Here is a 72089-nt window from a genome sequence, read left to right as displayed (position 1 = left end):
TATATCTCGAATTGAAGAAATATGATGGAAATGGAAGAGGTATGGACAACTGAAATAAAAAAAAAACAATTGTGTCAAAAATTACAACAAATCGTTATGCTTTCGAAGGTAATTATTCGATTTTTTTCATATGTGATAGGTATTTTGTTCTCAATTGTGTTGTCCTACACCTTTCGCTGTCTTATGCATATTTTCTTTTTTTATTTGTTTTTTTTTTCAAAATAACTAAATAAAGATTTTGTATATTTTCATTCATTTTTAGTATGAGTAGCTATGTGTAATTATTTCGATTGTTAATTCAAACTAAAAATAGATTTTCAGTTTTATGTGAACTCAATTTTTAAGTTTAATTTGAGTTAGATTAATTTTCTAAAATTAGAACCTGGTAAAGTCCACTGGTTTTTTTTAATTTGGGTTTATATACCTAATATAGATTGAATATTTTTATTTTTATGCATTTTTTGTACGAATAGATATAAAATTTCACACAATAGTTGTTCACTGAAGTTGGAGACATATTGAAGAAAATAATCAAAGAGGTATTGAAACATTATACTTACAATGAAATTTATTTCAATTATAAATCATTTGTCATAATTACCATTCTAAGTTTCTTTCTAATTTTTAGTCATGGATTCTATATTATTATTGTTATTAATATTATTGTTACTAGTCGAAAACCCGTGCGATGCACGGGATATCAAACTTTTATATAATTTAGATAAATAAATCAATATTGACATATTTACTTTTAAGTAATTTTATATCATACTATAAAATTTTTTATATTATATATATTTGAAATTAATATATATTTTTTATTTTTTTTTTGGTAAGAAGGGAAGAAAAAAAAACAAACAAAAACCTAACCCGGGATCAGTCTAGGAAGACTGACCCCAATCCTATCCTCAAGAAGAGAAGGAAACAGAAAAGAAGGAGGAATGGAAAGGGTAGAAACACCTAACATCCCCCCATGCCCAGCAGCTGCCAAGCGATCCGCCACGCGGTTTTGCTCCCTATAAATATGGGAGAAGGTAAGAGAATCGAAGGCAGGACGAAGCCTCAAGATGGCTTTAATGAGATTCTGACTCTTAAGACAAACAGCCTATCTATCCGAAATCCTATTGATAGCCTCCAAATTGTCAGACTCCACCGAAAGTCTTTTAACACCCATGCGAATGGCGAGTTTAATGCCAGACAAGATCCCCCAGAGCTCTGCAGTAAAGGAGGAGCCCGTACCTAAGTTATGGGTAAACCCAGCCAGCCAGGCGCCACCAGCATCCCGAAGAACTCCACCAGCAGCAATTCTGCCATTACTAAGGCAGGAGCCATCCGTATTCAACTTGACAACCCCTTCCCTGGGCTTCCTCCAACCAACTAACTGGACCTCTTTAACCGGGGAGGGGTGAACCAGGGGCTCTCCTTCAAAACTCTTTGTAATAACAGAGAGTTTTTTCGAGAAGTAAAACCGGAGGTCAGGAATAAAGACAGTCTTCTCAGCAAATAACTCTTCATTCCTCCATTTCCACATTTGGTGACAAATAATAGCGAAGAGAATAGCCCCGTGCTCCATACTGGCCAACAAATTCCCATTAACGCCTTCAAAGAACCAGTCAATATCAGAGAACCCCATAAAGGAAGGAAGGATGTGGTGAGGAAGGACCCCTTCCCAAACCTTTCTACTATTTGGGCAATCCCTCAAAGCATGGCACAAGGTTTCCACATGGCCGCTGCATCTGCTACAGGCACCAGATACAGCCAAGTGCCTTTTGTATCTATCTGCATTCGTGAGGAGCCTGTCTTTAACTCCCAGCCATAGGAAACTCCTAATGCGGTAGGGGACTTTGAGGGCCCAAATGGACTTCCAAATTTCCAAAGGAGGATCAGCCCTATTAGGGGTAAAAGCTTCATAGGCCGATTTGCAAGAATAAGAACCATTATTAGTCAAGGCCCAGCAGTGTCTGTCCTTATCCTCCTCCTGATTACTAATCTTCACACCTCTAATATTAAGGAGGGTCTCCAGGCTAAGAAAGGAGTCAAACTTAGACCAGATCCAGTCTCCCTCCGAGTCCACCACATCAGCAACTCTCCAGGAGAGGAGATCATTCGGCGGAGGGGCGATGCACACCTCAATCAACGGTTTGTCACCAATCCAGGTGTCATACCAGAAACTAATGGATCTCCCATTACCCACCTCCAAGCCAATCCCCGTACAGAACTCAGCAAAAACAGCACTAAGCCCTTTCCAGAGGAAGGAACAGCTGACAACCCTCTCCTTCGGGCCACCAAAGATTCTATCTTTCCTATACTTGCCGCACAGAAGACGAACCCAAAGGGAGGAGGGGGATTGCCACATTCTCCAAAGAAGCTTCATTAACAGGACTTTATTATTGTCCTTAGCTTGCCTTATACCAAGACCCCCCCTGCTCTTAGGCTGGCAGGCTTCCTTCCAAGGGACCAGGTGAATCTTCCTCCCATCCCCAGACTCTCCCCACAGAAAACGCCGATTAATTTTATCAAGGTCATTGAGGACCGGCTCAGGGAGCTTATAGGCTTGCATGATGTGATTTGGAGCAGCGCAGTTGATAGACTGGATTAAAGTAAGGCGACCTGCAAGGGAAAGAGAATTAGCTTTCCAGCTAGCACACAAACCGTTAGATTTGTCCAAAATGTCTTTAAAAGAGGCTTTGGACACCCTGTCACTATGAAGAGGGACCCCAAGGTATTTCCCAAACGATTGAGTCAGGGGAATGCCAGACATCTCACTCAGTCTTCTACACAAGCTATTATCCATATTCTTGGAACAAAGCATACGGGATTTATGGATGTTAATCTTCTGGCCAGAAGCCTCACAAAAGCAGTCGAGGATATCCATCACAGCCTTAATTTGTTCCTCATTACCCTCCACAAAAAGCATGACATCATCAGCAAAGAGTAAATGGGTAACAGGGGGGCAATGTCTATTGATGGAAACAGGGTGGAGAGTCCCTTTGCTCACCGCCTCTTGGATCAGATGAGACAATCTTTCCATGGCAATAACAAAAAGGAAGGGGCTCATAGGATCCCCTTGACGAATACCCCTGGATGGAGAGAACTCATCCGACATATCCCCATTGATCATAACCTGGAAAACAGGAGAGGAGATACACTTTCCAATCAAATTCCTCCAGTTCTCCTGGATACCAGCTTTGGCTAAACTATCCAGAAGAAAGCTCCAGTTCAACCTATCATAGGCTTTCTCCAGATCCAGCTTGAGAGCCACGATCCCTTTCTTGCCTTTCTTAATCTTCATAGAATGGACAACCTCCTGGGCAATAACAACGTTATCCATCAATTGTCTTCCAGGAACAAAGCTCCCTTGATTTTGGCTGATAATATCCGGAAGGATCTTCCGGATTCTATTAGCCACAATCTTAGTAATAGCTTTATACAAGACATTACAAAGACTGATGGGTCTCATCTGGAGAAAGGAAGAAGGCTTGGCAACCTTAGGAATCAAGACAAGGAGGGTTTTATTAACCAAACTGATATCGTTCGAACCACCAAAGACACCTAACACAAAGCTGTATATACCCTCTTTAACAGTGTCCCAGTGTTTATGATAGAAACTAGCGGGGATACCATCAATACCAGGAGCCTTAGTGGAACCGATGCTGGAGAAGGCCAGATCAATCTCTTTAAGCTCAATGGGATGGAAAGCATTATTAATAGCATCCTCCCCCAAACGAGGAAAGGAAATGCCAGAGTGGGCACTCTCTAGGTCCACAGCTTCCTCTCTGAACATGTCCTTGTAGAAATCAAGAGCAAGGCGCCGAATGTCCTCCTCCTCAAAAATCCACTCACCACTGGCGTCTTTAATAGCCTCGATCCTATTTCGCTGTCTCCTAATGATCGTTGAGAGGTGGAAAAACCTGGTATTCCGGTCCCCGTCTCTGAATATATATTTTTTATTGATAATTCAAATCAAATTAAATTAATTTTGAAAATTCAATGATTGTACTTTTTAGTAATTTTAATATATTTTAATATTTTTTTATAACTGGAATTCTGTGAAACAATAATAAAAAAATATGAGATTAATTAAGAAATATATTAGAATATAATGAAAAACCAAAAATTGAATTAAACTACAGTTAAAATTAAATATTATATCTATGATACAAAAGAATTACAATCTATGTTAAACAAAAATTGAATTAAACTACAGTTAAGAAATTAAATATTATATCTACGATACAAAAGAATTACAATCTATGTTAAAATGGAAGCAACATCAATATATTATGCTATAAACTATTACAATCAATACTTTTTTAATATTGCACATGAAGAAACTTTATGAATTCAATATGTTACATATAAAAAAATAAAATTCATAAGATTTAGTCACAAATTCATCTTCATTATAATCATTTTGCTTGATGGAATTTCATGATCACCAAGTATTCAAATTTAATTATTCATTATGCTACAATAACCCAATATATCCAATTGAGTCAGCTTAAGGTGATGATTTCTCCTATTTTCATCTTGTAATATCTCAGCAAGATATTCAATCAATTTGTTCTTTATTCTTCCACTATATAAAATATTAGTCACACTCGCAAATATCACTTATTTGACTTTATTAATATTTTCTATTAATTATATAGTATTGAATTTCGTAAGCAAGAAAATAAAAAGAATAGAAAATAAAAATGAAGGGACAAAAAAGATAATTAGGAGAAAACTTTCTTCCTCTTGTTTTTTCGTAAATAAGAGAGAGTGTCAAGATATAAGCATATAAAGAGGAGAGTGAAAATATTTTTACCTATTAATTAATTTTTTTTTTCTTAATGAAGTATTAAGTCCATAAATTAATTTTAGTTAAATAGAATTATATCGCAATTATAACCACTCAGTATAAAAAATAATTAATATGTGAAATTAATTCTATTATTTAAAATCATTATGCTCAACATTTGAGAATTTGAAGAGATTCAAATAATAATATTTTTCAATTAAAATTTTCCAACAACTTATCCTATGATCATGTTTCATTTTCACATGTTAAAAACTCTTGAAATACTAACAATTTTATATAAACCACAATATAATAGTTATATAAGCAAATGTTGCAAAAGGAATTATCTCAATATCTCATAATTAATGTACATTTTTAGGATTTTGAGCATCAAAATTTATTTTTATTTACCTTCATTTTGAATTTGTATCTAGTATAATCCAAATTCTTCAAGAATAAACATCTTATCAAGTGTATTAGACGCTTACAATGTCTTTGTCTAGAGAACTGGGAAAAAATAACTTCTTGATAATAATAATAATATTCATAATAATAATATAACATAATTTATAAAATAAACTTCATTGTAAGTATAATATTTCAGTACCTCTTTGATATTTTCTTCAATATGCCTCCAACTTCAATGAACAACTATTATGTAAAACTTTATATCTATTTGTACCAAAATACATAAAAATAAAAAAAAATACAATCCATATCAGTTAGATAAACTCAAACTAAAAAATGAGTGAATTTCAACAGGTTCTGAATTAGAAAAATTAATCTGACTTCAATTAAAGCTAACAATTGAGTTCATATAAAGCCAAAAATCTAAATTTAGTTAGAGTTAATGATGCGGACATCCTAACTAGGATCACTGATAAAACGCGCCTTGGCGGATCTCCTTTCGTCGTTCCTACAGAGGTTGTACCTAGGAGGGCGGATACTCTAGACACGCGAGCGGGGCGGATCTAGGCGTATGCCATGAGGCGTACCAACAACTACACTGGGCGGATCTCAGGTTTACTTCCTGCCAAAGGAATTCAGCAACAACCCCCGACGCTCCGTACCTGCACCTCTGTACCAGTTGTCTAGGCGCATTACCTACCTTACCCTTTTATTATTAACCATATTGTAACCCTAATAGGGGTAGTTCCTGTCCTTTACTTATCATTTAGAGGTTGTATTTAAACCCTCATTTTGTAAGGATAAGGCAACTTTATCAATCAAATACTCTTTCTCTTTGAGGATTAAGGTTTATACCTTGTTTATCGGGATTCACTCCTTCTAGTCTAGCTAGAGAAGAACATCTTTGTAGGTTTACGATTAAAACCTTCATTTATCGCTTTCAATCTGTATCAGTTGGTATCAGAGCCAATCGTTTCCTGACCCGAAACTTCTTTTGGCAATGGTTCAACCCCGACAACCGCAAGATTCCATGGAAATCGGTGACCGGAGATACGAGGAGCTGAGAGAGCACCTCGCGGAACAAATCCAGGCCAGCCTTGAGCGGCAGAAGCAAAACGACCAACGGTTCCAGGAGCTAACCGCTTCCCTGGAAAACCTCAGATTAGAGATTCGTGCAATGGTCAGACCAGCCGCCGGGGAGTCGGACCAAAGGAGGGAAGGAGTCCTTGAACAACGACCCCAAAGACAACCCACGCCACCTCGACTGCCGTTGACAAATGTCCAACTTCCACAAATGGGTCCTAGGGATCCTGAGGTAAGAAGACCCAACTTTGTCCTTGTGCATAACGCTGATAGCGATAGTGATGATTTTGAGGATCTTGGGGATAATGGTGCCTTTAGAAATATGAGGGATGTTGGTCCGATTGATAACAGGCGTGTGGGTATGGCTAGGGCAGAACCAGATCTAGGAAACTTTGACAGAGATGATGCCTTTAAGCTAAAAATAGACTTACCATCTTTTGGTGGCGAGCTGGATATAGAGGGATTCTTAGACTGGTTATCGGAAGTTGAGCGTTTCTTTGAGTATGCCGAGATTCCTGATGAGAGGAAGGTGAGGCTGGTGGCGTATCGATTGAAGGGGGGTGCATCAGTTTGGTGGGATCAGATGAGGGAAGAAAGAAGAAGAGGGGGCAGAGATCCGATTAGATCTTGGCTACGGATGAAGGCGATGTTGAGTGAACGGTTCTTACCGCCGGATTATGAGCAGTATATTTACAGCTCCTACAGGGGATGTTCTCAAGGGACCCAAAGTGTCCATGAGTATACTTCAGAGTTCTTGAGGCTTTCGGTGAGAGCCAACTTGTCTGAGACTGAAAGCCAAAAGACCTCTAGGTATTTAGAAGGGTTGAGATACAACATCCAGGATCGTATTGGCACACAGATGGTGGTGCGAGTACAAGATGCTAGGAATTTAGCCCTCAAGGCTGAATCCCAACTGACCGGGAGATCCAGGAGATCCGCCACTACTGAGTATACACCTGGAGGAAGAGATAACGTGAAGTCTTATGACAAAGGCAAGCAGGTGGCGAGTGCCAGTGGGGCCAAAGTCAACAGTGTGGGAAGAGGATCCGTTGGAGATACTAGACCATACAGGGAAGCACCTATACCACCCAAGGGCAACAATCCGTATGCAAGGCCAGCACCTTTCAAATGTTTTCGATGCAATGAGCCAGGCCATAGATCCAACGAGTGTCCTAGGAGGAAGAGCGCCAACATGGTGGAGAGGTATGAAGATGACTATGACGAAGAGGATGAAGTATTTTGTGAACCCTTGGGAGAAGATGATGATGAGGCGGGTGAAGAGAGATACGCCATTCATGTGGTACGGCGTTTGTTAGTCTCCAGCCGAATAGAGGGAGATCATAGGCACCGACTATTCAGGACCCGCTGTCTTGTGAAAGGTGGGCGATGTAATGTGATAATAGATAGTGGGAGCCAAGAGAACATTGTGAGTAGCAGCGCCATTCGGAAGTTCGGATTGTTGGCAGAGGCGCACCCTGATCCCTACAGGGTGGGATGGATCAAGAACGTGGGCGAGTTGAGGGTGACCCAGAGATGCAAGGTACCTATTGAGATTGGTAACTATCATGATGAAGTCTGTTGTGATGTGGTCGACATGGACGTATGCCACCTATTGCTGGGCCGACCCTGGCAGTTTGATAACGACGCCATCCACGCCGGAAGAGAAAAAACTTACAGATTTGTAAAGAATGGGGTGAAGTTTGTCCTTACACCAATGATGAGAGAACCAAAGGCCGACGAGAAGTCTACCTTGGTAGTCTGTCCTACACACAAATAGTTTGTCAACGAATGTGAGGAGAGCCAGATGGTGTATGTGGTAATGGTTAAGGCGAGTCGCGAGTCCGCCCGAGGGGGCAAAATGGAGATGCCAACTGAAGTGACCCGCCTACTTGGCGAGTATCTAGATCTGTTCCCCGACGAACTGCCAAGTGGGTTACCACATTTGAGAGACATCCAACATCATATCGATCTTGTGCCTGGGGCTAGTTTGCCAAGCCTCCCACATTATCGAATGAGCCCAAAGGAGAATGATGTCATGAGACAGAAAGTGGAGGAACTCATCAAGATGGGGTACGTTAGGGAGAGTATGAGTCCTTGCGCTGTTCCAGCTTTACTTACACCGAAGAAGGATGGGTCTTGGCGGATGTGTGTTGACAGTAGGGCTATTAACAAGATCACCATCAAGTACAAGTTCCCGATTCCAAGGTTGGATGACATGTTGGACCAACTTGGCGGATCTCGAGTCTTCTCCAAGATTGATCTCAGGAGTGGGTATCATCAGATACGAATCCGATCTGGGGATGAGTGGAAGACTGCCTTCAAGACAAGAGATGGATTGTATGAATGGTTAGTTATGCCCTTTGGGATGACCAATGCCCCTAGTACTTTTATGAGACTGATGAATCAGGTGCTTCCCCCAGTGATTGGGAAGTTCGTAGTTGTGTATTTTGACGACATTTTGATCCACAGCCAGACCTTGGCGGAACATGAAGAGCACTTGCAGACAGTGTTTGACCTGTTAAGGAAACACCAACTATACGCCAACACCAAGAAGTGTGACTTTGTCATGGAGAGCTTAGTTTTCCTTAGATTCATGGTCAGCGGGAGTGGAATCCAAGTTGATGGGGAGAAAGTAAGAGCCATCCGAGAATGTTTGAAGAAGGGAAAGGGGTTCAAGTGGGCGGACGCCCAAGAAGAGAGCTTCGCCTTGATCAAGGAAAAGCTGAGTACAGCGCCAGTGCTGGCGTATCCCGATTTTGACAAACTGTTTGAAGTTGAGTGTGATGCCAGTGGAATTGGGATTGGTGGTGTCTTGATGCAAGAAAAGAGGCCCATTGCATACTTCAGTGAGAAGCTCTGTGGGGCACGGCAAAGGTGGGCAACGTATGATCAAGAGTTTTATGCTGTAGTGAGGGCGTTGAAAGTATGGGAACATTACTTGGTGGGAAAAGAGTTCATCCTCTACACTGACCATCAAGCTCTCAAATACCTGGGAAGTCAGAAGCAACTTCGAAGTGCCATGCATGCCCGGTGGTCTGCCTTTATAGATAAGTTCCCCTATAAGCTTATCCATAAGGCGGGAAAATAGAACATAGTGGCGGACGCCTTGAGTCGGAGGGTTGCACTAATAAAAACAGTCAACCTGGAGACCGATTGTTTCGAACACATCAGAGGAGAGTACCTGGCGGATCCTGACTTTGGAAGTATCTGGGAGAAGTGCCAGCGCCAACCTGGGGATGGGGCGTATCACTTGATGGATGAGTATCTAATGAGGGGCAACCAACTTTGTTTACCCTGCACTTCTATCCGTGAGAAGGTGGTCCGAGATCTACATGGCGGATCCCTGGGGGGACATTTTGGGCGAGACAAGACATATGCAGCAGTGAGTTCCCGTTATTTCTGGCCCAAAATGAGAAGAGATGTGGCGTACCTGGTAGAACGATGCTATATCTGCCAGACCGCCAAGGGACACGCTACAAATTCTGGCTTACAGCTACCCTTGCCTGTACCAGAAACCATATGGGAGGATCTGTCCATGGATTTTGTCCTAGGGTTACCCAGAACTCAGAGAGGCATGGATTCCATCTTTGTGGTTGTTGACCGGTTTTCGAAAATGGCACACTTCATACCATGCCGTAAGACTAACGATGCCTCAGCGACTGCCAAGCTATTCTTCAAAAAGGTTGTCAGACTACATGGCGTACCAAAGAGCATTGTCTCAGACCGTGACACAAAGTTCCTGAGTCACTTCTGGCGGACCTTGTGGGCTCTTTTTGATACTTCTCTGAAGTTTAGTACCACCGCCCACCCTCAGACAGACGGACAGACAGAAGTGGTCAATCGGACTCTGGGAAACTTACTACGCAGCAAATGTAAGGATAAGCCCAGGATGTGGGACGTGGTTTTAGCACAAGCTGAGTTCGCCTACAATGGATCTGTACACTCGGGAACTGGGAAGTCACCCTTTGAGGTGGTATACACTAAGACCCCAAATCACGTCCTTGATATAGCCCATCTTCCCAAAGGAAACGTGACTGCAAACCAGCTAGCCAAAGACTACGTCCAGATGCACCAAGAGGTGAAGGAGACTCTTGAGGAGAGAAACCAGAAACTAAAAGCTAAGGCGGATGAGCACCGCAGGGACCTACAATTCGAGGTGGGAGATGAGGTTATGGTACACTTGGGAAAAGAGAGACTCGCCAACGCCACAAGCAGCAAGCTTCGACCGAGAAAGTACGGGCCATATAAGATCACCAAGAAGGTCAATGCCAATGCCTATCATATAGCTTTGCCGAACTGGCTGGGTAAAATCTCACCGGCGTTCAATATTCGTGACCTTAGCCCATGGAAGTCAGATGGTCCTTTGGAGCACAACACAAACAAGTCAGTGCCGAGTTCTTTTAAAGAAGGAGAGAATGATGCGGACATCCTAACTAGGATCACTGATAAAACGCGCCTTGGCGGATCTCCTTTCGTCGTTCCTACAGAGGTTATACCTAGGAGGGCGGATACCCTGGACACGCGAGCGGGGCGGATCTAGGCGTACGCCATGAGGCATACCAACAACTACATTGGGCGGATCTCAGGTTTACTTCCTGCCGAAGGAATTCAGCAACAACCCCCGACGCTCCGTATCTGCACCTCTGTACCAGTTGTCTAGGCGAATACCTACCTTACCCTTTTATTATTAACCATATTGTAACCCTAATAGGGGTAGTTCCTATCCTTTACTTATCATTTAGAGGTTGTATTTAAACCCTCATTTTGTAAGGATAAGGCAACTTTATCAATCAAATACTCTTTCTCTTTGAGAATTAAGGTTTATACCTTGTTTATCGGGATTCACTCCTTCTAGTCTAGCTAGAGAAGAACATCTTTATAGGTTTACGATTAAAACCTTCATTTATCGCTTTCAATCTATATCAGTTAACAATCAAAATGATAACACCTAGCAACATATACTAAAAAAGAATGCAAATATATAAAATCTTTATTTTAGTCATTTTGAAAAAAAAAAACAAATAGAAAAGAAAATATGGATAAGGTAGCGAGAGGTATGGAACCTGGGTAACGACAGAAATAGAATTTTATCTCTGAAAGATGAAACTATAACAACTATTGTTTAATAATAATAAAAACACCACAATTGAGAACAAAAATAACTACAACATATGAAAAAAATCGAATAATTACCTTGAGAAACATAAGAATTTCTTGTAATTTTTTACACCTTTGTGTTTCTCGATTTTAGTTGTCCATTCATCTTCTATTTCTATCGGATTTATTCAATTGGAGATATCAGTTTGTAAAAAAAAGACAAATAAAAAAGAAAACATGGATAAGGTAGCGAGATGTATAAAACTCGGGTAACGGATCTGAAAAATGAAACTATAACAATTAGCGTTTAATAAAAATAAAACAACAACACAATTGAGAACAAAATAACTACAACATATGTAAAAAAATTGAATAATTACCTTCAGAAACATAATACTATCTATCATCTTCCTATAACTCTTATTTTCTTTTATTATTTTAATTAATAGGCTAGTAATTGTTTAATATATTATAGATATAAATATGTTATTTTTAATTAATTAAATCTTTTTTATTTTGATTTTTTACAACATTGACAATTCATCAAAAAAACCTCTAAAACAATTATTCTCATTTCTCTCTGCTTCCGCTATTTTTTTTTTGGTAAGAAAGGAAAGGGAAAAAAACAAAACCAACAAAAAACCTACACCGGGATCAGTCTAGGAAGGCTGACCCCAATCCTATCCTCTAGGAGAGAAGGCAAAAGAAAAGAAGGAGGAACAGAGAGGGTAGAAACACCTAACATTCTCCCATGCCCAGCAGCTGCTAAGCGATCCGCCACGCGGTTTTGCTCCCTAAAAATATGGGAGAAATTAAGATACTCAAAGGCAGGACGAAGCCTCAAAATAGCTTTGATGAGATTCTGGCTCTTCAGACAAACAGCCTGGCTATCTGAAATCCTGTTAATAGCCTCCAGATTATCAGATTCCACCGAGAGCTTTTTAACACCCATGCGAATGGCGAGTTTAATACCTGACAAGATACCCCAGAGCTCCGCAGAAAAGGAGGAGCCCGTCCCCAAGTTATGGGTAAACCCCGCCATCCAATTGCCACCAGCATCCCGAAGAACTCCTCCAGCAGCAATTCTGCCATTGCTAAGGCAGGAGCCATCAGTATTCAACTTAGCAAACCCTTCTCTAGGCTTACTCCAGCCAACTAGCAGGATCTCTTTATCCGGGGAGGGGCGAACAAGGGAATCTCTTTCAAAGCTTTTAGTAATAACAAAGAGCTTCTTCGAGAAGAAAAACAGTAAATCAGGAATAAGGACAGCCTTACCCGCAAATAATTCTTCATTCCTCCACTTCCAGATTTGGTGACAAGTAATAGCAAAGAGGATGGCACCGTGCTCCATGTTGGCCAGCAAGTTCCCCTTGGCTCCTTGAGAGAACCAGTCCCTTTCAGAAAAGGCCATGAAGGAAGGGAGGATGTGATGAGGGAGGATCCCTTCCCAGATCTTCTTACTATTTGGGCAATCCCTCAAGGTATGGCACAAGGTTTCCACATTGCCTCTGCATCTACTACAGGCACTAGACTCAGTCAAGTGCCTTCTGTGCCTATCCGCATTCGTAAGGAGCCTGTCTTTGATACCCAGCCAAAGGAAGCTCCTGATACGGTAAGGGATCTTGAGGGACCATATGGACTTCCAAATCTCCAAGGGAGGATCAGCCCTATTAGGGGTAAAAGCTTCATAGGCTGATTTACAAGAATAAGTACCATTATTCATCAAGGCCCAGCAATGTCTATCCTTATCCTCCTCTTGATTGCTAATCTTCACTCCTCTAATGTTAAGAAGGGTCTCCAGAATAAAGAAAGAGTCGAACTTTGACCAGATCCAGTCTCCCCCCGAGTCCACCACATCAGCAATTTTCCAGGAAAGGAGATCAGCCGACAGAGGGGCATTACACACATCAATCAGCGGTTTATCACCAATCCAGGTGTCATACCAGAAGCTAATAGATCTACCATTACCCACCTCCAGGCCAATCCCCGTACAGAATTCAGCAAACACGGCACTGAGCCCTTTCTAGAGGAAGGAACAGCTAACAACCCTCTCCTTCGGGCCACCAAAGATTCTATCTTTCCGATACTTCCCGCACAAGAGACGGACCCAAAGGGAGGAGGGGCATTGCCACATTCTCCAAAGAAGTTTCATTAACAGGACTTTATATTTTCCTTTGCCTGCCTAATACCAAGACCCCCCCTGTTTTTAGGCTGGCAAGCTTCCTTCCACGGGACCAGGTGAACCTTTCTCCCATCTCCAGACTCACCCCACAGGAAACGCCGATTTATCTTATCCAGGTCACTAAGGACAGGCTCAGGAAGCTTACAGGCCTGCATGATGTGGTTCGGAGCAGCGCAGTTAACTGACTGGATCAAGGTAAGGCGACCTGCAAGGGAAAGAGAATTAGCTTTCCAGCTAGCACACAAACCATTAGTTTTGTCCAAAATATCCTTGAAAGAGGCTTTGGAAACCCTGTCACTGTGAAGAGGAACCCCAAGATACTTCCCCAAAGAGTTCGTCAGAGGTATGCCAGAGAGCTCACTCAGTCTTCTGCACAAGCTATTGTCCATATTTTTGGAACAAAGCATACGGGACTTTTGGATGTTAACCTTCTGGCCAGAAGCCTCGCAAAAACAATCAAGGATATCCATAACTGTTTTAATTTGCTCCTCATTACCCTCAACGAAAAGCATGACGTCATCAGCAAAGAGTAAATGGGTAATAGGGGGGCAATGTCTATTGATAGAAACAGGGTGGAGAGTCCCTTTGCACACCGCCTCTTGGATCAGGTGAGACAGTCTTTCCATGGCAATAACAAAGAGGAAGGGACTCATAGGATCTCCTTGACGAATTCCTCTGGAGGGAGAAAACTCATCCGACATGTCCCCATTGATCATGACTTGGAAAACAGGAGAGGAGATACACTTCTCAATCAAAATCCTCCAGTTCTCCGGGATGCCAGCTTTGGCTAAACTATCTAGAAGAAAGCTCCAGTTCAATCTATCATAGGCTTTCTCCAGATCCAGTTTGAGGGCCACAATCCCTTTCTTACCTTTCTTAATCTTCATAGAATGGACAACCTCCTGGGCAATAACAACGTTATCCATCAATTGTCTACCAGGAACAAAGCTCCCTTGGTTCTGGCTAATTATATCCGCTATTAATATATAGTATAGATTATTATTATTATTATTATCATTATTATTATTGTTGTTGTTGTTATTATCATCATCAAGAAATTAAGTTTAAATTCTCACCATTCTTGAAGAAAATGTCATTATTATAGTTTATCAATGGAAATCGCACATAAATAAATCTTAATGCCTTAATGCATATTACATGCTCAAACTTGGCACATTTTGCCTATTGGCACCCTGAACTTTTAAAATAACCTATCACACACGTATAGTTGGCTTTAAAAACCTATCACACACTTATAGTTGATTTTAAAAACATATCACACACCTATAGTTGATTTTAAAAACCTATTACATATATTTATAGTTGGCTCATTCGGACCTCTTGCACGCAAAATTGTTGATCAGTCATCTTTGACAGATGAGGTGGCATACAACACGAACTCACGCACTTTTTTTTTATAGCACGCACATGCCACTTCATCTGTCAAAGATGACATATCGACGATTTTGTGTGTAGATGGTCTGAATGAGCTAACTATGGGTGTGTGATAGGTTTTAAAGCCAACTATAGATGTGTGATCGATTTTTAAAGCCAACTACATGTGTGTGATAGGTTATTTTAAAAGTTCAGGGTGCCAATAGGCAAAAGTTGCTAAGTTTAAGAGTGTAAATATGCATTAAGCCAATCTGAATCTCTTAATGAAGTAAGAACAAAATTATAAGAATATATTATTTGAAGTAAGAACAAAATTATAAGATTAAGAACAAAACTAATACATAATCAAAATTAAAGGTCGAGAATATCTTTAATTTTCGGCTTACAATGAACTTTATTTTAATTATAAATCAGTTTTGTCATTATTATCATTCTAAGTTTTTTTTTCTTATTTTTAGTCGTGGATTCTATATTATTATTATTATCAAGAAATTAAGTTTTTTTGTTCAATTCTTTAGACGGAGAGATTATAAGTGTCCAATACACTTGATAAGATGTTTATTCTTGTAGCAATTTGGATTATGTAGATATAGATTCAAAATGAAGGCAAATAAAAATAAGTTTTTATGCTCAAAATCCTAAAATGTACATTAATTATAAGATATTGAGACAGTTGTTTTTGCAACACTGACTTTTATAGTTATTAATCATTATATTGTGGTTTGTACAAAATTGTTAGTACTTCACGAGTTTTTTATTAGTCATCTTTATTTAAGAAATTTCCCTGATGAACCAATGTATCAAGTTGGTATTTTTTGAATGAGAACAAAAAGATCTTCCTACGTTAGTAAATTAGTGGTTTAGTAGTTATGTTTTATAACAAGTTTATGTGAACCATAAATTATAATAAGTTAAATTTTAACATCTTCATATATTCACTTCTACCTTCAGTTCTTAAAATTTGTTAATTGTAATTTTTATTTATTTCAAATGAAAATTATTTAATTGGATCGTCATATCTCTTTCATTTATTGTGTCTTGATATAACTTTTTAAGTGGGTGATATTGATGTGTGATACATATATATATCATATACAGTCTCATACTACTTTTAGAATCAAATTATAATCTTTCATTTTAATTTTTTATTTATGGATTTGATACTTCTTCCAATAAAAATCACAATTGTTGTTTATTTTATATTGGTTTTATAGAACTGCGGCTGTAATCATTGCATTCGTGCTCATTTGATGTACCGTTAATTTAAACATATTGACATTATGAAAAATAAATTCATGGTAGTATTCGTTTATATGAATAAACGTGATGCGTGTTATAAATTTTTTAAATTTAAAATATGAGTTTTATTATTGTTTTATTGTTATAAATATATTTATTTTATTACATGTTTATTTTTTGATAAGGTACCAAGAGAAGTACTGGTGGGCCTTGATAAGGAAAGACATTTCGCGGAAATATATTGACATCATAAAGGACATGTATGAGGGAGCATGCACGAGTGTACGTACTAGTGTTGGGAAGACTGAAGAGTTCCCTATTACGATTGGAGTGCATCAAGGTTCCGCACTAAGCCCATTTCTTTTTGCCATCGTTATGGATGAACTAACAAGTTCACTTCAGGATGGTATACCATGGTGCATGTTGTTTGCAGATGATATTGTGTTGGTTGATGAGACGAAATAAGGAGTGGAGAGGAAGTTGGAACTATGGAGACAAACTCTAGAATCTAGAGGCTTTAAGTTGAGCCGAAGTAAGACAAAATATTTGGAGTGTAAGTTTAGCGGCCATAGGAGTAGGGAGGCAGGGACAATCACCCTAGATGGGAGAGTTGTTCAGGACTCAGATTGCTTCCGGTATTTAGGATCTATTATCCAAACAGATGGAGAAGTAGATGGAGATGTTGCTCATAGGATTAAATCTGGTTGGTCGAAGTGGAAGAGTGCAACGGGTTTCCTTTGTGACCCCGACATGCCTAATAGATTGAAGGGAAAATTCTACCGCACGGCAATCAGACCAGCATTGTTATATGGTACGGAGTGTCGGGCAGTGAAATACTGTCACATCCATAAGATATCGGTGGCGGAGATGCGTATGTTGAGATGGATGTGTGGTCATACGAGAACGGATCGGGTGAGTAATGAAATAATTAGGACAAAAGTAGGGGTTACATCTATTGAGAATAAAATGAGAGAAAACCGACTAAGGTGGTTTGGCCATGTGAGACGTAGAGCGTTTGATGCGCCGATTAGGAGGACCGAAGAGTGGCAAAGAGATGTAATGGTGAGGGGTAGGGGAAGACCTAAGCAAACTTGGACGAGGGTGATCGAGAGTGATATGAGTTTACTGGGAATTGAGGAAAATATGGTAGTGGATAGGACGGAGTGGAGGGAGCGAATTTGTGTCGCTGACACGACTTGATTTCACGGTTTTATATGATGGTTCATGTTAGCCAACCCCGAATCATTTCGGGACTAAGGCTTTGATGTTGTTGTTGTTGTTTATTTTTTGACATGTACTTTTTAATTTTTATAAAATAATGTTAAAAAATAATAACATTTTTTTATAATAATCCGGACAATATTATTAAAAAATAATAATAATAAAATAATTAGAACATACTAATACATAACTACTTATCAAAATAGTTAACTATGTTATATGATCTCTGCATCGCGCGGGTCTTCGACTAGTTAGTTATATGAGAGTTCAATAACCGAGTTACTCATCTTTTACTCAAAAAAATTAATAAAATTTGTATAATATTTATTTTGTTTATATTTCATCAAATTTTGTAAGTTTTTTATTTATTTATTTGTATTTATTCTTAATGGGTATGATGTGGGTATCCACGAATAAAATCGGACCAGAATGAGATTCAAAGAGTATAATATGTTTATTTTTTGATAAGGTACCAAGAGAAGTACTTTGGTGGGCCTTGATAAGGAAAGGCATTTCGCGGAAATATATTGACATCATAAAGGACATGTATGAGGGAGCATGCACGAGTGTACGTACTAGTGTTGGGAAGACTGAAGAGTTCCCTATTACGATTGGAGTGCATCAAGGTTCCGCACTAAGCCCATTTCTTTTTGCCATCATTATGGATGAACTAACAAGTTCACTTCAGGATGGTATACCATGGTGCATGTTGTTTGCAGATGATATTGTGTTGGTTGATGAGACGAAATAAGGAGTGGAGAGGAAGTTGGAACTATGGAGACAAACTCTAGAATCTAGAGGCTTTAAGTTGAGCCGAAGTAAGACAGAATATTTGGAGTGTAAGTTTAGCGGCCATAGGAGTAGGGAGGCAGGGATAATCACCCTAGATGGGAGAGTTGTTCAGGCCTCAGATTGCTTCCGGTATTTAGGATCTATTATCCAAACAGATGGAGAAGTAGATGGAGATGTTGCTCATAGGATTAAATCTGGTTGGTCGAAGTGGAAGAGTGCAACGGGTTTCCTTTGTGACCCCGACATGCCTAATAGATTGAAGGGAAAATTCTACCGCACGGCAATCAGACCAGCATTGTTATATGGTACGGAGTGTTGGGCAGTGAAACACTGTCACATCCATAAGATGTCGGTGGCGGAGATGCGTATGTTGAGATGGATGTGTGGTCATACGAGAAAGGATCGGGTGAGTAATGAAATAATTAGGACAAAAGTAGGGGTTACATATATTGAGAATAAAATGAGAGAAAACCGACTAAGGTGGTTCGGCCATGTGAGACGTAGAGCGCTTGATGCGCCGGTTAGGAGGACCGAAGAGTGGCAAAGAGATGTAGTGGTGAGGGGTAGGGGAAGACCTAAGCAAACTTGGAGGAGGGTGATCGAGAGTGGTATGAGTTTACTGGGAATTGAGGAAAATATGGTAGTGGATAGGACGGAGTGGAGGGAGCGAATTTGTGTCGCTGACACGACTTAATTTCACGGTTTTATATGATGGTTCATGTTAGCCAACCCCGAATCATTTCGGGACTAAGGCTTTGATGTTGTTGTTGTTGTTTATTTTTTAACATGTACTTTTTAATTTTTATAAAATAATGTTAAAAAATAATAACATTTTTTTATAATAATCCGGACAATATTATTAAAAAATAATAATAATAAAATAATTAGAACATACTAATACATAACTACTTATCAAAATAGTTAACTATGTTATATGATCTCTGCATCGCGCGGGTCTTCAACTAGTTAGTTATATGAGAGTTCAATAACCGAGTTACTCATCTTTTACTCAAAAAAATTAATAAAATTTGTATAATATTTATTTTGTTTATATTTCATCAAATTTTGTAAGTTTTTTTATTTATTTGTATTTATTCTTAATGGGTATGATGTGGGTATCCACAAATTAAATCGGACCAGAATGAGATTCAAAGAGTATAACATTGCCCGCAGATTCTCACTCCATTATCAACCCTATTCAACCTAACCTTCTTATTGAAATAACCGGAAAGGGAACTTTATTCTTAACATTATTTAGTGCGGTGAGCATAGACCGAACAAACAAATTTAGTGCGATGAGTAGGGAAGGCTCCAGGGGGAGGCCGCATAGGCGTCCGCCTAGGGCCTCCCAGTTAGGAGAGCCTCTGATAAAAAAAAAATTAATTTTTTTCTTTATAAAATTTAAAATTAATTTTAATTATAATACAATAATACAAATTGTCTCATTTTTTTGTTAGTCATCGTCTCTTAACAACAATAACATAACAATAGTCTTCAAAATTTATTTTACAACTTTTCTCTTAATATTAATAGGGATGTGTTACAAATTATGCTATATGGTTATTGAGGAAAACAAATTCAGCACCCACTTACAAAATAGTATAATTTTAAATCCAAGATTTACGAGACACTACTATTTCAATGTCATTAGTGGATGATCAGTTTTTTCGGTAACAGAAAACCCTTATTGGGTGGTCAGCATGCTAGAGGTTGCTGCGCAGCTAGAACATAAAATTGCACATTAAACAAAAAATCATCTTTCATTAACGGGCTTGAAATTGGATTGTTTTGTACACAAGGGTTGAATCAGTTTCACCTAACAACTAAAGTGATAAATTTGTACATAATCCAACAATAATATATCAATTAATTATTTCGTTCTTTGCAAATTGCCAAAAAATTTGATCTTCAATTGGTTTTTTTTTGCTGAGTCAAAAATTAATTATATTCCCTATATATAAGATTTAAATTTGTAAAAAAATAGAGTATGAGAGGTGACAAGTAGGGGTGCACTCGAGTCGAATCGAGACCGAACAGGGTCCGGCTCGAGCTCGAAGCTCACCGAGTCTGAAATTTTGAAGCTCGGCTCAAGCTCGATATAGGTTTGGCTCGAGCTCGAAGCTCGTCGAGCGGCTCGTTTTGAGTTTTTTTTTAAACAGTTTTGAATATACTTAGTTATACTTCATTGATATTTTATTATCTAAAATCAGTCTTCTAATTAACGAATACCAAATTTAAAATCCAAAAAACAAATATAACATTTAAATGTCTTTTTTTTAGCCTAATACAAATTGAATGTCTTTATATTTTTTTTAGGATCAATTAAGATAATGTTTTTTTATTATTATTTGTTACATTATAAATTAAATATCAATATATATATATAGTAATTAAAAAAATCAATCGAACCCGCTCACGAGCTTTCGAGCCGAACCTAAGGAAGCTCGGCTTGGCTCATGAATGTCTCGAGCCGATCCCGAACTCGAACCGAGCTCTGTCGAGCTTTGACCGAGCCGAGCTCGAACAGTATGCGAACCACCCTGGCTCGTAGTGACAAGGGCCAGAGCCGGCTCTGAGCATAGGTCAGGAGTGTGACCGTCTATAGTCTCAGCTAAAAGGGGCCCAAATTGTTTTTTACTGTATATATAATACACATTCATGTCTAGAAAATGACCAAATAATATGATATTTTAGGTCTAAAATAGACCCAAATTTCTATTTTAAACTTTTAAATATAATATTTTTTTTTATTAAAAGCTTCTTATCTCTTTATTCACCTAGGACCTATAAAAATGTTAGGAACCGCTCTACCTAGAGCCTCTAAAATACTGGAATCCGCCCTGGCGATGAGCATACACTGAATATACAACCTTGAGGCTCACCATTAACTACAAGACACAAGCTCTCAACTATCAATGAGAAAGCATCAAATTCTCAGTGTATGGTTATACTCAAGGAATTTGCTTTCTCATAAACATAAAGCATCAAAATCTTTAAGTGCATAGATGACGTGGAGATGCTTAATTCTTCTCTATCTTTTTTGTGAATTTAAACTTTACAGTTATTGAAAATTGATACAGTAGGAAAAAGGTAAATTTCATTTTGTATAGCTGAAGTTTAAATTCATTTGGCTAATTTGTGCATAAAAACTCTTTAGTTGAAATGTCTTTCGTGTCATGTCAACATTTCAGTTGAGTTTCTGTATATAAATTGACCAGAATGACTTTCCTAAATCAACTCAGAAATTAAATGGTTTTATCGAAAGAAAATAAAGTTTATCAAACAAATCTCAAATGTCTTAAAAAAAAAACATAATTACACAATTTGTATTACTCTTATTGAAGAACATGTAAATATTATTCGTTTTGTCCATTTTATTAAAACACACATACATTTTGGGAATCTCACCTTATTACTAACATAGCCTAATCATTTTCTCTCTAGTTTCAATCAATTCGTGTCCTATCACCATATTTTAAGGCCGCTCCTTGCTGAGACGTGGTCGTTCCGGTTAACTTCTTGACATATTTGAAGATCTTGAAGACAAAAGGCATAACAAAAGTACAAACATGTATGACTATAATGAGTACACACATCAGAGGAACCAAATATATGACAATGATTCCAATGACAGCAAGGAAAATATCATCCCAAGCCCATTCATTCTGCTGAAACAAGTTGTTCTCCGCAGCTAACCAATAAGCTCTTGTTGTGCTTATAACTACTGCTTGCATAGCAATCACTAAGACGAAACTCGAAAACATGTTTCTAAATGGAATTCCACTAAGCATCAGCATCATTATTGTAAGAGACAACATCAAAGATAGTGTGTTAAAGAACCAGAAATCAAGACTTATGATAGGGAATAAAACAATTTCAAGTGTAGAATTTGAATCAGAATTAGGTGCTGGAGCAGCAGCAGCAGCAGTAATTGTGGTATCTATCTTTTGCTGCTGCTCGGAACCCGATTTATGTGTGAAGTCCGGCGGGTTTATTCCCGCTTGGAAAGCCATGGAGGCTGTTACTGATGCTGCTACAAGGATATTGCCTCGCGCATTTTCTAATCTGTTGCTGACGTTGTTGATGTATTTTTTCCACCATTTATTGCAGTTTTTAGTACAAAATAAGCATCCTCTAGGACTGGACGATGATGTTGATGCTGATGCTGATAATGGTAGTGGATTCTTGGAGTTAACAAAGATGTTGTTCTTCGCAAACCTAGCTTGAAGGAGCAGATTCTTTATCTCCAACGCTTTTGAATCTATCAGAGAATGCTCGACAACGTCCAATGCCGTAAATCCATTCTTGTTCGAGGCATTTGTATCTATGTTAGTGATTTCTGAAAGCAAGTATTTTGTTACCTGCCCCAAAACAAGCTAGTGAAATTAGTATAGGTATACAAGAAAACATCACCTAACCGAAGATGCCGTCGGTGATGAATAATGTTCCGTCCGTGTTAAATACACCGTCGGCATTCGACAGATTCAAACGTGTCAGTAATAACTGTCAACTATTTGAACTAAAAGTTAAAATTGATAATTAAGATTCAATCAGAGATTTTATATTAATCTCACAATCTCACACTCAGATACCCCAAACTCATCTCACCACGTGTTTTAAATTTTACAAATTAATGAGATTGTGAGGACTCAAACTGTCATAGAACTATTTGAACTAAAAGTTCAAACACATAGTTGAGATTCAATCATAAATTTTATATTAATCTTACAACTCCACACTCAGATACCCCAGACTCATCTCACCATGTGTTTTAAATTTCACAAATTAATGAGATTGTCGGGGCTCAAACTGTCATAGAACTATTTGAACTAAAAGTTAAGATTCAATCATAAATTTTATATTAATCTCACAACCCCACACCCAGATACCCCACACTCATCTCACTATGTGTTTTAAATTCCACAAATTAATGAGGTTGGCAGTATTCAAAACTTCCAAGATTTGGTTAAAGAGGCTCTCCAACCATTTAAACTAAAAGTTCAGGCTGATAAGTAAAATCCAATTACAGATGTAAAATACAAAACTTTACCGGTTTAACATTGTGGCTATTGAATTTCAATTTTTTAACCGTATGTCCGTTGAATTTCACATTTTTTTAACACATGTGGTCACTCAACGTCTCAAAACAAGCGCCGACGGTCTGAAAATAAAAAAAAATCGAAGAGTTAATAATATTTTAAGGAACTTTAATTCTTGAAAATTTTGGTTTTGAGGCCATTGTTTGGTTAGGAGAGAGAAAGTGAATTTTTAGAAAGAGAGAGCGAAAAAAAAGATGATTTTGAAAAATAAAAAATGTGATTTCATGGTAAATGTTAATTCTTGGATATTTTCATTTTGAGGTTGTTAATGGTCATTTTGAAGACTTGGTAAAAGTTGAGTGACCACCGGTGTTAAAAAATATAGAATTTAGTGACAATACCGTTCAGTGGCCATAATATTAAAATGGGTAAAATTCAATAGTCATGGGTGTAATTTACCAATTATAGCAAAGTTTGTAGAAAGTCTCGAATAATAAAAAGTTATGGATAATTACAAAAATAATTCATATGGGTTGGTTGATTTGCAAACTACCAATTATATGTATAGAAGGTGAAATGGAAGGGGTTTGGATTATAGCAATGTAGATTGTGTAGAAAGTGTCGAATAATAAAAATGTAACACCGTGATTCAATATCATGTAGATATCGTGTGCTTTGGGTTAAATACAACATCTTGGGTAGCACGGCTTTAAAATGTGTCTACATATATTGGATTCTCATCTTCCTAATAGCCTCAGTCCCTCTCTCTCCTTTTTTCATGTGGGATTTAGTTCATTTTTGCGCATATCGTCATCCTTAGGGCCGCTCCTTGCTCAGGCCTTCTATCCGACGCCACCCACTCCAGACGGAGTGGTTACCGACCCACCAACTTCTCTCTAGTTCGTCCCCAAACCACACATCTTAGGTGGAGAGTCGGCTATGATATATACCAATATAACACCCTCATCCAATATCGTATAGATATTTTCTGCTCTGGCCCAAATCTAATACATTGGGCCTCACAGTTTTAAAACGCGCCTACACGTATTGGATTCTCATCTTATTAGTAATGCTCTGATTTTGTAGGGTAATTTTTTTTTAATTAATAAACACTATTGTTAAGGAATTTTAGATCTATCATTCCAACCCGATATTAAGAAGATAACCTTCGGGGGCGTTGGTCTGATTTCTCGCAGGCACCATTTGGCAGCGTGGTTGGAGATATGAATAGTCACTTCCTAGTAGCTCGAAATGGTTTTTTTTTAAATATGGACCATTGGATTCTCTTATTGTCGAAAGCTAGGTAAATTATACCAATAGTCATTGAAGTTTGAGATAACTTTTAAAAAGGTCACTAAATTTTATTTTGTTTCAATAAATTCACTGAACTTTGATTTTTATACCAATGCAGTCATTCTAACTAATTCAGGTAGAAAAATATATTGAAATAGTGACGTGACAACTAAGTTGAAAAGAATTCTTTTATATATAACATTACAGTAACGTGACAACTACGTGTATGCTACATGACAGCTAAAAATATACATTTTTCGCTATCACGTGACAGTTTCAAGTAATTGACTTAAGTAAATAATAAATATGATGTTTATATTCTTTTACTGTCATCTATGTAGTTGTTATATCACTATTCAAACGATTTTTTTATCTATAATGACTGAAATAATTTTATTAATGAAATTAAAATAAAGTTTAATAATAATTTATCGATGTTCAAATACTAAACTTAAATTTTTAATTTACAAAAAAAACTTTCAAAATGCATCACATGAATGCTTTGAAAGTGGAGCAAAAATCTTAGTCAAATTGTCTAATTAAGTATGGTTGCTAATAAATATGTGGCTATGTGTGAACATTAATATATGTTTGTTTTTTATGTATTGATGAAACTCTATATATTATATATAGAGTTGTGTGATTGAAATGGAGAGTAATTGAAAACAAGAGAGTATGTAATAAAAGGTACGTAGTGAGTGCAGTGTATCCATGATTTAAAAAATATCAATATTAGTCCTTCTTTTTCTAATTTTTTTTATCTCTAACAAAATGGTATCAGAGCCACATTACGAGAGTCAGTTTTCCGCCAAACAGACTCTATAAAAAATGTCAGACGGTCAATACCCTCAACTTACCAAAACCAATTATTCAAATTGGTGTATCTATTACTACTATTAAACCTCACTTGCCATGTATCACTTTAACAATAATAATTTATATGATGTGTCATTTTGAGAATTTTTTAAATTTTTAAATTTATTTCTTCTAATTTTACTAACTACCTCGATCAACGTAGAGTCCGCCTCTCTTCCTCTCAATCTCTGCCCTTTCAACTGCCACCCTCAACTTCTCTTCATCACTCCCTCGACCTCACGATCTTAGCCCTCTCCCTCATATGGCTGTATGAACTTCTTCTCTTCCTCAACTGCCTCTTCTTCCCTGCTAACCTAGCCTGTAAATTGTTCATTTTCTTAGAATCTTAGAATCTTAGAATTCCCTCAACGGCTCTGCAATCCCTTTCTCAAATTTATTGCTACATTCTTTTCCTTCAATTTATTAGTTTTTCGTCTGCGTTTTTCTAGATACTTCCTCCTGCTGTGATTTGTTCTTAAGCCCTAAGATAGATGGCGATTGCTCGGATCGCAGATTCGACGATGTTCTTCGCCGTCGGTTTCTTCGCCAAGGCATTATTCTCCATCCTATCTTCTTTCGATTTTTTCCCTTAATAACTAATTTAATTTTGCAATAATTGTTCGTAATTGTTCATCAACTCAATTCTTCTCTCTCGTGTGTTCTCATAGTGATTAATCTTAGTTGGGTTCTCTGAAGAATTCTACTTGGTTCAATTACGAACTCTTCTCCCCATCTCTCTCTTTTTCTCAATGTTTTAGCGATCCTGGTTATTTTTTTTCTGGTTTGTAATAGGTTTACCTGCATATTCTTTTAGGTGTTTCACTCCAGCTGATGATTTTTCTCGCCTAACAAAGGTAAATGGTGTCTCCTCATTTATTACAATGTAACTATGTTAATTTTTCTATTTAATTGACTATAGTTTACAAGATTTTAGGTATTCTGTAAAAGCATTGATTCTGACTTGTGGATGATCGTGATGAGCCTGCCGCCTTTAGATGTAACGGGTAATCTTGCTCTTTCAATAGTCTATGGAAGGTTAGAGAGTCATAATTTGCTTTGATTCATAATTTTTTATTTAAATAAAGTGATTAAGTTTGCAATTGGTTGTTGTCTTATTTTTCTCATATATTCGTTAAAATATCAGATATATCTTATTTTTTCCATATATTGGATTTGCAATTGCTTTATTCTTTCTCATATGTTTCTTTTGAGTTTTTAGGCAGATTCTTTTCCTTTTCTGCTTATTTTAGCATGTTGTTGATATTCTCTTTTTTGTTGATAGTATCTTTTAACCAGATTTTTGAAATGACTCAATTCTGCTTTTTTCAGATGAGTAATCATCTATTAAGGGGACTCTGGTAAGTGCTCTTATCATTGTTTTGGAGAATTTATATTTTATTTTGTCCACACTTATGATTGGCGAATTGATGCTTTGGAAGTTTTGAATTTAGATTTTTGAAAAATGCTAGAGATTATATTTCCTTAATTATATTATTTTTCTTTAAAGTTCTTATGTGCAGATTCTTTTCCTTTTAGTCTTATTTTATAGACTGTTTCAATTGGTGTTATAATGCTTGTAAATGAATGTTGATGTTGTTGTTATGATAATGTTTAAAATTTTAAATTATGTACACTTATCATGAAATATTTTCTTTTCAATATCAGAATGCTAGGCATGCCTTATTCTTTCTCATATGTTTCTTGAATTTTCTAGGAAATTTTAGCCTTTCAATTTTTCCAACTCATATACCATTCTTGCACACTCCTACATACCTTTCATGAGGAACTTTTTCTTTGCAAGCATGCAAATTAAAAGGCAAATGGACTTTCGCAAATATTTAGTTTCTCAACTTCAGCACCTATGTATATGACAATAAGTCCACTCGGATCATTAAGTATAACATTCTTCCTAAAAGGGATTTTTTTTTTTTATGAATGATACAGCCATGAAACTATGTCCCTAATAAATATGGAAGGATTTCATTTTGCAGTATATCTCTGAAACAGTTCGGATTTTTGCAGGTTCTTTGTTTTTTCGCAACGTGTACATTTAGGATACTGAAATTTTGAAACTATTCAACTGTCCAAATATATAAATCAAATGTTATTCATCAGACTTTTGTTTCAACTAATAATACGGATTGTTTTCATTTAACAGTGTATAACTCCATTTCAAGTTCATTTTGTGAACTTTCTACCTATTTCACTTTCGTTCAGTTTTTTACCTCTCCCAATAAAAGAGACCATGCTTATGTTGTTGTGACTATTTACAATTCGATTATTAACCATATCTAATTTTGTACAACATGTTGAGATCACAAGTTGCAGTTCACTTTGATGGGGCAGAAGTTGATTTGATGAGAACAACTTCTTGACTCAAAAAATTTGCAGATCAAATGTGTGGCCTAATAACAATTCTGATATTCCATCCCAAACGCAAAAGAGCTTGATTGCTATGGCTTAAATTCCTTCAAATGCAAAGTAGAACCCGATACTCCTAAAACATTATTCCAATGTGGAGGCATATAGTGAAAATACAGTGAAACAATGTTACACTCAAATGCATAAACTGAAATAATGTTACCCTCAAATGTTTAGAATCGCAATATAGGATTTGTGTCATAGCAATCAGGTGGACCAAACGGTCTACAGCTAGATTTCACTCCCCTCTCTGAAGCATTGGCCTCTAAATCCTACAATAAAATTTATGATGTCTGCAATCTACTCATGCTCAAGGTAATTGTTTTCTTTCACCTTATCTATCTTCTGTTTTATCTATTTTTTCCCATTCTCAATCGATTTCTAACTCGTGATACTTTTCTTTTGATAATATTCTTTTTGTTATTTGTATCGCTGATCCAAACCCTTTTTTTTTCTCAGTTCGCTGCAAAAGGTGTTCCGTTTCAGAACGAATAGCCTTATGCAATTCATCTTCTAGGCCACATTTATGTTATTAGGTAAGTTATTTGTAATTTTAAGAATTGACTTTCTCTCTCTGTTAGTTTATGAAAGTTTTCTGTGAATTTCATATTTTGTAGAGTAAATCTTCCTTGGTGGCTCTCTTCTTCTCACTCTTTTAGCCAGTGACTAAATACTGGATTAGGGTTATGAAATTTGATATTTGTCCTTAATTACTGGATGTGAAGGGAGAGTGCGAAGGAGTCGTTAGCAATTTATATTTTGCTAATTTATATTCTTGCAGTTGTTTGTTGTTTTGAAGAGTGAGGATTTTATGTTGGAGTCCAATCTGTTGTATTTTTTGTATACTTCATTTTATAGGGTTTTAGTGCAGTTAGGGTTCTCACATGAGAAGTCATGAATGTCCACCAAAAAATGGAAACAAAAAATGTTCAACTGGTTCTCTGTTTTTTCACGTTTCTTGTGTGAATATAATCAAGCATTCATGTTCATTAATTTGTTATGGGGTTTAAGAGCTTTGTTCTTTATTTATAGAAAAACGAATTTAAACAATTGGATTTAAGGGCCATTTAAGCTAAGAACTGCAATTATCCAACTTTGTGGTTTAGGTATGCAAACCTTTTGGAACTGCTATCAGCTCTTTGTGATTTAGGCATGCATTTCACTACAAGAGAAGGATGTATTACTGCTCTCTTTGGCTCTGCCTTCTCAGAAACTAAATGGTAACACAATAAGGTTTATTCTATTCATGTTACGGTTGATTATTTTTCTGTTTACTCTAAAAGAACAATTGAGATTCCAATGTCCTGCCGAAAAACTCTGGAAATCAGTACCTTCAGCTGTGAAAGAAAACCAACTAGAAGTGGTTTTGATTGGAGTCAAGAAACTGGGGTGGTTGTTGCTGCATTCTCAGGCAATTTTTCCAGTTCTGTCTATAACAATTTGATTAAGTATTATATAATAATTTGAGTTACTTTAGCTCATGCTCTCAAGTCGCCTTGAACTTATAAGGACTCTCCTTATCTCAAGAATTGACATTCAGTGACTCTCAACTATTAGTTTCATTATTGCTTTGTGATTGTTCTGTTTATGTTCTTAGTTTTTTTAATATATTATCCCGCCTCTTATTTGCACACACACCTGTTGATATTGTTCCTTACTGTTTTTGGTTCCAAATTCCCCACAAACAGATTCTTTACATGAAAATTCTGATATACACGTTCTGTTCATATGTTCACTGAAATTAGACTTAAAGTTTAGTTTCTTTGAAAGATTGATAATTTTCTATGCTCATTTAGAGTTCATTTGATTATATTTCCACTTTGGTTTGGCAAGATGATGAGTTTCTATTTACAGTAAGGCCCTATTAAATAAAACAATCTGAAAGTGGCGTTCAATTATATTCTTCGCTCTAAATTGCCTTTTGAAATCGAAATTGGAGGCTTGCAAGTTCTTCCATACATACAAAATGAATCTCCGATGGAGCGATACTGTTTCATTAAATTGAGCCCCTGATATGCCATGTATTAATTTATACAATTGTTTTCAGGTGGAAGCATTCCCAAATGGATTTTGGGAGATCAGGCCTATTACAGTGTTATTTTTGTATGCAGTTTTCCGAGAGACCTATTACAGTGTGAAATTTTGAATACTCGAAGGATCGATTTTTTTTTCTTTTTTTTTTCTTTTTCGTTATTCATAATTAAAAAGAATCTTTTGCTTTAATATTTTAGATTAATTAGTTTGAGATATTTTTTGATGTTCTATTTTTTTTTTTATGTCTATGCATGTCCTTTGTTTGAATTGTTGTGCTGTGTAGGATTTTATTTTTGGTGGTAGATATAGAATTAAGTTCTAAATTCAATTTTTATTAAACTAAACCTTTTTTTTTGTTGTTGTTCATCAATCCATAAGCTCATTTTCTTTAACATTCTTAACAAGCTTCGGGACAATTGAGTAGTCAGACACGAATTGAATCTCCCTTATTGAGAATTCACTAAACAGATGTAAATAAGGTGATGTGTTGTGGTATGAATTCTCATTTTGTGTTTTGTTGTTCATTTTCATTTTTCCTTCTTTTTTTCTTTGTGTTTCTCATGAAATTTTGTTCTCTAATGTGGCACTCTCGATGATCTGTCAGGTAAATTCCTAGGCTCCGTTCATTTTGTCCTTTCCATTTTTTCTTTGAAATGATTTTGTTGTATTAACGTTTCCATTTTTGAAGAACTTGGAAGTGGACATCACTGATCTCTAAAGATTCTTTTTTTTTTCCATTGGCATCTTCTACTTTCTAGGGAACTAGGTTTCAAAAGGCTTGAGTTGCTCAACATGGTCTATGAGTTCTATAATTCTATTTATTGATTTCTATTCTATTTTTGTTGAGCATTTGCTGAATCTGAGCAAGTGCTTGGAATATTTGAGTGGTCTGGAAATAATCCCTTCCTCTTGACTTTTGGCTTTTTTTCCAGTGTGTTTGCTCTTTTAATTTTCAGTGAGGGGTTCAAAGGTGAGCTAAGACTTTTCACCAGAGCTGCAAGCAACCAATATGGTGATATTTTTTAATTTTAGAGTTATATATAGCTTTTCGCCAGAGTTGCAAGCAACCGAATGTTTTATTTTTTAGTTTTTGAGTTAATATAGCTGTTTGGTTAAACTTATGCCTAAATGGAGAATATTTGTTAAATTCAAGGTTTGAAAGTATTGACGGAGTTGGTATGATGCAAATTTGATTCGTAGTTTTGGTATTGTGTTGAGTATCTTGAGATTTTAATATAATATGCATGTACTTATACTAATTTTCTGTAAGTTTTTAAATCACGGGACTACATTTATAAATCATGCAAACCACGAGTATATATATTTTGTAATTCACCTTAAAGTATATACATCTTTACAAAATTACAGTTTTGGTACTTTTTGAAAAATTAACATAGTATATTTACTGATTTATAATAAATTTTAAATTTTAATAAAATAGACGCTGTTTATATATTTAATGATTTGCAATAAATTTTATAAAAAGAAACACTAAATCAGAGCTGAATATAATTGTATTTAAAAGGTGTAAGAGTACTAATTGGGAGAAGTATAAAAGACTTGAAAAACATAAAGTAGAAAAATTTAGCAGTGGTAAATTACTAATTGGGTTAGTCACTTTTTTTTCTCTTTTATTTTTGGTAAATACTCCTTGTCATTTTTTTTTTCAGTTCGCTCTATGCGGATGAGGCTTTCTTTTCTTATATTCAGAGTGGTGATAAACTGATAGGAATCAAGAATGGTTTTAATAATAGAAGGCTTCTGAAATTAGAGAGCTATTCTGAAATGATTGTAAGTTGAATAGTTAATGTTTTTTCATGTATACTCAAACCTAAAATCCAGAAATTTTTGAAGGCAATTATAAATCTAATATATTGATGAATTATATCTTTGCATTGTCTACTTTATAATTTACATTCTGGAAATCCAAAGTTATTGAACTTATATATATATATATATGGTATTCGCTATGGTTACTTTGTTTTTAACAAAGTACCGTTACTTAGTGTGGTTTTCACCATTGGATTAATTTTATGCTCTATCATCCAATGGTGAAAGTATATATATATATATATATATATATATATATATATATATATATTTTCATTGATATCATAAGTGTTTTTTTTAGGAATTTTGTGCAATTATCATTATTATTATATATAAGTGTTTTTTATTGTTATCATATATAAAAAAAATGTTTTAATTAAGTTCATTTGTGTAAAAAAAAAACTGAAAAAACTATTAAATTCTCTTGACTGGGAGAGATAAAAATTAAAAATTAAAACGAAATATAGAAATTAATTTTCAGTATATTCTTCCAAACTTGATTTTCTCATCTCTCATTTTGTGATTTTCAACACTAGAATCATCAAATCAATCTACTCATCTCCTAAGCTCGACGAAAAATTTAAATAAGGGTCAAATCCATAACAAAATCAATGGTTCATTGTGAAAAAATAATTGATCAGGAGTTTAATCCTTAAATGATTCTGGAACTTAATTATGCTTTTTTCCATAAATATATAGTAAAATTAAGTATTATTAAATGATTATTTCATTAAATTTAATTTTCTTTCTTGAATTTAGTTTACAAATAGCATACAGGTATATTATATAATTCAATTTATTTAATATAATATATTTTAATTTGATTTTTTAATATTGAAATTTTTTTATGAAATTCTTATACATATTCAATCATATTTTTATATGATAATATTTATTATTAATAAATTTTTATATGAAATTTATACACTCCGTGCATAGCACGGGTCAAAAGCTAGTTCGAATGAAGGCGTTACTCGGATGTCAAGATGTCTGGGATATTGTCGAAAAAGGCTACGTAGTCCCAGCCCACGAGTCAGTATTGCCACAGGCAGAAAAAGATACTCTGCAGAAAAATCGCAAAAGCGATCAAAAGGCGGCTACTCTCATCCATCAAGGTTTGGATGAATTAATGTTCGAGAAAGTAGCCGAAGCTACCACTGCCAAACAATCGTGGGAAATCCTATGAGTTTCTCTTCAAGGGGGGGAAAAAGTTAAAAAGGTTCGTTTGCAGATGCTGAGAGGAGAATTTGAGATGATGAGGATGAAAGAGACGGAGGCCATTAGTGATTACTCATCCTGAGTAAAATCTGTCGTAAATCAAATGCGACAGGAAAAAAAATTAAAGAGTCCAGAATTGTTGAAAAAATTCTGCAATCACTACTACCAAAATTTATGGAGGAGTCTAGAGACATTAGCGAAATGTCAGTTGACGAAGTTGTAAGGTCATTACAAGCACGCGAGGAGCGGTTTGAGAAACAAAGAGAAGATTCTGTAGAACAAGTCTTAGCAACGAAGACTGTGTTTAAAAATAGTGAAGGTAGTCAGTCCGACAGAGGACGTGGAAGAGGTCGAGGAGGAAATGGAAGAGGTCGAGGACGTGGCAGAAGTCAAAGCAAAAATGAAAACGACAACAACAACAACAATGACAAAAGCACTCAATTCACCAGAGGCAGAGGAAGAGATCGAGGATGCGGTCAAGGTAGAGGAAACTGGAGGCCGAATGAAGGACGCGACAAGTCCAACATTCAATGTTACAATTGCTCTAAGTACGGTCACTATGCGGTGGAATGTTGGAGAGGTAGAGGAGACTGCCAATAATATTCAAGATGCGGAAGTAACTGGCACAGTGTTACTTACCTATGCAGGTGAAGAAAATCGTGAAAATAATATATGGTATCTTGACAATGCGGCAAGTAACCATATGTGTGGTGACAAGAAGATGTTCGTGGAGCTCTATGAATCAGTTCGCGGTAATGTTGTATTTGGAGATTCCTCCAAGGTTCCTATTACAGGTAAAGGAACCATTCTTATTCGACTCAAAAATGACGCTCACTAGTTTATTGATAATGTTTATTATGTTCCTAACATTAAAAGCAATATTTTGAGTTTGGGACGGTTACTGGAGAAAAATTATGAAGTTCACATGGTGGACTGAAAACTACTCCTGTTGAATGAGAAAAAGGAGTTGATTGCACGAGTACCCATGGCGAGAAACAGAATGTTCACAATTAACATTCAGACGGATGTGGCGAAATGTTTGAAAGCTTGTGTGCAAAGTCCCCTCTGGCTTTGGCATTTACGGTACTGACATCTCAATTTTGGAGGACTAAAGTTGTTGGGACAAAAGCAGATGGTAAACGGATTGCCTCACATTGACCAGCCCCATCAACTGTGTGAAGGATGTATTGTTGGAAAACAATTCAGAACCAGTTTTCCAAAGGAGTCCATGTCAAGAGCAAAGACGCCACTTGAGCTAGTTCACACAGACGTGTGTGGGCCGATCACTCCACAGTCTCTGGATAAAAATAAATATTTTCTACTTTTCATTAATGATTATAGTAGAAAAACTTGGGTGTATTTTTTGAAGGAAAAATCAGAAGTTTTTGAGACATTTAAAAAATTCAAGGCCCAAGTGGAGAAAGAAAGTGGCCATTTTATTAAGGCACTCAGATCAGACAGAGGCGGTGAGTACATATCCATCTCTTTCAAGCAATTTTGTGAAGAGCATGGAATCCATCATTTCATTTCAGTCCCCAGATCACCACAGCAAAATGGCATAGTAGAAAGAAAGAACAGAACGGTGCTCAACATGGTGAGGAGCATGTTAAAAAGCAAAAATTTACCGAAGGAGTTATGGGCCGAAGCACTAGACTATGCTGAAGCAGTAGACTGTTGAGCAGATCGCCAACTGTCAGTGTTTGGGATCAAACTCCACAAGAAGCGTGGAGCGGAATAAAGCCCAGTATTTCTTATTTGCGTGTTTTCGGTAGTGTTGCTTATGTCCATGTACCGGATGAAGAATGTAAGAAGTTAGATGATAAAAGCAATAAATATTTGTTTGTGGGCTATTCAGAACATTCCAAAGGGTACAAAATGTTCGATCCTCAGACTCGGAAAATCGTCATCAGTAGAGATGTCACCATTGATGAAGAAGCAGTTTGGGACTGGACCGATGCAAAAGAAAACAACTACAGTTTTTATCCTTTCATGGATAAAGGCAATGACCAGGAAGAACCAGCTACAGTCGCAGCCACAACACCAGCAACCAGTACGACATCAGCAAGTTCATCCAGTTGGAGTTCATCCTCGAGTGATGAAAACAGTTCAGATGAACATCCGCCCGGAAAGCCTAAAAAATTCATACCTATTAAAGATCTCTATGATGTAACAAGAAATCTCAATGATGAATTAACGCTTTATTGTCATTTTGTTAATGATGGACCAACAGATCCAGAAGAAGCAATGAAAGATGAAAAATGGAAAAAAGCCATGGAAGAGGAGATTCATTCGACCGAGAAAAATAAAACATGGGAGCTGACGTCACTTCCGACTGGTCAAAAACCCATTGGAGTTAAATGGGTGTTCAAAGCAAAGAAAGATGCAAACGGTGAAACTGTCCGACATAAAGCAAGATTGGTGGCGAAAGGGTTCATTCAATGACCCAGAATTGACTACAATGAAGTTTTTGCTCCTGTTGCCAGAATGGAGAGTATCAGACTGGTAATTTCTGTAGTTGCTCAACACGGGTAGAGAATCCATCAAATGGACGTGAAATCCACATTTCTCAACGGATACCTGGAAGAGGAAATTTATATCCAGCAACCACCTGGGTATGTTGTGAACGGTTAAGAAAATAAAGTGCTAAAATTGAAAAATGCACTTTACGGTCTTAAGCAAGCACCACGAGCCTGGAACAGTCGCATTGATAAATATTTTCAAGAAAATGGTTTTGTCAAATGCCCACATGAATATGCCCTGTATGCAAAGGTGAAAAATGGAGATATGTTATTTGTTTGTTTGTATGTGGATGATCTCATTTTTACAGGGAACAATCCTAAGATGTTTGAAGAGTTCAAGAAGACAATGGCTCGTGAGTTCGAGATGACTGACATTGGTCTAATGTCATATTATCTTGGCATTGAAGTGAAGCAGAATGACGATGGAATTTTTATTTCTCAAAGTGGTTTTGCAAAGGAGATCTTAAAGAAGTTAAAGATGGAAAATTGTAATTCCGTCAGCACGCCAGTCGAATGTGGAATCAAGTTGACAAAAGATGAAGGTGGAGACAGAGTCAACCCGACATTATTCCGAAGCTTGGTCGGAAGTCTCAGATACTTGACATGTACGAGACCGGATATTCTCTATGCAGTCGGCTTAGTAGAGCGATGTCGTCGCTGGTAGGAGACCATGAAGAAGAAGAAGATTAGGTTTTCAGAAGAAAAAGAACATAAAAAGATTTAGGGTTTGGACAGAGTTTAAAATGGATTCAAAATGTGGAAAATCTTACCTCCATTCAAATCGATTCTCTAAGAGCGTAAGGAAAAGGAGGAACAAGGAATATAGAAAGCAGAGCAGAAAAAGGAGACTATGGCTGCTCTAAGCTCTGTTGCCATCAAAGCTTTGTTGAGATGAGGGAAGAGAGAAACTAAATCTCGAGATCTTTAGTTTGAGGAAGAAAGATGTAGAGATAGAAAATAGGAGATGAAATTAGAAAAGAGAAAGCAGGGAATCGAATTTAGGTTTTGAGTTTTGGCGCGCATTAAAATTTTTGCTCTTTTTTGCTTCGCGCGCCTAAGTATAAAATTTTGGGGTTTTTTTATCTTTTATAACAATGACAGTATAATTTAATACATGTCATCTGAAAGCGATGAACATTTTGGTTTAAAATCGGGATTTTATGAGATGATAAACATCTGTCATCGTAAAGTCATACGTAATTTGAGTTTTTTTAGCACTAAGCTTTCAGATGACATAATTTTAATATACTGTCACAAAAAACAATCAGACGACATGAAAACAAATGTCTGTCATGTATCTTGTGTCATGTGAAAGGGAAAATGGCATAGTGTCATCACCATGTTAAATACTTTTCCATAAGCATATCAAGCCAAGTGACATGATACATAGTGACGGAGATTTAGTTAACCATATGACTATGCTTCACTTGGTGACTATGCTTCATACATGCAAGCTTCATAGCAATACACATACACAACCATTGTTTATCACATACTCATGTCTGACTATTGTATACAAACGAATTCAGTATATGGCAATTCCTATACACAACCCATATGTTGTAGGCATGAACATTGTTTCACTCAATTAACATTCATAGCATACGAGTATGGCCAATCACAATACTCAACCAAACCGCAACATGCCATTTGGATTGTACATTTCATGAAAAGTGAGGACGATGATGAAGTGTATGGTTCTAACACCACAAGCTTAGTCATAAACTTGTGGTGTTAGAACCATATAACTTCATCACCATGTTGAATGCTTTTCCATAAGCATACCAAGCCAAGTGACACGATACATAATGATGGAGATTTAGTTGACCATATGACTATGCTTTACTGTAGAACATGCTATATATGTATATTCAAGTGACACAGATAGCAACAGTTGACTATATCACCATACTTCACTGGTTAAGTTATATACAAGTAGCACTAAGCATGTTCATAAACATACTCATAGTCAGTTCTAGCTTCCTAAACAGAACATCAACCATAAGCTTCATAGCAATACATATACACAACCATTTTTTATCACATACTCATGTCTGACTATTGTATACAAATGAATTCAGTTCATGGCAGTTCCTATACACAACCCTTTATCACATACTCATGTCTGACTAAGGCATACAACAACATCATACATGCAACCAACATAACAATATATACACTCAACAAGTTAAAGAAATCTTCCCATATGTTGTAGGCATGAAACCATCTCTTCCATCAGCCGTCCAATATACTTCAACACTCTTACTATCTCTGCAAATAAAAAGAGCAATATTTACATATGTCAGCATCACCCCCAATAGCATCACGAAGTATATATTGCCCTAGGTTAAAAAGATAAAGACCAGAGATCTAACCTTTTTCAACGATATAATAGATATCATTTCCAGATGCTGAAATCAACATACACAAGAGTAAATAGGATGAGGAAAAGGAATAGTAAGGAACAATGAAACTCTAATACATCCTGAAACGAAGTAAATGTAGCTTACCATTACCTTGTTTCGACCCAGTGAGAAAGCAACCGGCCGGAAATAGCCAAAGAGAGGAGTGAGAGAGATGAAGACGAGTTGCGCCAAACCTAGTTAGGGATTTGGAATGAGAGAGGGGTTTATATATGAGCTGAAATTTCAGTCAAACAGATTGAGTGCGATAAGTTTTCGTTGGCCGCGTAAGTGAAAATTTTATTGCCACTATTTTTGTTTTCCGCAAACGATGACAATTATTTATAACCACTGCCATCTAATGATTAAGTAAATTTTGACTTAAACGCGCACTTTTTATAAATGACAGAGTTGTGTCATCGAAATCGTCCCGTGGGCTGCTCGAATTTTCTGGCGAGCTTAAGCGATTTAACATGCGCAAATTAGGGTCTATTTGCTCAATAACGTATATTTTTCAGTCGCCAAAACCCGAAACCGACCACACCATCAAACTCATAGACCTCGAAAACCCCCACCGCATAAAGTTCGGAGGCCGTCGGACGTCAGGAAGGCGACGCGTGGCCTGCACGCGCCGCTGGCTGCCGCCCACACGCGCGATGCGTGTGGCGTTTCCCGACGTCTAATTAGTGTCGATTTTTTATAGCTTGCTCGAAATATTATTAGGGTTTTTTATGTGATTTTTATTTTATTTTTGGGTGTACACAATAGTTGATATTGAATTAATTAGGTTTCTGTAATTATTTTTAATGTATAAAAACTGTTTATAAATACCCAGAGATGTCCGTAATCAATTTTTTTCTTAGATAATATGACGTGGTCTTCACTCTAAAGCGATAAAAGTAAAATTTTACTATTTCATACGTAAAAGATAAATATACACGTTGAATAATACCTAGTATAGAAAATAGAGATAGAAGGGAAGAAAACACTGCATTTTCATTCATAATCCACCTTTCACTATTACAAGCTAAATAGTCGTGCACTTGGGAAGAGTACTCACGGTTACAGGAAGAAAGACACATATCCTTAACTAATTCTCCGCTAACAAACAAAATAACCAAAAACAACTTACAAGACGAGAAATTCTACTATGGTCCGGTCCATTGGACCTTATCAATAGAAACGTGACAATTGTCCACTTTCTTTCCTTGCATCAATCATCTCTCAATGATGTAGCATGATTCTCTTTTTTTCATTGGTTGGGTCCATTGCACTCGGTCCAGTGCAGAAGTTCTGCTTACAAAGACTCAAAATGACTTTTCTTATTTTTAACACATTGACTTGTTGAGAAGTTTTCAATTCCAAAACATACACTACACAATCAACTCGTTGACACATTTGAAGATTTTGAAAACAAGATTGAAAAGAAATTTTAAAATTTTGAAAACAAGAGAACACCAAGAGATAACAAGATGTAGAAGATATGTACAAGCATGTACGAACAAAGGGATAAATAACAGAAGAAAAATTACCCCAAACATAAGCATCAGCCCCTCCCAAAATCCATCACTGAAGTGGCAAGCATTAGCAAAGGTAAAAGCTAGTGCTATCAACACAACTACTAGTTCCATAGCAGCAATTAACACAAAACTAAAAAACATGTTCCTAACAGGCAGTCCACTGAGCATCAACATGATTATTGCCAGTGAAAGCATCAATGAGCCTGTATTGCAGAACCAGAAACCCTGATCTGAGTTTAGCAAAAACCATATTTTATCGGGATTTGTTGAGGGAGTATCAGCAGCCTTTTTCATGGAGTCATCAGGCGGGGCGATTCCGGCTTGGAATGCTATAGATGCTGTTACAGTTGCGGCTACTAGGATATTGCCGCGGGCCTTCTCTAGTCTGTTTCCGACATTATTGATGTATCTAATCCACCATTTGTATAGCTTTCTAGGTGCTGAATTAATGCAACTAATAACCCCTAGCTGCTTTTTCTCAGGTACTTGATAAAGGGTATGGATTGGCTGTTCATTTTGGATTGGTATATTCATGCTTGGTGCAGACATTGATCTTGTTCTATGGTGCTTTGCAAGTATATGGTTCTTCAAAGTGTGGGCTCTATATATATGCGAAAAGAAGATGGCCTTGCCCGGCAATTTCCCATTGAATTTTCTACATGAGCTCATGTAAGTGACGTTTGCATTAATTCATGTATGTGGTTGTAGTGGAAGGGGTTTGGATTATAGCAATCTAAATTGCCTACAAAGTTCCCAATAATACAAGTTAGACCCTCAACATTTAATATGTTTTTTTGCATTTAATCTTTTTTTCGATTGAATGGATAATGACAGGACTCGAGGAAGAAAGCCCCGGCTAACTCCGTGCCAGCAGCCGTGGTAAGACGGGGGGCAAGTGTTCTTCGGAATGACTGGGCGTAAAGGGCACGTAGCGGTGAATAGGGTTGAAAGTGAAAGTCGCCAAAAACTGGCGGAATGCTCTCGAAACCAATTCACTTGAGTGTTACAACTTATTTTTTTTTTTTCATTTCACGCTTCTGTCAAATATTTGACATACTCATTATATTATTTTATTCAATTGAATATGATTTTCAGTTCGAAATTATTCAAAATTTACGATATAGTGTAGCAGCTTCAAAAGGTTAACCGGACATTTTATACAAGTTGAGGGAACTATCAGAATAATTTAAAAGTTTAAGGGATTATTGTATCATTTTAAAAGTTCAGAGGACCATTCATACTTATAGACAAATTCAGGAGAGGATAATAAGGTACACCAATGAATTAATTACTATATGGCTATTGTAACAAAAAGAAAATAATAATAATGGTTACGAAGCACCGATATGGGTATAAGGGAATGCGTACAGACACAGAAACGGTACTTCTAATAAAATATGAGATATATGGCGGAGATACGACAAATTTTATATAATTAATAATATATTATTTGTAATGAAAATTTTAAAAAATACATTTATGCAAGTTGAGGGGCATTCATACTTTATATGGTAGACGCATGTTCAGAAGGTTAACTGGACATTTTATACAAATTGATGGAACTATCAGAATAAATTAAAAGTTAAGAGATTATTGTGTCATTTTAAAAGTTCAGGGGACCATTCATACTTATAGACAAATTCAGGAGCATATGATGTATTAAACATTTCGAAAATTAACCCATGTGGATAATTAAGGTACATCAATGAATTAATGGCTATATGGCTATTGTAACAAAAAAAAAAAAAAAACTATGAAGCACCGATATGGGTATACGGGTATGCGTAAAAACAAAGTAAACGGTACTTCTAATAAAATATGAGATATATGGCGGAGATACGACAAATTTTAAATAATTAATAATATATATTATTTCTAATGAAAATTTTAAAAATACATAAATATATACCACAAATCACATTTATAAAGTCATTGTAAAACCGGATATAATACCACAAACAACATATGTAATGTTAACTAATAAGTCATACAATCCTTATATTTTTTAGTTTTTTTAATTTGTTAATAATGGGTGGTGGGTTGATATTACTTTAATTAATTGGTTATATAATCCATATATTTTTAAAGTTTTAAAAAAAACCTACAATTTAACTAATTAATTATGAAAAGTATCCTCGAAGTATCTCCAAGTATCCCTAATTAAAAAAGAAAAAGAAAAAAAGGATACTTTCTTGCCGTGTCCATACGTATCTCGTCGTATCCCCATCCCCGGAGTATTGGATACACATACGTTGACCACTTAGAAATATCGGTGCTTCACTGATTGATTGATGGTAATGCTTTAGACATTGATTTTGTTCTGTGGCTGAAAAGTAAGATAAGAGTCAGAGATTAATATAAGTTTTATGATTGGATCTCAGTTTGAACTTTCAGGCCATCTCCAACAATACACTCTATTTTACCTACTCTGTATACATTTTTCTCTACTCTATCTTTAAATATAAAGTTGCTATAGTAAAACTTCCTCAACCATCTACTCTATTTATAACACTAAAAAAAAAAGGGCGGCCCGGTCGCATTACGCGTCCCCGCTGAGCGAGGGTCCGGGGAGGGGTCCCACCACAAGGGTGTATTGGGGGCAAGCCTTCCCTTGCCAATTTAATTGGCAAGAGGCCGCTCCTAAGACTCGAACCCGTGACCTCAGGTCACACGGCAACCACGTTTTACCTCAGGTCACACGGCCTACTCTATTTATAACACTAAACCAACATATTCTTTTTAACAAACAATATATATTTTATTACTATTATATTAATTTTTCATTTTACATTCTTTTTCTTATTAATCAAAATATATCTATAAATTAAATTTTTTTATCATATTATATAATTTATTATTATTTCAATAATTTAAATAATAATTATTAAAATTAATAGTTAATAATTTGAATTTCATATAAATTTTTTATAATAAGCAAAAGAATTAGATAAAATTTGTTCAAATATAGAAAATGTACAAAAAAAAATAAATAACATTAAACTTAAAACAAATAACAAATAAATGTTAAACTAAAAATAAATAATATTTTTAAATTAAAACATAAAAAATAAAATATTAATATTTGTCTTGCTGGAAAAATGCAGCATGGGAAGATGGTTTTGCATATATGCATAACCATCAACCATGCTGCAAAAATGTAGCATGGTTTTACAGCTCCATTGGAGCTGCAAATAGTAAGGGTTCTCCATGTGTGGAGAACCCTTAGAGATGTCCTTAGTTCATTAGTTTCTTGATATGCTATCACACAAATGATCGATAGTAATAATCATGACAACCTCATTAATTGGTGGATTAAAAACATATGTGTTGTGCGGAATTAATGAAAGATAAAATAATAAACAATCGAAAAACACAGATTTACGTGGTTCACCAACGTTGTGTTGTCTAGTCCACGGGCAAAAGGAGAATAGTATTATTAGGAGGCGAAAATCAGATTATAATGATTAGGTTTACATAATGGGGTATTTATAATACCCAATCTAACCTAATCCCACTAGGAACACATGATCCCAATCCCACTAGGAACCCATGGTCCCAATCCAACTAGGAATTCGAAACCCAATACTACTCCGAATAGGAAACCCATGATTCAAGGCATTACGATAAATCTCCACCTTGACTTGAATCCTCCTGAAAACATAACAGATGCACCCATGACAGTGCCAGATGAACAGACTTCTCCCTCTGCCTCAGAGTCGCCCCCACAGAGCAAATAATAATCTCTGACGTTTAGCAAGTCCAAACAGTGTTGAAACTTGCTATGTGGAACAGGCTTGGTAAACATGTCAGCCGAATTGTCAGCAGTGCCTACCTTCTTCACCTTGACCCTCTTCTCACTTCTCAGAAAATGATACCTCACATCTATATGCTTGGTCCTCTCATGATGAACCTGATCCTTGGCTAAACAGATTGCACTCAAGCTGTCACAATACACTGTAGCTTGATCATGATGTAGACCAAGATCACTAACCAGTCCTTTAAGCCAAATCCCCTCCTTAGCAGCTTCAGTCAGTGCCATATACTCTGCTTCCATAGTAGACAAAGTCACTGTAGGCTGCAAAGTAGCTTTCCAACTGACAACTGAACTGCCAAGAGTGAAAACATAACCAGTCATAGATCTTCTACTGTCAACATCTCCAGCATAATCAGAGTCTGAAAAACCTGTCACCAAACACTCTGTATCACCTCCATAAATGAGACCAACGTCAGATGTACCTTTTAGGTACCAAAAGATCCTCTTCACAGCTTGCCAATGCTCCTTGCCAGGTTCACCCATAAACCTGCTAACAACACTAACAGACTGTGCAAGATCAGGTCTAGTGCAGACCATTGCATACATCAAGCTTCCTACTGCACTAGCATAGGGAACTCGAGACATGTACTCCTTCTCTTCAGCAGACTTAGGTGCAAAAGCAATAGACAGATGTGCACTTGTAGCACTAGGAGTATCTATGGGCTTTGCGGTAGACATGCCAAATCTTGACAAGATCTTCTGAATATAGCTCTTCTGTAATAGAAAAAGTTTCCTTTTGCTTCCGTCCCTGTAAATCTCTATTCCCAAAAAATTTCGAGCTGCACCCAAATCTTTCATCTCGAACTCTGCGCTGAGAAGACCCTTCAACTTCTGAATGTCGTGCTTCTTCCTTGTAGCTATCAACATGTCATCTACATACAACACCAGATAGATAAAAGACTCATCTTCCAATTTATTGTAATAGACACAACAATCATATGGGCTCCTGGTGTAGCCCAGCTGCATCATGTAGCTGTCAAACCTCTTATACCACTGCCTAGGAGACTGCTTAAGTCCATATAAGGACTTCTTCAACTTGCAAACATAATTCTCCTTCCCAGGAATCTGGAAACCATCTGGTTGGGTCATGTAGATCTCTTCCTCCAAATCTCCATGCAGAAAGGCTGTCTTTACATCAAGTTGCTCAAGCTCCAAATCCTGATGTGCAACTATAGCTAGCAACACTCTAATAGAGGTGTGTCTGACTACTGGTGAGAATATCTCATTATAATCCACTCCCTCTCTTTAATTGAAACCTCTAGCAACAACTCTAGCCTTATACTTGACTCCCTCTGCAGGTGATATCCCTTCCTTCATCTTGAGAACCCACTTGCAAGTAATAATCTTTCTCCCTGGAGGTGGTATGACTAAATCCCATGTTTGATTCTTATGAAGGGATTCCATCTCATCTCCCATAGCAGCAAGCCATTTCTCAGAATCGGTGCCTGAAACAGCTTCTTGGTAAGTTGATGGTTCACGAGTGTCCACCTCTTCAGCAACCTGTAGTGCATAGCCCACCATGTCCTCATGCCTCTTAGGTGGCCTAACTCCAACCCTCCTTGGTCGATCTTGAGCTAAGCTACGATGTGTAGCTTCAGATGGTTGAGAAACTGATGGTGTAGACTCTGGTAGCTCTATTTCTGCTTCTAACTCTTGTTCCTTCAAGCCACTCTCACTCTGTATGACCTGAAACTCCATCTGTTTATTAATGCTATCAGTTTCTATTGCAGTTGTAGGCTTCACAATGGGTCTAAGCACAGATTTTTCGTCAAAGACTACATTTCTGCTCAAAATGACCCTTTTCTCTGATGGAGACCAGATCCTGAAGCCTTTAACTCCATCTCCATAGCCTACGAACACTCCCTTCTTGGCTCTTGGCTCTAGCTTACCCTTATTAACATGATAGTAAACTGTGCACCCAAAAGCTTTCAAATTTGAGTAATCAGCAACCTTTCCTGACCATATTTCTGTAGGCGTCTTGAGTTGTATGCCGGTGTGTGGTCCGCGGTTAATTAGATAACATGCTGTGTTCACCGCTTCAGCCCAGAATCTTCTATCTAACCCAGCGTTAGAAAGCATGCACCTCACCCTCTCCAGTAATGTCTGGTTCATTCGTTCAGCTACACCATTCTGTTTCGGTGTATTCCTGACTGTGTGATGCCGAGCAATCCTTTCATCCTTACAGAACTGATCAAACTCAGACGAGCAGAATTCCAGACCATTATCAGTTCGCAACCTTTTTATCTTCTTTCCTGTTTGGTTTTCCACCAATGCTTTCCACTGCTTGAAATTCTTGAAAGCTTCACTTTTATGCTTCATCATGATGACCCAAGTCATCCTTGAATAATCATCAATCAGAGGCATAAAATATCCGTGACCTCCCAAAGACTCAACTCGAGATGGACCCCAACAATCAGAGTGGATGTAATCAAGTGTGTCTTTTGTTATGTGAATAGCTTTGGGAAACTTGATGCGATGTAGTTTCCCAAAGACACAGTGTTCACAAAGCTCCAGACTCTTAACCTTATGACCATCAAGAAGATCATCCTTTGATAGAATCTGCATCCCTCTTTCGCCCATATGACCAAGTCTCATATGCCATATCTTTGTCATATCCTCCTGGTCAATCTCTGACGATGCAGCATTAGCTGAACCTGTAATAGTGGAACCTTACAGGAAATACAAAGTACCATGCTTCACGCCTTTCAGAATCACATCAGAACCTTTATAGACATGTAGAAGTCCATCTTTTCCTGACCATCTGAGACCCCTGTTGTCTAACAGACTCAGAGATATCAGATTCTTCGTCATCAACGGAACATGCCTGACTTCGTTCAACGTGCAGGACTTACCATCATGTGTCCTCAACTTGATCGAGCCTATTCCAATTACTTTGCAGACATGACTATTAGCCATTGAAATGCTACCTCCATCTACCTGCTTATAAGTTGAAAACCACTCTCTCCTTGGACAAATATGATAAGATGCTCCTGAATCAAGAACCCACACATCAGAGTGATGAGTGTGTCCATCAGCAACTAGAGGAATATCGTTTTCAGAGCTGCTGTCGCCATCTGCTACAGCAGCAGAACCTAGTTGATTTTCTGATTTCTTATTCTTCTTTGGACAATCAGTTTTCCAATGTCCTTTCTCCTTACAGTAATTATAGGTGTCGTCTGGCTTGGGACCCTTTGAGAACGGCTTCTTAGACTTCTTCTTTCCACCATTTCCCTTTCCCTTACTGCCGCTGGCAAACAGTCCAGATGCCTGATTATCTGCACCTGTATTGCTCGCCTTATGGCGCAACTCCCTGCTATGAAGAGATGACATAACTTCTTCCAGAGTCACATAATCTTTACCAACAATAAATGATTGAACAAAATTCTCATATGAAAGCGGTAAAGACACCAACAGAATCAAAGCAGCATCTTCATCTTCAATTTTCACATCAATATTACGTAATTCTAGTAATAATGTGTTCAATTGATCTAAATGATCCCTGAGTTGCGTACCTTCCTGCATTCACAGGCCAAACAGACGTTGTTTCAGAAGAAGTTTGTTCGTTAGAGATTTCGTCATGTATAAGCTCTCTAACTTCATCCACAGACCGGCAGCAGTCTCTTCGTCTGAGACCTCAGTTATGATATCATCTGCGAGGCACAACATAATTGTTGAATGTGCCTTTTCTTCCAGAATCGTCATCTCAGCAGTGACTTCTCTCGTTGCCTTCTTCAACGGCGTCCACAGACCTTGTTGTTTTAACAAAACCCGCATCTTGATCTGCCATAGACTGAAACTATTTCTCCCAGTAAACTTTTCGATTTTCACGTTCAACGCAGACATCTTTCTCTCCAGAAAACAAAACCCCGATCGGAAACCGAAAGCTCTGATACCAGTTTGTTGTGCGGATTAATGAAAGATAAAATAATAAACAATCAAAAAACACAGATTTACGTGGTTCACCAACGTTGTGTTGGCTAGTCCACGGGCAAAAGGAGAATAGTATTATTAGGAGGTGAAAACCAGATTATAATGATTAGGTTTACATAATGGGGTATTTATAATACCCAATCTAACCTAATCCCACTAGGAACCCATGATCCCAATCCCACTAGGAACCCATGATCCCAATCCAATTAGGAATCCGAAACCCAATACTACTCCGAATAGGAAACCCATGATTCAAGGCATTACGACAATATGGTAGTTGTTAGACGAGGTGCCGCGGCCTAATCTCCCGGGCGGACCAAGGGGTGGACACCTCATGGCGATGTAAGCGGTGATTGGCGCCGAAAGTAACCAATCATGGAATCAAGCTGCTCGGCAGGACCGGAGCTCGGAGTATGGAAGAGTCGCCACCCACGAATAAGAAAATGAACACCGATCCCTTGCGGGAGACCGGTGAGGGTTCGAGAAACTTAGGTACGAGCCGAGAAGGGTAGCTCCTTTCCGGAGAAAGGCTACTAGGCACCCCGACATCGCCCGGTTATGAACCACCGGCCTCCTACTCAGCGTGTTAGGCGATAACGGACTAATCGCATATTTCTTTAAGTTTAAAATTCATTTGAAACCTCTTCTTTCTCATTTTGAAAACCGTTTTGAGCATATATTATTGAAAGCCATTTTGGTAAGGAATCACCCATTTACATCAGTTCAAAATACATAGGAGAGAGAGGGGGGAGAAGAAAGAATTGATTTGTTTACAATATGATTTATGCTTCGTATTACACACTAACTCTAAACTAAACTCACTTCCCAAAAATGAGTTCATTTACATGGTTCGTACCTTAATCACCGTTGGAACGATTTAGGTACGTTTCAAAACCCCGTTTAATGACGTTCACTCGAACCACCGTTGGAACGACTCGAGCGTTTGAAAACGTTGAGATAAAAACTTTTAACAAGAAAACGTGATTAAACATACAAGTCAATTTATTTTGTTCAAAAACCATTTAGTTAGGAAAACAATTCAAAAACTCTATTATTTACAATTAAAAGCAATTTTAATTACAAGGTTCGCTTAATCCATCGTTGGAACGAATTAAGGTTTTAACACGTGATGTTTTAGGAAATGATTTAAAGTGATAAGAAAATCTTTTTATTTACACCTTAAGAACATCTAGAAAAGCTTTAATTTAAACCAACAAATTAAACTCTCTTTTTGTGATTTATTTTCCCCTTTTTCACTCAATTAACCTTTAACATTATCATAATTACAACAATAAACCAACTAAACCAAAATTTACCCAACCAAATGCATTTGAAAGAATATACATATAAGTAGAAAAATAGAGTGAATATATATAGATATACATGTGTACATTAATAAGTAAAAATGGTGATGAAAATACTAATAAGTATAATAAATTTTTATTCTAATCAAAAGCACAAAAAATGAATAAGATTCATGAATAAGAAATTAGTATTTAATCCCTCCCAAGATAATGTATGATAAGTATGTATAGAAAATAATCCCAAATACTCCCAAAATAACCAATATGTATAATTTAAAACGAATTAAAGAGAAAATCCATAAATCTACATATAACCTTATTAAGTCAAATTAATGAAAAACAATATATAAATATGTTGATTAAATAGATACTATATAATTGAAAATGATTTGAATGTATATATTACATAACTATAAACATATATGTATAAAGGACCAAAAGTCTAAAAGTTGAGAAAAAGGGCCAAAACAGCATTTTTTTACATTTCAGCAGCTTTACCGACGGAAAATCCGTCGGTAAACAGCTTTTAGTGACAGAAAACGGAGAATTACAGAAACAGTCCACAACTTTCCAGATTTATTCAAAAGCTTTAGATTAGATCCATTCTATCGTTTTGGACCTCCGAGTTACCCAAATTGGATCATAGACTATAACGGAGAATCCTAAAACGATGTTTTATTTTAAAACGTTATTTTGAAATATTTTTCAAACTTATAATTACAACGTTTTTATTAATCCCGAACTACCTTTGAATCGGATCACGGTTCGTATTGGGATATTAAAACGTGGTTTTTATTTTAAAACAAAACCGAACGTTTATCTAATACGAGACGAAAATTAAATAAATACGAAAAATTAAATAAAACGTGATAAATAAATAAATAACTAAATAAATAAAATTATAACATAAAAATAAATAAATAAAGGAAATAAATTAAATAAAATAAAACGAGTCTAGTCCTCGGATAATACCTCAAGTTCGGTGTTGACAGTTGAAGTCGGTTGATTCCACGAATCGTGATTTTCCGGTGTTTTTTGTATTTTTGGTAAAATTTTAACTTTTAGGAAATTCGGAATTTTTAGGAAAAAAAATGTTTTTTCCCAAAAAAAGAACTTTCTCTCTCTAAAAAATGTCTTAGAGTGAGAAGGTCTCCAAAAATCCTCCTCTAAAATTGCATGGGGATCCGTGCCTTAAATAGGCAACGGGTCTCGGAAAGTTTTGGGCGACGCCCAACTAAGATTGGGCGTCGCCCAAAACAGGTTGGGCGAACGCCCAACATGGTTGGGCGAATGTCCAACTATCGTTGGGCGTTCGCCCGACGGCTGCCGGGCGTGCGCGCCCAGCGGCCGTCGGGCGTGCGCACGCGCTATCGGGCGTGCGCGCCCAACGGTCGTCGAGCGCGCGCCGCCGGACGTGCGCGCCCGGTAGACGTCGAGCGCACGTCCCGCGCTGCCGGGCGTGCGTCCCACTGTCGTCGGACACACGTCGGCTGCCGTTAGGCGCTCGCACCACGTCGTTGAGCGCTCGCGAGCCGTCCACTTGACGACCGTGATTTCCATTGACTTTTTCTTTCTTTCTTTTTCTTATTATATATTTTTCGTCTCTCTTTTTTTAAAATTTTTCCGAAACCAACCGCTTCGACCGCTTTGTTACAGATTTTCGTCACAGGTCCTCCGACTCGGTGTCTACAGTTGCCCCTACTTTCCTATTTTGACAGTGATGTGTGTGTTTTGAATACGTTTTTTTGCTAACGCAACACATGCAATGTAAAACATATAAAAGTAAGAGACACGTAAAGAGTAGGAGGAAGAATACATGATCTCCATGCCGCATGCTCCGGCCTTGTCTTCGATCTTCGCCTTGGTTGTCCCGTCCTTGCCTCTGAATCGACTGCAGACGAACGCTCCTTCCGGCGACCCTAGTCTCTAAATCGACCGCAGGTGTATAGCTCTATCTAGCGACCCTAGTCTAAATTGACCGCAGGTACAGTTGCTCTTTCTAGCTACCCTAGTCTCCAAATCAACCGCAGGTAAAATTGCTCTTTCCACCTACCCTAGTTTCTAAATCAACCGCAGGTAAAATTGCTCTTTCTAGCGACCCTAGTCTCTAAATCAACCGCACGTAAAATTGCTCTTTCTAGCTACCCTAGTTTCTAAATCAACCGCATGTAAAATTGCTCTTTCCAGCTACCCTAGTCTCTACATCAACCGCAGGTAAAATTGCTCTTTCTAGCTACCCTAGTCTTTATCTCGACCTCATGTAAAGTTGATTTTTCTAGCGACCCTAGTCTTTATCTCGACCGCAGGTAAAGTTGCTTTTTCTAGCGACCCTAGTCTTTATCTGGACCGCAGGTAAAGTTGCTTTTTCTAGCGACCCTAGTCTTTATCTCGACCGCAGGTACTCTTTCGTTTTGCATATCTCAAAATCCATCGTTCTACGCTAATCTCTACATCGATCGCAGGCGTTTTCTTGTATTGTAGATCTCCAAATCGAACATTCGACCCTAATCTATACATCGATCGCAGGTGTCCTTTCGTTTGTATATCTCCAAATCAACTGTTCGACCCTAATCTATACATCGATTGCGGGCGTCCTCTCGTTTTGCATATCTCTAAATCAACCGTTCAACCCTAATCTATACATCGATCGCGGGCATCCTCTCGTTTTGCATACCTCAAAATCCATCGTTCTACCCTAATCTCTACATCGATCGCAGGCGTTTTCTTGTATCGTAGATCTCCAAATCGAACATTCGACCCTAATCTATACATCGATCGCAGGCGTCCTTTCGTTTGCACATCTCCAAATCAACCGTTCGACCCTAATCTCTACATCGATTGCAGGCGTCCTTTGTTGATGATAGATGGGCTTTATCACTCGTCCGAGAGTTTTTGACCACAGTCGCTTTGATATTTGGGCTTTATCACTCGTCTGAGAGTTTTTTGACCGCAGTCGCTTTGATATTCGGGCTTTATCACTCGTTCGAGAGTTTGTGACCGCAGTCGCTTCTTTTTACCAGGATCGTCTATGTTTGACCGGAGTCGATGATGCCGTAGACCGAAGTCCATCGCAGGGCCTGTGCCTATTGATGATGCCATAGACCGCAGTCCGTAGCGGGGCCTGTGCCCATTGGTGATGCCGTAGACAGCAGTCCGTAGTGGGGCATGTGCCCATTGATGATGCCGTAGACCGCAGTCCGTAGCGGGGCCTGTGCCCATTGATGATGCCGTAGACCGCAGTCCGTAGCGGGGCCTGTGCCCATTGATGATGCCGTAGACCGCAGTCTGTAGCGGGGCCTGTGCCCATTGATAATGCCGCAGACCACAGTCCATAGCGGGGCCTGTGCCCATTGATCGAATTTTAATTTACCTATCGGAGCCTGCCTAAACTCACACGGATTTCTTGGAGCTATCCGCATATTTCTGCATGCGGCTTGACTTGAGTCACGCCCATCACCTGGTGAATATTTTTATGGTATGACCTAGTGTAGTGATATGTATGCACATGATTATGAATGAATATTTTTCTCTCTTTTTCTCTTCTTTTTTTTTATACATTGCTTCCCTCCTATTTTCTTTACAGGGAGACCTCCATTCTATTGACCGAAGATTACAGGAGAACATGGTGGTTGGGCAAGGGTAGTGGCTATTGGATGCTGACGCTCAGATCGGACGTCATTGTCGGGATAGGGAGGATGAGTGCTCCAGCTGGGAGGAGCGAGGCCGAGCAGCCGAGGAGAGGAGCCGTGTGGATATAGAAGCCCAGCGAGCTGCTGAGGGGAGTTTGCGGATTGCGGTGGAGAGCCGCCGAGTTGCCGAGGAGCGGGAACCTTACTTCAGAGGCTTTGATTCGTTTGAGGGCTTTTGGGACTTTGGGATTCCTTCTCATTGATAGTCCCGTCATTATTTCGGTTTACAACTTTATTAGTACTACCGTGATGTATGGCGGGTATATGTGAAAAAGATATTTGGGTAGGCTTTTTATTTGGTGGTGGGGAAAAGAAATGTATAACTCATGACTTACAATACCATGCATTCAGTCGATCATAATAATTCCAATCATTATCTTCAAATATATTCATGCCTTTATTTATTTACAAACAACAGAAATACTTAGCCGCTTATACATTATTTCTATAATTGCTCAAGATACAAGTACTGTTACCAGGACCCGCCTTTTTTTGGTTTTCAGATCCCAGCGATTTTTCAACTCTCCTTTTATTATCCCAGAATTTTTCAAATGAGTGCCCTTTCGGGTTTTCACCCATTGGGATGTCCCTTATTGTTGCATAGGCCGCCCTTTGCGGGTTTTCGACCTATTGAGAATTTTTCTTTCTCTTTTTTTTTACGAAAAGTATTTCTTAAGCCTATCTAGATTGGTAGGTTCGAAGAACTCCATGCCGTCCATAGTAGTTAACTTCACCGCTCCTTTGCTTAGTATCTTCTTCGTGAAGAACGGCCCTTCCCAGTTTGGCCTAAACTTGCCCCTCAGGTCGGTGTGCGTCACACGGATTTGTTTTAGCACCATATCCCCTTCTTTGATAGGGCTGGCCTTGACATTTTTGTTGAAGGCTCGGGCCATCCTTCGCTGATATAACTGCACATGGTAAAGGGCCTCCATCCTTTTCTCGTCCACCAATGCTACCTGTTCATACCGCTTCTTCACCCATTCCGTCTCGGGAATTTCCACTTCTACCGCGATTCTCAACGATCGCTTTTCAATCTCGATCGGCGGGACCGCTTCTGCCCCATACACTAAGGAGAATGGCGTTGCCCCAGTTGACGTCCTAACCATCGTGCGATAAGCCCATAACGCGAGTGGAAGCTGCTCGTGCCAATTCCGGTGCGATTCTACGTTCTTTACGAGAATCCTTTTAAGGTTCTTATTGGTGGCTTCCACCGCACCGTTACCTTGCGGGCGATATGGAGAAGACCTATGATGCTCGATACCGTATTCTTAGAGGAGACTTCTCACTTCCCCCTGAAACTGGACCCCATTATCCGTAATCACGTGGTGAGGCCCTCCGAACTTGGTGATTGGGTGCTTTTCAATGAACTTCCTCATCTGCTTAGATCCCAACTTACTAAATGATTCTGCCTCTACCCACTTGGTGAAGTAATCAATGGCAACCGCGATGAATTTGTGCCCATTGGATGCATTAGGCCTCACTTCTCCGATGATATCAATGCCCCAAGCTGTGAACGGCCAAACTGGTGCCAACACGTGCAGTTCCATAGCTGGCAGGTGATTATAATCGCCATGGATTTGACAATCGTGGCATTTTTTTGTATATTCATTGCAATCTCCTTCCATAGTGAGCCAATAGAAGCCTTGCCTTATGATCTTGCTAGCACTGCTCCTCCCTTGTGGGCTCCACAAATTCCCGAGTGCACTGACTCCATTGCTTCACGGCCTTCTCCCTCATCTAAACATCTCAATTATAAACCATCGGCGTGCCTTTTGTAAAGCAAATCGTTGTGGATGACGAACTGCTGGGCTAACCTTCTGATCACGGCTTGATCTTTAAGCTCTAATTCTGTCGGATAAGTTCCACTTTTCATGAAGTTCACGATGTCGAAATACCAAGGCTTCCCATCCACTCCTAACAACATTACATCTTCATAGCACGGTTTGTGGGACCTTTTTAGCACCAAAGGCTTTGAGGCAAGATTACGTGGATTATCCTACACCGACACCAAGGTGGCCAAAGCATCCGCTGTTTGGTTCTGTGCTCGGGGAGTGTGATAAAAGCGGCACTCGCTGAATCTCTGTGCCAACCCCTCCAGCTGGTCTAGGTATGGGCACAACCTTTCTTCCCTTACTTCCCAGTTTCCTTGTGCTTGTTTGATAATCAGCTTTGAGTCACCCCAGATTTCAACGTACGATGCTCCCAATGCTGCTAAAGACTCTAACCCGTAGACGCACGCTTCATACTCGGCCGTATTATTAGTGAGAGGGAACGATAACTTCTTTGCCAGTGGGATCCTTTCTCCTTCTGGCGAGATAAGTAACACTCCTACCCTTGTTCCACTTAAATTAACTGCGACGTCAAAGAACATTTTCCACGGTATAACCTTTATGGCGCTCAAATGCTCGTCAGGGAAATCATAGTTCGTCTCCTCTTCTTCCGCACTTAGGGGCTGATTGGCCAAAAATTCTGCTATGGCTCTCCCCTTGATAACCTTCCTCGTCACATATTCGATGTCGAATTCTGACAAGAGAAACAACCATCGGGTCAGCTTCCCTGTTAAGGATGGAGTTCGGTACAGATACTTTACGGGATCCATCCGGGAAATAATGATCACTTTGTAAGACTGAAAACAGTGCCGCAGCTTCTTCGTTAGCCATACTACTGCCACACACTTCTTTTCGATCATGTTATACTTAAGCTCGTATTCCGGGAACTTCTTACTCAGATAATACACCGCATGCTCCACACCGGTGTCCCCTTCCTAGGCCAACATTGCTCCAATGGATCGCTCCTCGATTGCTACATATAGGAGAAGTGGTTTTCCGAGTTTAGGCGGTCTCAAAACCGGTGGATTAGTCAAATAGGTCCGGACGCTTTCCAATGCTTATTGGCACTTGTCATTCCAAACTGTTGGTTGATCTTTCCGTAGTAGCTTAAAGATTGGTTCGCAGATTGCGCCGAGTCGTGCTATGAACTGACAGATATACTGAACCTGCCCCGGGAACTCTCTCACTTCTTTCTCATTTTTTGGTGCCGGCATTTCCTGTATGGCTTTCACTTTATCGGGATCCACTTCTATCCCCTTGTTACTGATCACATAGCCTAAGATCTTCCCCGATGAAACGCCAAAGAAGCACTTCTTCGGGTTCAACCTTAGCTTGAATTCTGCAATTCGGGCCAAAAACTTCTCAAGTGCAGCGAAATGCCCCTCTCTCGTCTCCGACTTGACCATCATATCATCCACATAAACTTCTACCTCTTTGTGTATCATATCATGGAACAGTGCCGTAGCCATTCGTTGATAAGTTGCCCCGGCATTCTTTAAACCAAACGGCATTACCCCATAGCAATATGTTCCCCACTCAGTTGTGAACGAGGTCTTTGCCTTGTGCTTTTCTGCCATCTGAACTTGCATGTAGCCCATGAAGCCGTCCACATTCATATGCAAGACGCTTGAAGATGCGCTGTCAATCAATACGTCGATGTGAGGCAGCGCAAACTCATCTTTGGGGCAAGCCTTGTCAAGATCTCTATAATCAACGCACATTCTCACTTTACCGTCTTTCTTCGCGATTGGCACTACATTCGCGACCCACGGAGGATAGTCGATTACTTCGATGAAACCTGCTTCCAACCGTTTCTTCACTTCCTCTCGGATCTTATCTGCCCATACCGGTCTCATGCGTCGGAGTTTCTGTTTCACAGGCTTAGCATCGGGGTATGTCGGAATACGGTGAGTTACGATTGATTGATCAATTCCTAGCATGTCTTCGTATGTCCAAGAAAACACTATTTCGTAATTTTTTAATTATTCTCTCAAATTCTTTCCTCTCTTCAGTAGTTAATTCTTGAGCAATTTGTATAAGTTTAGGATTTTCATCCGTGCCAAGATTGAAAGTTGACATTTCTATTGTATTGATTTCAAATGTAGGCATGTTATATGAATGAGAATGCATGTGATGCGAACCCACGAGGAACAGTGCCTCGAAAACCCGACAACTAGATTTGATCCCTAGGAAAGCTAACGAATCAGGGTCGGACAGAAAAGAACCCTTACAAAACTAGGTTGTAAAGACCCAATTCTAGTCTCCAACAATTAAGGATTTAATCCCGAACTGTTCAAAGTAGTACTCCAAAGAACACAAGAGAAACCACTCACAAACTCTTTAGAGTAATATTTTTATTGATGAAAAAAACTGTCTTACAAACATAAATCAAACCTATATATAGAGGATTACAACCGTGTCAAATTCAGAGTATTGACTTAATATTCAAAATCAACTACCCATACATATGAATTGATAAGGTTTGTTTGCTGCCCACTACATTTGACTTGATAAAATATAAATCTATTGCATACAAACAAAAGATACATTAATTGTTCTTTATTTGTGTTATTTTCTTATCAATTATTTCTTGCCATGCTTGTATCAGATGGGTTTTGAGCTTGTCCAATTCACATTAATTTCTTTTCCCATAAATCCAAACCACTAAAATTCATATAGTAATTTTTGAAATAATTTCACCGCTCGATTCGTTTAGTCCGTGTTTGGTTTCTTTGATATACCCACTTTCCGAGTAACCCGAGAGGTATGAAAAAGTTATAGCTTCTTGAATTCCACCTGTGTCAATTTGGTCCGACATATCTAACATTTGCACCACATATGTTTGGAGCTCCTCTTCAAACTGCTTAGCACGTGCTTGAGTAACAGGTCCATCCGGTAGACGTATTCGCTCCATATGAGAATCCGGATTTTCAACCCGGGTTATATCATTCCCTCCCTCCTCAGAAGGATTCGACCTCGAATCAGAATCTGCATCATAAAAAGATAAATCATTAACATTAAAAGTAGCAGATACATTATACTCACCAGGTAAATCAATTTTGTAAGCGTTGTCATTAACACGCTCCAAAACTCGAAAAGGACCATCGCCTCGGGGTTGAAGCTTATTTTTACGAAGGCCTGGAAATCTCTCTTTTCGAAAATGCACCCACACTAAATCACCAGGTGCAAACACAACCCGTTTACGATGTTGGTTTACTTTAGAAGTAACCCGTCTATTTTTTTCTTCAATGTGCTTGCGAACCTTCTCATGAATTGATTGCACTAATTCTGCTTTCTTAACGCCATCTGTACTAGACCTGGCATCCATAGGTAAAGGTAGTAAATCCATAGGAGTAAGAGGATTAAGACCATAAACAACTTCAAATGGTGAAAACAAAGTAGATGAGTGAATACTGCGATTATATGCAAATTCTACCATAGGTAAACACTCTTCCCAATTCTTAAGATTTTTCCCAACCACAGTACGCAAAATTTGACCAAGAGTTCGATTAACGACCTCGGTTTGTCCATCCGTTTGAGGATGACAAGCAGTAGAATACAAAAGCTTAGTACCCAATCGACTCCACAAAACACGCCAAAAATGACTTAAAAATTTAGCATCTCGGTCGGATACTATAGTTTTTGGTATTCCATGCAACTTTACGACCTCTCGAAAGAAAAGGTCTGCAACGTTGGTAGCATCATCGGTTTTATTGCATGAAATGAAATGTGCCATTTTGCTAAACCTATCAACCACAACAAAAATGGAATCACGGCCTTTCTTTGTCCTAGGTAACCCAACAATAAAGTCCATAGAAATATCTACCCAGGGTTCCGTAGGCACGGGTAACGGGGTATAGAGACCTTGGGACAAAACCTTAGACTTAGCCTTTTTACAAGCAATGCACCTAGAACAAAGTCTGTTGACATCCCTACGCATCTTTGGCCAAAAGAAATGTTCATGCAAAATATCTAAAGTCTTACGAACCCCAAAATGTCCCATCAGTCCACCATCGTGGGCTTCTCGGACAAGCAATTCTCGATATGAACATTGTGGCACACATAGTCTATTTTCTCAGAATAAAAAGCCATCAAGTAAATAGAATTTGTCCATCGCAGACTTACCGCATGCAAGGTACATATCACCAAAATCAATATCACCTTTATACAACTCCTTAAGATGTGTAAATCCCAAGAGCTTAGTATTCAAGGAACTTAAAAGAATATACCTGCGCGATAGTGCATCAGCCACCACATTTTCTTTACCTTGCTTGTATTGAATAGTATATGGAAAAGTCTCAATGAACTCCATCCACCGGGCATGTCGTCTATTCAACTTACCTTGTCCCTTGAGGTGTTTTAGGGACTCATGATCAGAATGAATAACAAACTCCTTAGGCCAGAGGTAATGCTGCCATGTTTCCAACGCCCTCACTAGAGCGTATAACTCTTTGTCATAGGTGGGGTAATTAAGTGAAGCCCCACTCAACTTCTCACTGAAGAAGGCAATTGGTCGTTTATCCTGCATCAAAACAGCACCAATACCTATGCCAGAGGCATCACATTCAATCTCAAATGCTTTCTCAAAGTTAGGTAATGCAAGTACAGGGGCAGAACATAATTTATCCTTCAAAATATTAAAAGCATTCTCTTGTTCTATTCCCCATGAAAATCCTACTGTCTTTTTAATCACCTCAGTGAGGGGAGCAGCTAAAGTGCTAAAGTCCCTCACAAATCGTCTGTAGAATGATGCTAAACCATGAAAGCTTCGCACCTCAGACACACTACTAGGTGTAGGCCAATCGCGGATTGCCTTAACCTTTTCCTCATCTATTTTAATTCCTTTAGCAGACACAATATAACCAAGGAAAATAATTTGGTCTGTGCAAAAGGAACATTTAGACAAGTTAGCATAGAATTGTTCTTTTCTAAGCACATCAAAGACACTCCTTAAGTGACCTAAATGCTCTTCTAAAGACCTACTATATACCAATATGTCATCAAAGTAGACCACCACAAACTTGCCTATAAATGCACGCAACACATGATTCATTAAGCACATAAAAGTTGATGGTGCATTGGTAAGACCAAAAGGCATAACGAGCCATTCATACAATCCATGTTTAGTTTTAAATGCGGTTTTCCATTCATCCCCTTCTTTCATCCTAATCTGATGGTATCCACTTTTCAAATCTATTTTACTAAACACAATAGATCCATGTAATTCATCCAACATATCATCTAACCTAGGAATAGGGTGATGATATTTTACCGTAATGTTGTTGACGGCTCGACAATCAACACACATTCTCCAACTTCCGTCTTTTTTTGGAACAAGAAGCATAGGTACGGCACATGGGCTCATCGACTCCCTCACGTACCCTTTAGCAAGTAACTCCTCTACTTGACGTTGTAACTCCTTCGTTTCCTCAGGATTACACCGATATGCTGGACGGTTAGGAATGACTGCCCCAGGTACTAGGTCGATCTGATGTTCGATGCCCCGAATAGGTGGTAATCCTTCAGGCAATTCCTCGGGCATGACATCTTGATATTCCTACAAAAGAGAAATACAAGAACTAGGCAGGACATTATCAGCTTGACTTACATATGTTTCTCTATAAACAAGTAATAAGACAGGCTTATTTACAGAAAGAGCATACTTAACCTCGCTGGACCTCGCAAAGAAATTAGCCTTACCCCGCCCCACACTGTTATTCTCTCTTGACTCTCCTTTTGCATGTGGCCCCTCTCCTTTTGTAATTTCAGAATTATTTTTACCTCGGCTCTCTCGCTCTTTGGCCACATCATTATCTAGTCTCTCATTTTTTTTTTGAATTTTGCTTTTCTCTTACCAAATCCTCATTTTCATCACTCTTCTCACCATGCTTTTCTCTCGACTCTCGGTTATCATCAGATGGTACATGAGTTTTATTAGAAACAGACCCACTATGATTTCTAAGCTTGATTTGGTCTTCATAGACCTCTGTAGGCGTTAAGGGAGCTAAAACAATTTTTTTACCACCATGTTCAAAACTATAACAGTTCTTTCTCCCTAAATGCATAGCATCTCTATCAAACTGCCATGGTCTACCCAACAAAATATGACCAGCCTGCATGGGTACTACATCACACAGTATTTCATCTTTGTATTGTCCAATTTTGAGGGACACTAAGACTTGTCTATTTACTTTAATCTCCCCACAATCATTTAACCATTGCAATTTATAAGGGCGTGGGTGCTTTATGACTGGTAACCCTAGCTTCTCTACTAAGGTGGTACTAGCTACATTAGCACAACTACCACTATCAATAATCACACTACATACCTTGCCTTGCACGAGACATCGAGTGTGGAAGATGTTTTCCCGTTGTATCTTGTCCTCGGCAATCTTCATTTGAGAATTCAATAGTCGCAGGACGACTAACGACTCCCCTCGTTCGGCTCTAGTGAAGCATTCCGCCTCCTCAGAGTCTTCGTCTTCTTCTTCGGCCTCATCACAGTCACTTTCAGTGTCAGTGACTACTTCTCCGCCCCTCATGATCATGGCTCGTCTATTTGTGCATTCAGATGCTATGTGACCGAATCCCAAACATTTGAAACACTGAAGTTTGCTTGGTCTCGGTTTCTCTTCTCCCTTCTGCTTATTTTTATCAACCGAGTCTGACTTGTGCTTGGCATTGTCAAACTTTGAAGGAAATCTGCTTCCTTTCTCTTGGTTACCCCACTTGTTCTTCCAATTAGAGTTAGAAGATAAAGAACCTCATGTGTAGGATTTGTCATACTTTCTCTCCTTGAGTTGTCGTTTCACTATCTTTGCTGCATGTACCATGTCTTCCACGTCTACACAATGTTGCAATTCGACAATATTAGCTATGTCCCGATTAAGACCAGCTAAAAACCGAGACTTAGTAGCTCTTCGATCTTCGACGACATCGGCTCTCAACATTGCTATCTCCATCTCCTTGAAATATGCCTCTACACTCTTTGAACCTTGTTGAAGGACTTGCAATTTTCTATATAAACCTTCATAGTAGTCATTAGGGACAAACCGCTTTCTCATAACAGTCTTCATTTCATCCCATGTGTCAACTTGCGGCTCTCTACATCTGGTTCTCGTGGTGACAAGTTGATCCCACCAGACTAATGCATAATATGTGAACTCAATTACTGCTGCTCTCACCTTCTTCTCCTCTGAATAATTGTGACAGTCGAATATGAGTTCAATTTTTTTCTCCCATTCTAGGTAAGATTCAGGATCGCTTTTACCATTGAACGGGGGAATTATTAGTTTCACATTTCCAAGACCCCTGTCGTCTCTAGCATTATCATCCCGCTGTCTATTCCGTCTTTCTTCATTATCACGCCGGTTTTCTCCACCAACTCGATTTGCTTCTAGAGCAACTTGATAATTCTCCTCCATGATGTCCATACGTTCCATCAAGCGATTTAACATGGTTAATACTTGATCTTCCGCCATTATTATACAAAAAGAAAGCAGTAAAAAAAATGAGGATAATAAGAATAATGAAACAAATTTAAACAAAACTCACAATTCACTCGGTGTTTCACTCAATTTTTTTTTTGGCTATTCTCTCTTATATGCTCACCACTCTGTGCCTTTTACTGCTCGATTTCTCTTATAATGTTCTTTAAAGAACTCAGTGGAACAAATTCAGTTTTAAAAACTCAACAGTCAAAAACCAAAATTTAATCGTACAACCTAAGAAGCAAAAACGTTAAACAATGAACGGAACGCAGTTAAGCAAATCGATGACCAAAATATAATATTGACGAGTTGGAAATTTAATAGATAAGAGAAAAAAAATATGAATATTTCAAAAATTGAGGCTATATATATATATATATATATATATATATATATATATATATATATATTTGAATTATGAACTCTCAATTTTTTTTGTGAGTTCATACACTCCCTTTCTTTTTCCTTTTCTTTCTTCCTCTTTTGCACTCCCGATTTTGATTTTTTTTTTTTTACTTAAAATGAGACAAACGGAAATTTAATAGTAGTGGACAGATTTGACTATCAAACATAAAAGAGGACTGGGAAAAGTCACGTGGATGTTCAGGATATTTTTTTTAACAAAACTCAAGAAAATACTAATTAAAGTACTTAGAAATAATATTAAACTAATGATTCAAAATTCTGGAATAAACAGAAATCCTAATTTTTTTGAGATTTTGACAGAAAATAATAATAATAATAATAATAATACTAATAATAATAAAATTACAGATAATTAAAACCTGAAAAGTTAGAGTTCGGCTCTGATACCAAACTGATGCGAACCCACGAGGAACAGTGCCTCGAAAACCCGACAACTAGATTTGATCCCTATGAAAGCTAACGAATCAGGGTCGGACAGAAAAGAACCCTTACAAAACTAGGTTGTAAAGACCCAATTCCAGTCTCCAACAATTAAGGATTTAATCCCGAACTGTTCAAAGTAGTGCTCCAAAGAACACAAGAGAAACCACTCACAAACTCTTTAGAGTAATATTTTTATTGATGAAAAAAAACTGTCTTACAAACATAAATCAAACCTATATATAGAGGATTACAACCGTGTCAAATTCAGAGTATTGACTTAATATTCAAAATCAACTACCCATACATATGAATTGATAAGGTTTGTTTGCTGCCCACTACATTTGACTTGATAAAATATAAATCTATTGCATACAAACAAAAGATACATTAATTGTTCTTTGTTTGTGTTATTTTCTTATCAATTATTTCTTGCCATGCTTGTATCAGATGGGTTTTGAGCTTGTCCAATTCACATTAATTTCTTTTCCCATAAATCCAAACCACTAAAATTCATATAGTAATTTTTGAAATAATTTCACCGCTCGATTCGTTTAGTCCGTGTTTGGTTTCTTTGATATACCCGCTTTCCGAGTAACCCGAGAGGTATGAAAAAGTTATAGCTTCTTGAATTCCACCTGTGTCAATTTGGTCCGACATATCTAACATTTGCACCACATATGTTTGGAGCTCCTCTTCAAACTGCTTAGCACGTGCTCGAGTAACAGGTCCATCCGGTAGACGTATTCGCTCCATATGAGAATCCGGATTTTCAACCCGGGTTATATCAGCATGGAATGATCAGAATCAACATCAAGCAAGTAAGCAAAATCAGAATTCATTTCATTGATAGTATTAGTGAGTACATCATCAGATTCAAACAAAGCGGTAATCTAGTTGTCATCAACAGGGTTCTCAGGTTTCTCATAAGTCTTGGAGGTATTGGGCTCATCCGCCGCTCCCACAGTGGCCTCAATAGTGATCACCTGCTCCTCGGCATTAAGATCTAACATCATGATCTCCTCGAGGAAACAACTTGCTTTTCCTTTGCCCCAGTCGGTAACATCATTGAAGATCTCAAAACCTGGCAGAATCTTTCCTTCGATGCTAGCAGCCATTTCCAGCTCATCATCAGACTCATCCCAGATGTTGATCGGAACTCTCAGATTGATACCCTCCTCGTCGGAGGAACTTCCCCAATTATCCACGACCATCAGATCTATTACGTGAGGGACGTTCGGATTTACGTAGGAAGGGTCCGACGATCCATACCGGGCCCAGCCTATCAGTTCTTCATAGTCCCTGAGGAACACTCCATTCATTCTTCTAGCGACGAGTGGAATAGCACCCCTTCGGATACACATGAGTTGCTCCTGATCGCTCAAGGTGACCCGACATGAGGCATACTTGAACCTCCATCTCCTAGCATAATCCACGAATGCTTTCTCGGGAAATTGCTTGATCCTTTCTAAATCTTCCAACGAACCAGTCCATGGGATGTACATCTCATATCTCTGCACGAAAGCCTCCATGAGGGACCCCCAGTCCCCTTTTGCCTTTGCCAAGAGCATTTGGTGCCACATCAAAGCTTCTCCTACGAGTGTCTTTGGAAAATGCTGAACCAACTCACTTCGATAGAGTCCTGCGTCAAACATGTAGGCACGGAAACAGTTTATGTGGTCGATGGGGTTCTCACGTCCTTTGTACCTAGCCATGGTTAACACCGCCTCAGGTGTCTCCTCATCGAGTAACATCGGCACTTCCTCTGGGTATCCCCCTGCGGTGTACTTCTTGATGAATCTCTTAGTCATTTCAGCCCAATTCACCTTAACGTTCATCGGAAGAGACATATACCACACTAGTGACTCTCCCGCCAACGAGTTGCAAAACAGACTCGTGATTTCATCCTCTTTGAAGCCCAAAGGACCCATAACGGATAGGTAAAAATGCAAGTGCTCCATGGGGTCCTTGCCTTCATTATACTTGCTGACAGTCGGAAACGGACGTTTGATAGGCCCAATTTGCATCGCGCTATGTTCCCCCACCTGTGTTTGGGCTTTTCGATACTTCACCAAAAACAAGCTTGACATCAATGACCAATCATGCTTAGTCGAGTCAGGTAGCGATTGAAACCACTTCAAAGGTTCGCCCACCGGCGAGAGATATAACCATGGAGCGACTTCTTCCACTTTGTATGGCTCCCCAAACATAGCGCACACATACCCATACAAATGAGCTTCGGGGTCTTCTACCCAACTAAATAGTTTAGACATAGGCATGATCCTCCGAGATGATACTTCCTCGGTTTTATTAGTTTTAGTTCCATCATCCATCACTTCTTCCGTTGGCTCTTCCTCCAAAATAGACACGTATAAACCATTTCCCACATTACTTTTCTCATTGGAGTCCAACAGCTCCTCCTTAAACTCGCAGAATGACTCTATCACAAAGCTCTCTTCCAACCCAGATCCAATTGCGCTCACCCTATGACTAGGTGATGGATTGCACCTAAGGGGAGGGTTTGCTGACGATGGGTCGACTATTTTCTTTTTCTCAATCAGATCCTGGATCTCATGCTTTAGCCTCTCACAATTTTCAATGGTGTGCCCGTAGTTACTATGGAACTCGCAATACCCCCTGGTTATCATCCGTGGTGTGGGTCCTGTCTTGTTCTTGGGAGTAAGGGCTTTCAGCAACTCCCTTTTCTGCAATCGTTCGAAAACTTTCGCATAGGTCAGATCAAATTGGGCGAACTGCCTTTTCCCGATAGCGTTAAGTTCAAGCACTTTCACTGCGGTAGGTTTTATATTAGTACTTGGCCCTCCGGCACTATACCCCGACTTCGTCCATTTAGTACACGCTCTTTTTGGCTCTGCATACCCCTCAACTGTCAAAGCATAGCCATATATCTGATTAAAATCGGTGAAAGGTATGCACCGCAACTCATTCTTAACATACGGCAAAGTGTTGCTGATTACCACCCGGATCTGATCCTGCTCTGATGGCTTTGTTTCATAACTGCTGCCTTAGCTCTCCACCTACTCACAAAGTCGGACAAAGACTCCCCAGCCTGCTGCTTGGTGCTCTCTAGCCCCCTCAAAGTAACCTCAAACATAGTGTTGAAGCTATATTGGGTGATGAATACCTTCGCTAGTTCTTTCCAATCTCTCTTCGTTCCTAGTGGCAATGCATGAAACCACATGAGGGCAACTCCTTCCAGATAGGCGCTGAACAACCCTAGGATTTGTTCCTCCGTCAGAATTATGTGTTTCATTGCTGCCACATATTGGTTCATATGGGCGGTAGGATCCCCAGTTCCATCGAACTTCTTCATGTTCGGGAGCTGGAATTTCAAAGGCAAAGCAGTCGCCGATAAGCAGTTCTTCAAGTTATAAAAATCCTGACATCCAGAGCCTACCCCGCATAGATCATGCACTTCCTGAGTGATGTGCTGCTTCCCTTCCTCTTCCCTTTATTTTCTCTTTCCCAAACTGCTTGTTATGCAATCCTGATAGTTATTTCCAAAACGGGGACCCGTGCTCACAATGCTCTTAGCTGGTTTACTGCCACTCTTGTTACTCTTAATTGCAAGCTCGTCCAGCTAGACTAAAATTACGGTTAACTGATCGTTGAGGTTGTTTACCACTCTTTCTAACCCTGATATTCTCTCATCTGGCGTAGACATACTGACCGAAGACTGAGCTGATTCGGACATTACAACTGCTGATTCGGAACTGACGATCCGTGACTGATCAAACTGCCTGACTAGCCGATTACTCTGGCGGAACCACAACCGCTTAATGATGAAGTCTGCGCGAACGGTCATCCATTGGCATGTATGCATGATTTTATATGCATGATTCGTGGTGAGTGCGTTTATTTATTTACGGATATATAAGATAAGAATAACAAACGTTAGTCTAATTACACGTATCACAACATCTCCCTTCCACCCTTATTCCTCCACACACTCGATGGTCCAAGTCTCTTTCCTAGGATTTTGGTTTGGGGCTCACATTGCGGTCCAGGGGACGCGTGATGCCATCGATTATTGCGGAAAAGTAAATCATCCATCAGACAATACAGTTCGTTTTTGACGTATCAGCGTTCAGTGACTAAGATATCGACCAAGTTGGATTGTTCTTTCGGGATAACTCGTCTTTTGTCATTTTGCGAGATGCATTAGTTCGGGTTTTGACTCCCTTTGAGTGCATCTCGGTTTTTTAGATGTGGTACGAGTTATTCTTTCAGTCCAATCGTTCGTTATTGACAATGACTCGTTCCCTTTTATTCGCGTGGGTTCGTGTCTTGATTTTTGGATTACGACGGGATCTTTTGGATCTATCGAGAGACGTAACCACGTGTTCATTCAGTGATGAAAGCACTTTTTATTTTAAGGAACGGACTCATCGCGTAACGTGTTTGTTTTTAGCGTTAAGAATCCGTTTGCTCGTTTTGGCTACGTAAAAAGACGGCGAGTCTTATTTGAGCGCACGGTAATCTTTCGGCTAACAACAACTCTTTATTCCTTCCAATCTACGGGATATATCACCTTAGCGTGGTTATAGAAAATCAACGTTTCGTTTAATCGCATGCTTATTCGAAGCAGGGATATTACCGTCCTTCTCACTTTGGCACGAACTGAACAAACACGCAGATCGGGCTATATTTCTTGTAGTTTTGGTAACGGTCGAAATGATCGAGCCATTAGTCAAATCCACAGTCTCGTCCATATGGCGCAATTATGCGGTTTGGTTTAATTCGGCTTCGTCATTTTTAAGCGGTGTATTTCTCTTAAGAACGACACAAGGCATAACGTAAGAGCTCGTCTTTTATTCGGAAGGGACGGGCCACGTTTGCGAAATTCTTTACGTTACAACGGGGTCATTCAAAACAGAAATGTTCTTTGTTTTCGTTCTGTCATAATCTCGTTTTATCCCAACTTATTTAAAGAATGTGAATAACGGCTACCGTTAATATAGTCTTTTGAATCGAGATATAACTATCCTTAATATCAAACCGATTTGAACTAATATGTGCTTACGTCACAACGCATTTCCTGAACATGTGCCTTCTTCGGGACACGGAAAGGGACCAGGCGGGTCGCACAAGTTCATTCATACGAGATGACTAAGTCGTCTTTAGTTCGAATCGTTTCGATGTTTTGGGGTAGTTTGTACATCGGTTTAAGAGTATATATTAACGTATCGTTTCATTTTCATTACATATTTTAGGATTAGACACGTATCATGGCAATTTGAAAACACGAACTGATTCATTTATCACATCAAAAATGGTAACGGGTAATCCTATGGCAACTTCTAAGGCTACTATATGCTGACACGGCTGAGCGCGGGACCTCACAAGACCGCACAAATTCGCCCCTAACGAATGGATGGGGACCCTTTGGCGCCTTACTGTAAGGGGGAACTTACACTAGCCTCTTTCGAGCGACGAATGGACTCTCGCTAGAAGTTTCGCGGAAATTACCCAAAAGGTTTGCAATAATGCTTATGAATGCATACGAAAAGAAATAATATGATCCGTCCACGTTAAGGGCTTAATACACGCCTTCCGGAATCAAATTTCTCGCTTCCCCAGCAGAGTCGCCACTTGTTAGACGAGGTGCCGCGGCCTAATCTCCCGGGCGGACCAGGGGGTGGACACCTCATGGCGATGTAAGCGGTGATTGGCGCCGAAAGCAACCAATCATGGAATCAAGCTGCTCGGCAGGACCGGAGCTCGGAGTATGGAAGAGTCGCCATCCACGAATGGGAAAATGAACACTGATCCCTTGCGGGAGACCGGTGAGGGTTCGGAAAACTTAGGTACGAGCCGAGAAGGCTAGCTCCTTTCCGAAGAAAGGCTACTAGGCACCCCGACATCGCCCGGTTATGAACCACCGGCCTCCTACTCAGCGTGTTAGGCGATAACGGACTAATCGCATATTTCTTTAAGTTTAAAATTCATTTGAAACCTTTTCTTTCTCGTTTTGAAAACCGTTTTGAGCATATATTATTGAAAGCCATTTTGGTAAGGAATCACCCATTTACATCAGTTCAAAATACATAGGAGAGAGAGGGGGGAGAAGAAAGAATTGATTTGTTTACAATGTGATTTATGCTTCGTATTACACACTAACTCTAAACTAAACTCACTTCCCAAAAATGAGTTCATTTACATGGTTCGTACCTTAATCACCGTTGGAACGATTTAGGTACGTTTCAAAACCCCGTTTAATGACGTTCACTCGAACCACCGTTGGAACGACTCGAGCGTTTGAAAACGTTGAGATAAAAACTTTTAACAAGAAAACGTGATTAAACATACAAGTCAATTTATTTTGTTCAAAAACCATTTAGTTAGGAAAACAATTCAAAAACTCTATTATTTACAATTAAAAGCAATTTTAATTACAATGTTCGCTTAATCCATCGTTGGAACGAATTAAGGTTTTAACACGTGATGTTTTAGGAAATGATTTAAAGTGATAAGAAAATCTTTTTATTTACACCTTAAAAACATCTAGAAAAGCTTTAATTTAAACCAACAAATTAAACTCTCTTTTTGTGATTTATTTTCCCCTTTTTCACTCAATTAACCATTAACATTATCATAATTACAACAATAAACCAACTAAACCAAAATTTACCCAACCAAATGCATTTAAAAGAATATACATATAAGTAGAAAAATAGAGTGAATATATATAGATATACATGTGTGCAAAAATAAGTAATAATACCCATTAAAATACAATAGAGAAAATAATTTACATTAATAAGTAAAAATGGTGATGAAAATACTAATAAGTATAATAAATTTTTATTCTAATCAAAAGCACAAAAAATGAATAAGATTCATGAATAAGAAATTAGTATTTAATCCATCCCAAGATAATGTATGATAAGTATGTATAGAAAATAATCCCAAAAACTCCCAAAATAACCAATATGTATAATTTAAAACAAATTAAAGAGAAAATCCATAAATCTATATATAACCTTCTTAAGTCAAATTAATGAAAAACAATATATAAATATGTTGATTAAATAGATACTATATAATTGAAAATGATTTGAATGTATATATTACATAACTATAAACATATATGTATAAAGGACCAAAAGTCTAAAAGTTGAGAAAAAGGGCCAAAACAGCATTTTTTTACATTTCAGCAGCTTTACCGACGGAAAATCCGTCTGTAAACACCTTTAGTGACAGAAAACGGAGAATTACAGAAATAGTCCACAACTTTCCAGATTTATTCAAAAGCTTTAGATTAGATCTATTCTATCGTTTTGGACCTCCGAGCTACCCAAATTGGATCATAGCCTATAACGGAGAATCCTAAAACGATGTTTTATTTTAAAACTTTATTTTGAAATATTTTTAAAACTTATAATTACAACGTTTTTATTAATCCCGAACTACCTTTGAATCGGATCACGGTTCGTATTGGGATATTAAAACGAGGTTTTTATTTTAAAACAAAACCGAACGTTTATCTAATACGAGACGAAAATTAAATAAATACGAAAAATTAAATAAAACATGATAAATAAATAAATAACTAAATAAATAAAATTATAACATAAAAATAAATAAATAAAGGAAATAAATTAAATAAAATAAAACGAGTCTAGTCTTCGGATAATACCTCAAGTTCGGTATTGACAGTTGAAGTCGGTTGATTCCACGAATCGTGATTTTCTGGTGTTTTTTGTATTTTTGGTAAAATTTTAACTTTTAGGAAATTCGGAATTTTTAGGAAAAAAATTGTTTTTTCCCAAAAAAAGAACTTTCTCTCTCTAAAAAATGTCTTAGAGTGAGAAGGTCTCCAAAAATCCTCCTCTGAAATTGCATGGGGATCCGTGCTTTAAATAGGCAACGGTTACGGAAAGTTTTGGGCGACGCCCAACTAAGATTGGGCGTCGCCCAAAACAGGTTGGGCGGACACCCAACTGATGTTGGGCGGACGCCCAACTGATGTTGGGCGTTCGCCCGACGGCTGTCGGGCGTGCGCGCCCAGCGGCCGTCGGGCGTGCGCCCGCGCTATCGGGCGTGCGCGCCCCGCGGACGTCGAGCGCACGCCCCGCGCTGCCGGGCGTGCGTCCAACTGTCGTCGGACACACGTCGGCTGCCGCTAGGCGCTCGCACCACGTCGCTGAGCGCTCGTCCACTTGACGACCGTGATTTTCGTTGACTTTTTCTTTCTTTCTTTTTCTTATTATATATTTTTCTTCTCTCTTTTTTTTAAAATTTTTCCGGAACCAACCGCTTCGACCGCTTTGTTACAGGTTTTCGTTACAGGTCCTCCGACTCAGTGTCTACAATAGTATAGACCTATGTTGTACACATTGCAAGTCTAGAGGTCATACGTGTAGAAATGTATCAAAAAATTAATATAACTTGTATTTGTTATGAATTTTCAATTGGTATGTTCAGTCTTAATTCAGACATTAGGGTTTTGGATTATAGCAACGTAAATTGTTGTGCAATGAAATTCCATGTTGATTTGAATTTACAGTTGTTGACATTTTAAAAATTATACATGGTATGGTATAGTTTAGATTTTCATTAACATATAAAAGAAATTTTATTAAGGCTTAATACATCATTTGCTCCCTGAACTTGTCCAAAATGGTTGATTGGCCCATTGAACTTTCAAAGTGTCTCGATAGTTCCCTGAACTTACATAAAATATCCAGTTAGCCCCTTGAACTTGCGTAAAATGTAATCAATTGATCACTCGGTTGCAAAAAAGTAAGTTAAATACGAAAAATTTATTGCACGCGTCTTAAAAAAGGTAAAACAATCAAGATCGGGGTATTGCGGTTGTAATATTAGAGAATACAAGGTTTGTAGTTGAGCAAGCAATAACTTCATTTTTACTCTATTTTTAAATTATGTAATAACATTCTAAGACACGTGGAATACATCTTCCGCATTTAACTTACTTTTTTGCAACCGAGTGATAAATTGATTACGTTTTACGCAAGTTCAGGGGACTAACTAAACATTTTATGCAAGTTCAGTGAGCTATCGTGACACTTTGAAAGTTTAGGGGCCAATCAACTATTTCGGACAAGTTCAGGGGGCAAATGATGTATTAAGCCTTTTATTAATATATAAATGTTATTGGATTTTAAGGGATAAAGCATACGAATATAAATTTTATTAATATATAAATGTTATTGGATTTTATTAATATATAAATGTTATTGGATTTTAAGGGATTTTAAGAAATTTTATTAATATATAAATTTTAATTAAATATGACCTCATGTAAGTGAGGTTTGCATTAATTTATGTATGTGGTTGTAGTGGAATGGTGACATAAGTGATACGTCAATATGAGACAACTCATATTTCTAACCAAAATAACACATGACATCCACATATGCGCCACATGGCTATCACGTGTTGATTATTTTTATGGAAAAAAAAACTAAAATTTAGTTTTTTTTCATAAAAATACCCGACATGCGGCTGTCACATTTCATTCCGGTTAGAGATTTGAGTTAACTCATGTTGGCGTGTTATCCATGTCATTATTTCGATGCGTTTTAACCACTAAAATCGACGGAGTGACCTAATTGAGACAAAACTCAAAGTTGAATGATTTTATTGGGACAAATAGAAGTTGGGTGACCATTTTGAGACAATTATGTAAGTTCAGTGACCAATGGTACATTTAACCCCTATTAAGCACCCATATGTAGGGGTGCACGTGGTCGGTTAACCAGTCCATTAAGGTTAATTCGGTCGGTTAACCATTTAATCGGTTTTTTAAAAACACTAACCATACACTAGTCCATTAAATTCGGTTAACCACTAATCGGTTAACCAATTA

General features: G+C 38.2%; 1 protein-coding gene, 2 long non-coding RNA genes and 1 pseudogene across 7 annotated transcripts; 1 reads left to right on the top strand and 3 right to left on the bottom strand.

The window, feature by feature from the left end:
* Positions 1 to 21528: 21528 nt before the first annotated feature.
* On the bottom strand, positions 21529 to 22675 carry LOC136222522 (uncharacterized). The gene is made up of 2 exons (XM_066010297.1): positions 22667 to 22675; positions 21529 to 22561 (listed from the first exon to the last, which is right to left on the bottom strand). Exons 1-2 carry the CDS (start codon positions 22673 to 22675, stop codon positions 21647 to 21649), a joined length of 924 nt encoding a protein of 307 aa, XP_065866369.1. The 3' UTR covers positions 21529 to 21646.
* A 2860-nt stretch (positions 22676 to 25535) lies between these two features.
* On the top strand, positions 25536 to 31024 carry LOC136223275 (uncharacterized). 5 transcript variants are annotated; one of them, XR_010685889.1, is made up of 7 exons: positions 25536 to 25655; positions 25837 to 25938; positions 26202 to 26241; positions 26322 to 26391; positions 26717 to 28123; positions 28268 to 28344; positions 28915 to 31024. It is a non-coding gene; the product is annotated as an uncharacterized lncRNA (long non-coding RNA). The 5 variants fall into 5 exon arrangements; XR_010685891.1 differs by having other exon boundaries at positions 25549 to 25708; XR_010685890.1 differs by having other exon boundaries at positions 25549 to 25938; positions 28915 to 29028; positions 29856 to 31024.
* Positions 31025 to 37451: 6427 nt separating this feature from the next.
* Positions 37452 to 38376, bottom strand: LOC136222084 (uncharacterized). Its single transcript, XR_010685495.1, has 3 exons — positions 37926 to 38376; positions 37785 to 37820; positions 37452 to 37680 (listed from the first exon to the last, which is right to left on the bottom strand). It is a non-coding gene; the product is annotated as an uncharacterized lncRNA (long non-coding RNA).
* A 4565-nt stretch (positions 38377 to 42941) lies between these two features.
* Positions 42942 to 61198, bottom strand: LOC136222521 (uncharacterized; annotated as a pseudogene).
* Between the last annotated feature and the right edge of the window lie 10891 nt (positions 61199 to 72089).

The sequence above is a fragment of the Euphorbia lathyris genome, chromosome 3 (genome assembly GCF_963576675.1).
Source record: "Euphorbia lathyris chromosome 3, ddEupLath1.1, whole genome shotgun sequence".
Lineage (NCBI taxonomy): Eukaryota > Viridiplantae > Streptophyta > Magnoliopsida > Malpighiales > Euphorbiaceae > Euphorbia > Euphorbia lathyris.
The sequence above is the reverse complement of the archived record's forward strand: the minus strand, read 5'-3'. Positions and strand labels throughout refer to the sequence as shown.